The sequence below is a fragment of the Akebia trifoliata genome, chromosome 12 (assembly GCF_017979445.1).
Source record: "Akebia trifoliata isolate Shusen 1 chromosome 12, ASM1797944v1, whole genome shotgun sequence".
Taxonomy (NCBI): Eukaryota; Viridiplantae; Streptophyta; class Magnoliopsida; order Ranunculales; family Lardizabalaceae; genus Akebia; species Akebia trifoliata.
The window spans coordinates 22,877,190-22,949,278 of NC_141386.1; the positions used below are offsets into that span (position 1 = coordinate 22,877,190).

Below are 72,089 nucleotides of genomic sequence, written 5' to 3' on the forward strand. Positions count from 1 at the left end.
ACTATTCATGTGGGGTCTACAGACTCCACCATATAAGGTCTCGATTAGTCGTTTTGCTTTTACTTTTACCACACACTAGAGTAACACCTTGTGATGCGACTTCTTGTACAGAATATCGTTGCTCAAGAAGAATTGCCCTGCTAATTTTTGAATGGTCCTTCGATCGTTAGGCGTTACATTTGAGGGAAGGGTTCTATCTTCGAGATATGTCTTGATGTCTGAGTACCATGGCTTTTCTCTAGATTCTTCTACTTTGACAGGTAAGCAATAAGCCGACTCATCTTGAATTCCAATCTCAATTGGGTCGATAACCAGGTCTTTTGAGATACTGATCATAGAAGCAAGTGTAGCTAGTGCATCTGCAAACTGATTCTTAGCTCTCGGCATGTATGTGAATGAAATCCTATCAAAGCACGAGCTTTGTTCCTCCATATACTCATGGTAAGGGACCAGTCTTTGTTCTCGGGTCTTCTATTCTCCAGTTGTCTGATAGACTACTAGGCTTGAATCTACGAAAATATCGATCTCATCTACCTCGAGATCCAGTGTTGCTTTCAACCCTACTATGCATGCTTCGTATTCAGCCTCGTTGTTAGAACATTGGAATTTCAATCTAGTAGCGATTGACACATGGGACCCATCTGGCTTGATCAAAATTTCCCCTATTTCGTTTCTTTTCTAATTAGCTATTCCGTCGAAGTACATTTTTCAGCCTGGTTCTTCATCATCGTCCTCAACCTCAATTATTAGTATGACTTCATCCGGAAAGTTCATCTTTAATGGCTTTTAATCAGGCAACGGGTGCTCGACTAGGTGGTCGACAATTGCTTGCCCTTTGATGGATTTTTGAGTGACATAAGTAATGTCAAACTCAGATAATAATAATTGCCACTTCGCTGTTCGACCTGTTAATGTTGGTTTCTTGAAAAGGTACTTCAGGGGGTTCATCCTGGCAATAAGTATAGTTGAGTAACTAAGCAAATAGTGACGTAGTCGTTGAGATGCCCAGATTAGTGCACAACAAGTTTTCTCAAGCGTTGAATATTTTGCTTCGTACTCGATAAATTTCTTGCTGAGATAGTAGATGACCTATTCCTTCCATCCTGATTCATCGTGTTGTCCTAACACACACCCCATTGACGTTTCTTGCACTGAGATGTACATTAGTAGGGGTCGCCCTAGAGTAGAAGGGACTAGGACTAGTGGATTAAGCCGATATTGCTTGATCTTATCAAATACTTCCTGATAGTCCTTGTTATACTTCTTTGGCGTGTCTTTCCTCAGTATCTTGAAGATCGATTCACAGATAGGTATCAGCTGAGCAATCAAACGGCTAATATACTGTATTCTCCCCAAGAATGCCCAAACATCTCTCTCTGAAACAGGCGCTTCCATCTTGAGGATATACTTGATTTTTACCAGATCTATTTCGATGTCTCTTCTACTGATAATGAATCCCAATAGCTTGCCCGATGTTGTCCCAAATATATATTTTGTCAGGTTGAGCCTCAAACTGTACTTTCTGAGCCTGTCGAACAATTTCTTGAGATTTATCAGATGGTCCTCTTCTATACCAGATTTAGCAATCATGTCGTCTATATAGACCTTCATTTCCTTATGGATCATGTCATGGAATAAAGTAGTCATTGCCCGTTGGTAAGTCGCCCCTGCGTTCTTAAACCCGAATGGCATTACTTTGTAGTGAAACGTGTCTCATGGTGTGATGAATGTTGTCTTTTCCTGGTCTTCTTTTGACATTTTTATCTGATTATAGCCTGAGAAGTCATCCATGAATGAGAACATGTTATGCCCTATTGTACTATCAACTAGAGCGTCGATGTGTGAAAGTGAAAAATCATCCTTAGGACTGGCCTTGTTCAAGTCTCGATAGTCAATACACATGCGTACCTTAGCCAACTACTCAAGCTATGTAGAAATTGTAAGAAATCCGACTTTGAACTACTTCCTGACCTCATCTTTGACCTTGAGGGTCCATTCTGGCTTTAGTCTTCTCAGTTTCTACTTGATCGGCTTACTTCCGGGAGTAATTGGCAGCTTGTGTACAATAAGATCTATGTCTAACCCAAGCATATCCCTGTACGACCATGCGAAGACGTCTTGATAATCTTGTAAGAATTTGATTATTTCTTTTTTTTTTTGTTATGTCAATAAGGCTCCGATCTTGACGACTCATGGGTCCTCTTAAGATTGATTGAGTCTATATCCTCAATGTTTGACTGAACACATTTTTCGTGATGCTCTACCAAGTCTTTGATTTCTTTGGGTGGGTATTCCATTTCGTCCTCAGATTCTTCTTCGATACCCATGAGGTCAAAATTGAGTTCAAGATCGAAATCATACTCGTCCCTTTCAAATTCTGTCTTATCTGGGTATTCATTTGATCTAGACAAATCCCTTGAAAACTCTTTTTTTTGTTTTTGAAAAATATCTATTTTTTTTGTAATTTTGAAAGATTTTTTATTTTTTTGTCTTTTGAGAAATTTTTTATTTTTTTGGTTTTTGAGTAATATTTGTTTTTTTGGTGATTTTCTAGATATTTGAAATAAGAGGAACAATCATGTAAATTCATTAATAAAGATAGGGAGCCCTCAAAATAGTCTTTATCCTAGGATGAGGGCTCGTTATGATCCTCGGACAAACTAGATTCGTTTAACGGTACTTTTTTTAGGCCTCAACAGCTTCAAGGGTAAATGGGAATTCCTCCTAGTTGTTTAGAACTTCCCTTTTCTAAGGGGGTGAATGAGATGTGAAAGTAATTTTTTTGATGATTTGGTTGGTGGTTCGAAGATGACCATTATCTCCAATTGATTGTTGTCGGGTTGGGGCATAGTCCCTCCTAAGTTTAGTGGGATGATGATTGATGCCCAGTCGATGCTAGTGGGAAAGGGTGATTCTTTCTCTTGGCTTGCAGTGATTTCCACTTTGATAGATTTTGGAGCGATCTCTGATAAACTTTCATTGGAATCCCCATTGAATAAAACACCAATACCTTCTACGAAGGATGATTGGGACTCAACAACTGAGTCTTCTTGAATGTACACAAGTTTGAAATTTACCATTCTCGACTTCCTCACTGGTTTTGTTGGCAATGGTTCTGATAAGATGTCAGGTCTAGTCTGTGATTTTGGAAAGCTGATAGTGATATGAGGAATCTTGCTCAGATTCCAGACATTCGGTTCTCGATTTTGCTTTCTCGCTAGTTGAAGTTATTTCTTCTTGTCGTTCATTTCTACTATATCCTTTTTCATGGGCCTAAACCCCAAACAGAAATAAGGAGTGTGCTTTTTTGTTTCGACCGGTGTAGCTTTTCTTTTCCTCTTGGTCCTAATCCTTGCTTAGGTCGGTATCCTGTTTTTTTCAAAACCCGACCGATCATCGGATTCACCTTTGATAGTTCTGTCTTTACCTTTTCTTTTTTCCTTTTTCAAGTGATTAACAGCAGTAAATTGATAGGAGTGGTACAACGCCTTATCCTTTGTCTCTTCAATATCAATGAATGGCACATCCGGAGCTCTCCCAACCGGAATGAGATTTTCTGTCAATATTGATATCATCCTCTGCCCCATGATGAATTTGACTCTTTGGTGCAAAGAGGACGGTACTGCTCCGGCAATATGGATCCACGGTCTGTCCAGCAGTAAGTTGAAGGTTATCGGTATTTCCATGACTTCAAACGTTACTTCGAACGTATACGAGCCTATTGTGATCGGTAAATCCACCTCTCCTAGAGAATCTCTTATCGAGCTATCAAAATCTCGGACAACCTTGTTGTTAGGTTTGACGTGTGACCAATTAGCGTTAAGGTTTCGGAAGATTTCAAGAGGACAAACATTAAGCGCTGAGCCATTATCAATCAGTACTTTGGCTACCATCATGCCCTTGCACATGACCATGATATTCAGTGGTTCAACGTGTACCTGTCCCTCTAGCACGAATTCACTTTCTGTAAAGATGATGGGATTAGGAGCCATTATTTGACCAACTGTTTATTCTAGTTGTGCGGGTGAAGTGATTGTAGGTACATGTGATTTCTCCAGAATTTTCAACAGTACTTCTTGGTGCTCTTTTGACTTCTGTAACAAATCCAAAATGCTTATCTAAGCCGGTTGTTTGTTCAACTGGTCCATTATATTATGCTCACTCTTATAAATGAGCTTAATGAAGTCTGCCGCCTGTTTGTCTGTCACTTTCCCTTCTATCTTATCACTTTCGTCCACTTTGCCTTTTCCTTTTTTTTCCTTTTCTTTTCATCTTCTTCCTCCGTTCCCTTCGCTGTTTCTTTTACCTCTTCCCTGATGCTTACCCCTTTTACTGGGAATTTTTGGCACCTCCCTGCCTTTGTCATATGGCCAATATTAGCCACCATTTCTTTCTTCATGATTTCGACCCCTATGGTTGTGGTGATAGTGGTTTCGTAGCTCCAAAGAACTACTTGATTGGAGCTATAGGAGAATGGTTTAGGTGAGCGTATGGTCATTGGTAGTGGATTTAGTTTTACATTGAGAATGAAGGGTGGTGGTAACGATTTGGATGTGGTGGTAAGAGGAATTACTTGAAAGGTATAAGGAATGACGAGTGGTGGACGTGAGGATGAAGTGTATGGTATATGAAAGGGGGGTCGAGTCGTATTTTGGTGACTTAACGATGTATAGGGTATAACGAGAGGTGGTCGGATAATAGTATTGGGACTTTGAGGAGTGGAGTGGATGGTGAGGTTAGCTAATCTGAGTTGCGATCGTATATTTCGATGTGGAGTTGTCATGTAGTGGTTGACTATGTTGATCGTGGGCGTTTCTGCTTTCTTTATTAAGTGGACCCTGATTTTTGTCCCGATAGGGGTTATCAGATCTGATGGATTAAAGTCGAGTTCTTTGTAAATGACATGCACTATGTGCCTATTTTCCCCTCCATTGTGGGTGGGTAGAGGTGTTTTGCTGCTGAATGGAATTTGCCGGCCCACCAATATGAGTGCCCTTTTATCTATCAAATTTTGCACCTGATGCTTGAGTTGCCAACATTGATCTGTAGAGTGCCCTGGTGCACCCATATGAAATTCACAGAATAACCCTCTAGCAGCATCGGGATTTGGTGGACGTTTTGTAAGTTACTCACTTCTGAGTAAGATTAGTAGTAATTTTAATAATGTTATAGGTAACCTGGTAAACACTCTATTTACCTTGTTGGGTCGTGCCTACTGGTTCTGCCCATATAGTGGTGCTTAATGTGCAACTGGTGGAAGTTTTGCCCTAAATTGGTTTTGAGGTGCAGGGTTCCATATTGGTGGAGGTGTTAGAGTCCATGAAGTTGATGGCGTTTGTGGTCTTGGTGCCAGTGAAGGGATAAAGAGGGGTTGATTTGGCTGTATATTGTTGACTTTTGTTTCTTCTTTCTTGTGGGCACTGGCTTTCTCTAAGAAGGGATTCCTGTTGTTACCCCTAGACTTGTAAAATCAAATAACAGACTAATTCGGATCCCGCCCTCTACCTGGTCTGCTACTTGTACCAGATTTGAGAACGTGTCTGTAGTATGCCCTACTAGATGAGTATAGAAGGCGTGCTCTAGTGTCGAGATAAACGTGGTGTTCATCTCTTATTCGGTCATTGTGGACCTTACTTGTGAGGCAAACTCTTGCTACCTCTGTGCATACTTTTTCATCGTTTCTCTCTGTTTTCTTGTCATATTCGCCATGTCGTTCCGATATAAGCCAACATTTGTATTGAATCGGTAATTATGCCAGAACATTTCTACTAGGTCTTGCCAACTTTTAATGAGTGTGTAATCTAATCCGGAGAACCATTTGAATGCCAGCCTCATCAAACTCCTTTGAAATAATTGTATCAACAGCCTGTCATCCTCGCCATACTGGCACATGGATCCACAATATAATTTCAAATGTGACAGTGGGCACCCCACTCCATTATATTTTTCAAATTTCGAACACTTGAACTTGGTCGGTAATTGAGTATTGGGGTATAGACAGAGGTTCTTGAACCAAGTTCCACTCATAGTATTGAGGCATTTCATCATCCTCATTTTTTCTTGTAGAGACTCTATTTGCTGAGCTAATTTTTCATCTGTTGCGTTTTTGGCCTTTGTGGCCCTGTACTCACATTTGTCATCAAGAATGAGTACAGGGGTGATCGATTTTGTAGAATATAGAGCGGGGACCCCCAGTATTCCTGCATTGCTGGTGGCATAGTGGTATATGGTCCTTGCGGAGGTTGCTCGGGTAGATCTTGATTTGATCCAGACGCGTGGTGCTGCATTGTTTGGGTTTGTATGATGTTGGCGTTGGCTAATACAACACTAACCATTTTTTCCTATCTCTCAATTATTTTTAGTAGCGCTGCTATTTTGGGATCAACATTTGACATTTCGGCCACTGTGGGATGTGTTGGTTTGGAAGTACTCATAGTAACGATGAAATATCTAAGAAAATACGGAGGTACCTCTAGCTGCTTATATTTCTTTCGTTTGGCCACCTGTGAGTATAGAAGACCAAACGTTACTATCTTGTTTACAAAATAAAGATGCATGATATTTTATTAGGTCGGGTAAAGTTATTTATTTTAAAGTAAACGAGTTTTAAAGAAAAGAGTTCTTCAGCACGGAGTCGACACCAACGTGAAGTTGGCATCAGTACAGAGTTGGTAAAATATTTTGAAAAAGAATTACATTAGTCAGAGCTGGCATCGATACAGAGTCGGTAAATGAATTACATTAGCATAGAGCTAGCATCGACACAGAGTCGGTAAAATTTAAAAATAATTTTATCAGCACGGAACTGGCATCGACATGGAGTCGATAAAACTTTTGAAAAATGCATTTCATCAGCACGGAGCTGGCATAGACACGGAGTCGGTAAAATTTAAAAAATATTTCATCAACATGGAGCTGGCATCGACACGGAATTGATAAATTATTTTGAAATAATAATTTCATCAGCATAGAGCTGGCATCAATACGGAGTCGGCATCAACACGGAGTTGGCATCAACATGGAGTTGGCGAGATATTTTGAAAAGGAAATTTCATTAGCACGAAGCTGGCATTGACAGGTAAAACATTTTGGAGAAGGAATTATCTCAGTACAGAGCTGGCATCAGCACGGAGCTAGCATCGACACAAAGTCGATATTAGCATTTTTGAAAAAATAATTTCATCAGCACGGAACTGGTATCGACATGAAGTTGGGAAAATATTTTGAAAAAGTAATTTTCTCAGCACGGAGCTACTATCGATATGGAGTTGGGAAAACATTTTGAAAAAGTAATATTGTCATCACAGATCTGGCATCGACACGAAGTGGGTAAAATATTTTGAAAAATAGTTTCTGAGATAAATCGAGTTGGAATAACCCAATTTTTGTCAGCCTTCAATTCAGTTATCTGAAACCATGGTTGGCCAGTTAGATCTCCAAGGAAGAGGCGACGCACAATGACACTATTAAATCACCTTATTTCCTTAAATAGACGTAGTATATCCCCCTCATATTAATAGGCCAAGATCTTTCTAGGCACCAACTTTGATCAATAACTGCAATTGGTATTTAAAAAAAATTTGATTGAAAAAGATTGAAATCATTTGAGTTGATTGATTGGTTATTAGCCTCGTTAGATTATAAATGGATCATGGACTCGGTTCGGTATGGGTTGTGGATCCTATATGTAGTGGATTTGGGTCACGGACTTGGTCGTAGTAGATCTGGGTCATGGACCCAGTTAAGATGGATCTGGGTTATGGACCTAGTTGAAGTGGATCTCGGTCATGGACCCGATTATAGAGGATCTGAGTCGTGGACCCAATTGAAATGGATCTGGGGCGGGGACCCAGTTGAAATGGATATTGGTCGTTGACCCGATTAAAATGGATCTGGGTTGGAGACCCAATTGTAGTGGATCTGAGTCCTAGACCCAGTTGAAATGGATCTGGGTCTGGGACCCAATTGAAACGGATTTGGGTTGTAGACCCGGTTTGAGTGGTATGGGTCGTGGACCTGATTTTGATGGGCATGAGTGAGGAGGGAGCCCAATCCAGCCTGGATATGGGTTGGTTCACAAAATTGGTTTGACTTGGAAAATCCGCACGTTTTTTTTTTCTTTTTCTTTATCTTTTTTTTTTCTCTTTTTTTTTGTTTTTTGTGTTCTGTTGAAAACATTGATTAACAAAAATCCATTTCACTTAGTTTTTCCAAAATTTGGGACTTTTTTAAGGGGTGCCATCAATGTTTGATCAATGGTAAGTATGCTCCTTAAAAAATGGACTGTGCAATGGCCTGGATTTGTACTGGTCTGTATCCGAAAAATGGTTAAAATCACCATTATCTCATCCATGGTTTGAATATGGTTGAAACATTCACTATTTCATCCGTGTTTCTGGAACGGATCAAACGCATTTTTGTCCATCCGTTTCCTGGGTACGAACCAGAAAGAAATTCAGTTTCTGCCATTCATAGAAACTACTCTCTTTGCCACTATTTTCAATGTTCCCTCACTATTTTTTTTCTTACTATTTTTTTTAATGATGCAATGCATTCCTCCCCTTTTACCTAAAGGGGAGATGGAATGAAAACGGAAATAAATAACCTATGATCTATGTATACCTCTTTGGGCTTACAACTTAGGCTTCGAGGCTCGAATATATCAAACACACACAACGTTGCTTTGGGGGTCGATGTAAAATTAAAAACTTGTGTCCTAGCATTGTCTAATCGGGCATATGCATACGGCTAGTAGGTGGCGTTACGGTTACCTGATCTTCAAACCTCGATGCATACCAGAATACGCATGTTGTTGGTTGGTAATCGAATTTGATGTGTTCATCCCCGACACTTGAAATAATGATCTCAATTCGTAGAACTACTAAGCATCGGGACTAAATATATTGAGGGTGGAGTGGCTTGTGAAGTGGGCTATGCTTGCAAGTGCACGTGCAACAACATTTTTCATTTCTTTCTCATCGACCCCCTTACAAGTACGTAGTGACGTAAAACAAGAATATAAGTAAATATTACATCATGGACATAGGAATGAAAACTAAAACGGAAAAACACACAAGCAACAACCAACAAACAACGTTAGTAAAACAATAATTTTTTTTTTCAAAATGACCGAGTTGTCATAAGGGATGAGTCATGATTCCCCAGTGGAGTCGCCAGCTGTAGCTACGTGGTTTCACGATTACGATGACCACATCTACTAAGTTTTGGAGTCACCACCATTCATATTGTAAGAGGGTGTGAATGGTCACTCGATGCACATGCTTTGAAAAATGTGTCATTTTTGGCACGTAGTGACTCGTGATGGATAAAATACTAGTCAAACCTTGAGATCGGGGTAAGTGACTCGATTGGAAAAAAGGAAAGGTGTTAGGCACCCTTTTCTCCCCGTCAAGTGGCGGTAACCTCTATTTAACTCAGTCATTTCGATTAAAAAGTACGAAAATAAAATACCACATGTTATGCATTTGTATCCTAAGTAGGGATTTACTTTCGGCTCAATCATAGGATCATCTTATTAAAGAAGATGATCTGAATAGACATGAGCCTTGGACATAATTCATATTTGAAAAGTGTGGGCTAAGGTCATGGATCCATTCTCATGGGTTGAGAAGGATTCAATTTTCAAATGCCTTAAAATCATTTTAGGATAAAATTGGTTTTATTTTTTGAAAAGGGTTACAACCCCTATACTTTTGATCAGATCGAAGTTCAATTTACCGAAGATAAGGAAGGGTAGCATCACATCTTAAAGGCCTTTTCAAAATAAAAATAAAAAGAGGAAGGGCATAATAGAAGAGGGGGATGTAGAGGGTAAAGAATGAGAGGGGGGTGTACTTTGAACCTACCTTGATGCTTCACCTTTTCTTCCCTTGTTTTTCTTCTTCTTCTTCTTCAATGTCTTCTAAGATCCTAAATAGAATATGAGAGTATATTTTTCTTTTTTAGAAGATTGATATAAGAATGGAGAAGAGATGATTAGAGAGTAGAATATTTTTAGTGAGACTTGGTAACCATTTTTGGGAAGATGAGAGGGATATTTATAGATGTTTAGAGGGTATTTTAGGGGTATAATGGGTGAAGGGTTGGAAGAATAGATAATGACATGATTTTTAGAAGTGAGGGTAGTTGTAATGAGGAAAATAGGTTGTATTTTGACCCAAATGATTTGGATCTTATCCAAATCAATTTGGGTAGAGTGTTTGGTGATGTGAGATGAGTGATGGTTGATGGAGAGAATGGGGGTGTAAGGTGTTTAGGTATTTGATTGAGTGTTAGGTTGATGGAAGACATAAGGTGTTTAGATTTTGGGGTATGGGTAGTATAAGAGGTTGGTTAGTTGGATTTGTGGAGAGTTGAGGGGATGATGACATGTGATAAATATGATGAGAGAGTGAGATGATAAGATTGTTTGATTGGTGATGGTGATTGTTTGATTAGACAGAAAAGTATGGGTTGGTTTGGTGATGATGATGGGAAGTATAGGTTGAGGTGATTTTGTGGGAGTGTTTTAAAGAAAAGTGATGGGTTGAGGTGTAGAAGATATGGGTGGTTGATAATGTTAGATAAGAGTAATAGGTTAGAGTGTAGGAGATATGGGTTGTGATGTGTGTGGTTGATGGTGTTAGAGAAGGGTGTTAGGTTAGGTTAAGGTAGGGTATGGGTTGAGGTGATTTTTGGAGAGAAATGAGATGTTAGATTGATTATTTAAGGAAATGTGATGGGGGTAGGTGAGAGGGGATGATGACATGTGTCATCTTTTAATGTTAAGAGAATGATTGGTTGATGTGGATAATGGTTAATGGATTATGAGTTGTGGATTAGAAGTGAATTGGATACGGATAATGATTTATGGGCTTTTAGTGTAATGGACTTGGGTTTTAGGATAGTTGTAGGTTATTTTGGATTGGGTAGGATTTGTTTTGGGTTGGATTTTTGAAGGTAGGTTCATTTTAGGGTTTAGGTGATATGGGATTGATTTTATATTAAGGGTGAGGTGAGAAATTAATTTAGGAAAGAGTTGAAGGCTTTGTGGGCTTTGAATGGGCTTAAGGTATTTGTGGATTTGGAGGCGGAGCGGTGGAAGGTAGAAATTTTAGAAATTATTAGATTGATTAAAATGCCATATTTGGGCAAATCAGGCTTTTTAGGCCTGTTGGAAAATTTTATTGAAAATAGGGTATTTTGGATGTAAGAGCGGAACGATGAAGGTTTGGAAAGCTTGGGGTAGGCTAAGTTCCTTCTATGGGCCCCTTAGATTATTGGGAGGCCTTCAGGGTCTTGGTTTGATCAAAATGTCACTTTTTAGTGATTCGGACTTTCGAGTCCCGTTGATCAATTTTGTTGAAAAATCGATATTTTGAGTGGAGCGGGGTAGATGGGAGCATGCCGAGTCTTTTCAGATGGGCCCATTAGACCATTGGGAGGCCTTATGGGTTTTGGTTTGATCAAAATGTCACTTTTTAGTGATTCAGGCTTTCCAGACCCGTTGGTCAAGTTTATTGGAAAACTACTATTTTTGAACCCTTTCGAGTGAGTGTTTGTTCAAATTGGGGTGTCTCCAGGTGGTGGTTGTTGGGGTGGTTATAGTGAGAAGAGAAGAAACCCAATTGGATTGAAATACTACCCACCAAAATCCTCCATCTTAGAAAGTAAGACTAAACAAGCTAGTATTAAGTGGTTTACACTTACTTTACAAGGTCCAACTTGAGTCATGAATGCTGAGATGGATGATGCATCTGGAATGGCGTTTTGGGCGTCCAACAAAAAGGAAAATCGAAAACACCAAAAAAAGGAAAATTTTGATCAAAAAGTTTCAGATATAGAGAGTACTTACAATTATAACTAATAGAGAACTTATAAAGAAAAGGATAAATCCAAATAAGTTCCGTCTTCTCATATTTATCTTTGCTTCGTTGTATGTTAGAATTGCAAGTGTTCCGAGTGCAAAAGGTTGATATAGAAGTGTGAGAACCCTAGTAGGATGATACCTCTGGAGGAAGAAAGAAATGCAACTTCATTAGATTAATATCTCATTCTAAATGAAATCATCATCAATCTAGCTCCAAAAATGTATACTTCTATGCTATAAACTATATGAATAAAATTTTGTTAAATTCATTAAGGATCAAGTACTTGTATTAGTCACATATTGGAGTGTAAATTATATGGGATAAGGTATATAAGTGTACTTGGAGTGTAAATAATAAACTAAAGGCAAAAGAAGGGAGAGAAGGATTAATACCGGGAACACGATGACAAAGTAATCTTGCGACGTCAACATATTGTTCCGTGGCGAAAGGCATCCAATTCCTAGAAGCCAACATACTATTATTGCACTATTCTTTCCTTGACAATTAAAGAGCAACCAAAACTAGAATAAAAGAAAATCCCATCCCACTAATATAAAGCGATAAACATATTTTAATCTTAGACCTCAATCTTGAATGCGGTGTCATTTTCATCTGGGATACTCATTGAAACTACTTTAAATCAGTCCCTACTATAAAGATGAGCAACATAGTTTTAGATTATATATGTTGTACTAGAACTATAGCCCAACAAGGTTATGTTCTACATTATTAAGTCAACCTAAATATCAAAGTTGCAACAAGGACTCAAAATGTGATAGTGGCATGCATACCTCGTACTGGATGATTCTTGTTTATATGAGAAAAGCAATCTGCAATAACAGTGAGATGTCAGTATCATATAATTATAATTGTGGGTACTATTGAATTTTCTACACATATGTATTACCATGTAACTCCTTTTTAGCCTTGTCAAACTCTTGATTTCAATACAATAATTTTACAAATCCTACATGAAGAAAGGTTTTTTGGGTATAGATCTTGGCAGATAAAATACTCCATTGAAGGATTAGAGACAATATAAATGATGTGAAGGTTTGACCTTATTCTTGTTATTGTTTAACCCAAATATGGGATATCAACACAAACATATTTTACCAACTAAGCAATCCCACATCTCATACCAATCATCATTTATATTCATTTTAGCATGCGTAAGAAACATTTTTGTATTCTTAGTGATTAAGTTTTAGGCAAATTTGTAATGATATTTGGGTGTTGAATTTAAAGGGATAAAAGGAAGAGTAGACAGAGAGAAAAGGAATTGGGAATTGTTATGAGGCACCTAGTTCACTACGTTGTCTTATAAACAACAAATTCCCCTCACTTTGCTTGAAAAAACGGAAGTGCAATCGGGTTTCCATTGAGACACGCAGTTCATCATCCATAGCCTCTTTCCAAAGTACTCTACCTGAAGAGTTTATAGCTTCTTTATATGTTTTAGGACCTGCATATACATAAAAATCTAGACCAAATTTATATTGAAGATCCTATCTTAGTCTTTTACCATATCTAGTTTCTATTTCTTTCTTATATTGCTTGTTGCCTAACATTTATCGGTATAAGTTTCATTTGAAATTCAGACACACTATCTTCATGTTGAAGAGTTCCAAAAAAAAAAAAAAAACCTTCTATAGACTCTATGATCATATTACCTTCTAAGTTTAAGAAACAATAACCTTACTATTTTGAGCAGTGGTGGCACTGGGTCACGCACTATTTGTGTCATCTTAAGATAAGGATATTATGAAATTTTACCCCACCCATTTAACGATCATGTCAAACCCTTATACCCTAACCTGACAACATGTAACAAATGACACAACCCAACCCACATAAACCATTTGATAAACAGATTGGGTTGTGTCGTATTCAGGTTGAGAAATAAATGAAGAGTGCTCACTGAAAGCAAGCTGACAGTCAGAAACATTTGAATCTCATAAAAGAATTTTTTTTTATTTGATAGATAAATCACATAAAATATTTTTAATGTCTTCAACATAGTTTCCAGCAATTAAAAAAAAATTTAAGAGCCAAAAGATGACATTCAAAGACGCATAATTTATAGAAAGATAAAATCCATGCATAATTATCAGAAATTTGAAGAAAGGAAGTGTAAGATAGTGCTAAAAGATGTGGGAGCACACGTTTGTATCAATTCTTGGATTAAATATGTTATTTGCATCTAAAGCAGTAAAAATAAGATTACGGTATAAACAGTAGTTGTAATTGATGCCCATCTCTGTGGAATTACCACATACAGACTTTTACCACCTCATCAAGGTGACATTTGTAAGAAATAATGTGTCTTTACAACTCGAACAAAGCACTCGTCCGTCTATTCTTTCCAATTGCTGATAGTCCAGATCAATCATGACACACACCAATTGCACAAAAAAAAAAATTATGATGAAGACATGTGACACGCAACAGTGCATTTTCAACTAAAATCACTAGTCCTAGTCACCAATCAGCAATTCCATAAATAACTGAATCTCAACCTAAAAAAAAATAAAAAATTGAAACAAAAAGTTACCTGACCAATAATCCTATCAAGCTCTTTGATTAAATAAATCCTGTTCTCTGCATCCTGCCATAGTCTAACCAAAAAAATATACATTAAAAAATGAGTAAATTAAAGACCTGTTTGGATCATCAATTTGGCATCGAAAAGTGGAAATCAAACAGGGCCTAAAATTACATAATAGTCAATTCAAATTTTCAAAAATTTAACTTAAGATTCAGATATACATAAATTAAACAGATTTCATTTGAACACCGATATATAAAAACCCTAACAACAAAAAGTGAAATCAATCAAATAGAAATGTGAACAAGATTGGAAACTCATCGACCGACAACATAAATCACAATCATTGTAGCGAACATAGAGAGCATGAGAGCAGAAACTCGGGATCGGATAACCAAACCATTTAATCGGTTATTCGATCCCCGACTCTACATATCGTTTGTCTTTTGTAGTCGATCTTCAGATGCCCCTCATTCATGTCTTGATCAATCGAAAATGCTTCGATTTTCAAAGCCAGATCTACTAATATCTAGGGTTGGAAATAAGTTCTAGAATCAAATCTGATAACTAGTGTTTGAAAGAAGTTCTCGATCGAGATCGATTGATCAAATAGAGTGAGAGATGAGATGTATCGAACGAGACAGATCGAAAGAAAGATCGATCGAGAGAGCGACTATGAGAAAGAGATGGAGAGGTCGATCGAGAGAGAGAGATAGAAAGCGATGTCGATCAAGAGAGAGATTGTGAGAGAGAGCTACGGAGAGGTCGATCGATGATCATGAGAGAGACACAAAGAGAAAGAGAGACAAAGAAGGAGAGAGAGATGAGATCGAGAGAGTGAGAGTGAGATCGAGCGTGAGATTAGAAACGTGGTCCGAAGGTCGCGAAATTTGGATATTAAAATTTGACGAGCCAGATCCAATAATTTTTTTGGTTAAAATTGGGGATTTTCACGTAGTGAGGGGTCACCAAGGTAGTCGAACCACTTAGAAAAAACAATAGATGGAAGGAAGAGGGGTGGTCGATCAAAGTGGCCGCTCCGCCTACATTTTTAACTGAATTTATGTGTTGAATCGGATTAGAATGGACTGATTGTCCTGATCTAATAATTTTGTTAATTCTTATAAAGGGGATATTTTTTATTACTGCAAAGTCCACTGCTCTTATGATCTGAATTGAAGTTTGATTGATTCGTGCAAATCACCAATGAGTCTTGCATGCAATTGCATTTCAACAGCCAAGTAAGTGTAAAATCTGGTAAAGGACATAAAATAGAGAAAATTGTTTACTTTTTCTTTTAAATAAACCATTATCTATCTATAGAGTTCTAGACACTTGGGTGTATCAAAGATTGTTCACTCCAACATTCTACTCACGGAAGTTAACACATGTGCAATTACACACGTGTCAATGTCATACTAGGTTCTACCCCATGCCTACATGATTGAGTGTCAATTTGTATGTCGTGTGTTGGTTAACTACCTAAGCATGTTAACAACTGCGTGTCAGACTGACATCATCGACTGTCAGTAGCCCGTTTCTACAACTGATTGGGCTAGGCAATGCCTCATGTTAGTGCACATGCATGGGTGGATGATCTACCAATCCTTTTTAGTTCAAGCCCATGTTAAGTGAGCTCCTCCCCATCTCGGGATATTAATGAAAAAGGTCATACATCCTCAGACGTAATCCATCGCTTACCTCGTACATTGTTCTCGATGGTGCTTGAGACTTTCAAGGGATGTTTTGGATTCAGACGTACCTTGGACTCGAATCTATTGTGTACCATTCAAATTCGGGTGCTGAGTTTTCATGTTCCCATTCATATTATTAAGGCATATAAATCCCAATTATTGGATTTCATACTAGCTAATTGGATTCATGAATTTTTTTATTTTATGGATCACTAGATTTGGACCTTTAAAATAATAATTGATAGTGATATATTACAAACACATTTCGTATAAGAGTCATGCTGGAGTAATATTGTGGGAGACATTGGTTGATGTGGATGCGTGTTAGAACCATATATGCTTTTCATTGATATACGAGTAAGATCTCAATGAAAACATCTATGGTTTTGTGCACACCAATATCCCTCACAATGTTACTTCAACATTATTCTTCATATAATCCATGAGCTGAGGTTGATGCGATATTTCACCAACTTCTCACGAGAATTATGATTTTAAAAAGGAAAGTACTGAAATAACATTAAAATGTAAATCGATTCTCACATCATTGATGTGAATGTATGTTTTTCATATAAGTGAAAAGTGAAAAGCATATGTGGTTTTGTGCTCACCTCCACATCAACAATGTAAGAATCATTTATCATTTCAATTTTACCACAACACAACTCTTTTACAAATACTTGGAGACCATGACAACACGCTTGAGACATCTCAATATCATGCGTGGATGAGACAAGATCCTCCTTTTCTTCTCCTTCAATTCAAAATACAAAGAGTATCTTATCCGAGTCTCATCGGTAGCGTTCGTTTGAACAAGAAAGTCTCGAAGAGTAATAAACTCCATCCTTAGTGGTCCCTATTATCAATCAACCCTATACAACAATAAGCATTTTCTTTTATTTTACTTGTATTATATGGGTAGTAGCAGAAGAAGACTTTTCCTCAAAATAAATAAAAGAGGAAAACAAGAAATCGACGACTCGATTCTGTTGAATCTGTTCTCTTTCTATTGTTTTTTCAAAACCTAAAAAGAAGAAAAAGATGAGAGAAAGCTCCACTCACAAAGGTCCTCCTTCAAAGATATTTTTTAAATGGCTGCCGGCCTTCTCACTGTCTCACTCCCTCTCTCGCAGTCAAGAACAATTCCATCTTCAACAACTACTTTCTCTCTAGCTCTGCTTGTTCTGTTTCTGCTGAGAAATGGGGTTTCTGGTCTTATGCTGCTCCATTTTTCTCTCTCTTGTTTATTTTGCAGCTCCACAACAGGTCACCGATCCCTCAGAAGGTCTCCCTCTCTCTGTCTCCACATGGAACATAAATTCACTTTCTGTTGTTAATTTTCTTCAATTTCATTGAACTTTTTTTCTCTTTTTTCTTCTTTCTTGTCAGTAATTGCTTTGAAAGCATTATCGGATCACTGGAATTTGGGAAAAAAATGGAATTTCACAATGGACCCATGCACCCCAAACGCTTCATGGGCCTCTGAGGATGCCAACCCTCGAATTGCCTGTGATTGCTCCGCCAACACTTGCCACGTTACCCATCTGTAATCTCTCTCTCTCTATTGTTTCTGTTTTTGTTTTTTTTTTCTTAAGGGGTGATTTTAATTGATTCAGCAAGATTTACGCTTTGGACATTTCGGATGGAATCCCAAAAGAATTGTTTGATTTAAGAGAGCTGATGGACTTGTAAGTAAAGATAGATCAGTCACGTTAGCTGTTCTTCATTAGCTTTTGTTCAATTATTATGTTTTATCTGAGCAAATTGCACTGAACTGTGATTTCAGGAATCTGGGTCAAAATGTTCTGAGTGGACCCATCTCAGCTGAAATTGGACAACTATCCAAGATGCAATATCTGTATTTATCAAATACTTTCTCAATCAAATACATGTTGGTTTTATTGCTTTCTTTTCTGATCATTTTGTTTAATTATAAAACAGGAGCTTTGGCATTAACAATCTGTCAGGTCCTGTGCCTCCACAACTTGGCAATCTCACAAAATTGATCTCTCTGTAAGTGTTTATTAGTGTTGGGTTTGGTGATATAAAATCACCACTTCTTTTGTTCCAAAGGGTTTACACTTTTGAGCATTTTGGGAATGTGTTTTCATTAGTTTTAGTTTATAGGAAAAATTACTTAAAGGACCCTGGAAAAGGGATTTATTTATAAATAGTCCCTAAGTTTTGGGCGGTAGCTTGATAGTCCCTTAGTAAAAATTTTATTTCTTAAAGGTCCCTCATGGTTGACAAACTCATTGCTTTTTTACTTATTGTCTAACTCACGATTTTTTATTTATTATCAAACTCGCCGGCTTTTATTTATTGTCAAGTTCATAACTTTTATTGTCAAATTCACCTCTTCTTATTGTTGAGTTGAGTTCACCACTTGTTAAATAAAAAGTGGTGAACTCGATACTGGTAAAACCCACCCATTTTTTATTTTTGAGTTTTTCTAACTAAAATACATGGAATAGATTCGAACCATTCTTGATCGTTTTTCATCCAAAAACAAAGTAAAAACGTGAAAAAACCTTAGTTTTTTTTTACATGCATCTTCAAAATGTTTGAAAAAAACCTTGAAAATTGGTTTCTTCTTTCTTCTTAGATCCTTTCAGGCGGAATGGAGTCTCCAAAACTCGATTGAGATGCCAAAAATCCAATTTTTTTGGATGAAAACAGTGAGTTTGAACGGTTAGGGCATTCAATCATGAGAAATGTGGGAAATAGGGTTCAAGGACTATTAAGAAAATAAAAATTTACTAAATGGACTATTAAGTGACTGCCCAAAACTTAGGGACTATTTAGAAAAAAATCCCTCCGCCAGGGTCCTTTAAGTACTTTTCCCTAGTTTATTAGAAATAACTTGGCTTTAATTGGTTATAGATAGTTGTAATGGTCTATAAAGTTTTGTTTTTCCTCTTGAAGGGTTTCTTTCTCACAAGCAAAAGAGGAAAAAAAAACTTATATGGATGATAACAACTATTTATACTCCCCCTTTTGTTTCTTATAAGCTAACGAAAAAACATTTCGAAAATACCCCTACCCAAGTGGAAAAAACCTATTTCGAAATCACTTTCTGCTTCTTATCTTTAAAAACTTTCTTTGTACATTAATTTGTAAATTTGTGGCTAATTCCATAGTTGGTTATATGCTCCTAAATATGTATATATTCTGTGTTACAGAAGCTTTAGCTCAAACAATTTTGTTGGCCCTCTACCAAGGGAGCTTGGAAACTTAACTTCCTTAGAGCAACTGTGAGTGGTTTCCTTTATATTCGAATTTCATAGGTTTTTGTGTTGATTCCCTCCAACCTTACACATAAATGCCTGGCCAAATATGATGTATGTAGGCTCCTAAGCTATTTTTCTTCCATCAAGAGAAGAAGGTCAGATGTGATCATGTTTGTGCTTCTGCCTCACACACTTATCATATATGGGTTTGGGAAACCCCCATTACATAGCTTACAACAATTGGACTTCCTAGGCCAATAATTGACTTGGTTAGATGTTATCAGAGGATGTCTAGAAACACTTACTTTTCTTGCCCATTGGCCATATTCCTGAATAAAACATAATGCAAAATAAATTGGATTACTTGGTTCACCCCACTGGGGTTAATTTTGACTTAGGGGTGGTCCAACATGGGAGAAAACTAGTGTTGGATAAGTCCCTACCAACACGTGTATTCCACAGAGGCTGGAAGAATGTATTCTACTTAGCTGTGTAAATATACGTTACCTTCTCATCTTGCCAAGCTTTTTAATCCTTAAATGTGAACTTTGCCTTATTTTCAGGTACATTGACAGTAGCGGAGTGAGTGAACAGATTCCACAAGAATTAGCAAGATTGAAGTCCCTTAAGAAACTGTAATTATTCATTTATTTATTCTTCAGCTGAAATCATGAAACTTAATTACCATAATTTTTTTTACTTTTGTTCTTGTAAGTTGGTTAATGGGTGTTCATATTTCTTCTGTCACAGTTGGGCATCTGATAATCGCTTTTCTGGAAAGTTACCAGAGTTCATTGGGACCCTTACAGAACTCATTGACCTGTATGCACAGTTCTCAATGTGCTTCCAAAGTTTTAAGATGCTTGTGAAAATTTGTACAAATTCTATTGACCAATGCATTGTTGTTATTCACAGGAGACTTCAAGGGACAATGCTTGAAGGGCCAATCCCAAACAGTTTTTCTGCTCTAACAAAACTAGAGGAGTTGTAAGCCCCCACAAAGAATACATGTTTTAGATTCATGCTTTCAGTTATTGAATGCTGGATGTGCTGAAGTATTTGTTCATGTTCACCCCACATAACTATTTCATTTATAAAACATTTCATGATCATTTGTGGCAGATTTAGTTTCTAAAAGTTTTATTTACATGGAAAGATTGAATTTGTTGCTTCTCCAAAACTTAATTGCACCAACAACTGGTTCTTATATGGCCAAATAGCCATATAAAACCCTCGTGGTCAAACTTTATACAAATGACCAAGTCATTGTGAAACTTTATATTCTAAAATTGCACTGACATAAGAATAAAATAATCCTGCAAAACTAAGAATACTACAACAGGCACTATTTTTCTTTGAAGTTAGTAATTTAATGTTTTGCTAAATATATCCATCTCCCTTGCAGAAAATTTCAGTCAGTTAGAAGTGGATTCACAGATCATAATGGAGTCTCTCATATCATCAGGGCTACTTACTTGAGCTTAACTTTTCATTTTCAATTTTTTTTTACTTGTTGAAAGTAGTGTGCTTATATTTTATAAACTGGCGAAAATATTTGCTGCACCATTTGGTCCTAAAATCACAATGTTTGGGTTTAAAACTTTTATGGAACTCTGTTGCAATCATGAGGTTTCATGTTCAACCTTAGATTTTCCTGTCAAAGTCAAGTAAAAAAAGAAAGCACAATAAAAAGATTAACGAAATGATATGAAAGTACTTATGTGTCAAATAATAAGTGAATCACTTGGAAGTAAGGTAGAGTAGCACTTCTCTGTGTTGAAACTTGGACTCACAAAACTGGAGGAGTTCCTTTCTTCAAAAGTTAACAGAACATCACTTACTGTCTCATTAGAAATGGCAGAAACTTCTCTGAGCTTTCCTTTTTTACATTTAAATTTTCATCCTTTCTTGTGTTGTAAGGATTGCATATATGATTAGCATTTTATGTGTACAGAACATGAGTTTGGCTCAGACATAATACTGATATAAGTTTGTGATCTTACTAAAGTAGAGTTTCTGACCTCTTTGTATCCCTATATAGGAGACTCGGTGACCTTACTGGGGAAGACTCATCTCTCTCTTTCTTGGAAAATTTAACGAGCTTATCCATTCTGTAAGCTTCTGAAGAGGAAAAAAAAATCAATTTATTACAGTTTTTAGGTTGACATAAATGAAATTATATTTTTTAACTGTAGATCTTTGAGAAATAGTCGAGTAGCTGGTCAACTTCCAGGGAAACTTGGGGACTTTCCTAAGTTGAAATACTTGTAAGTTATGGAGATTCTATTGCCAGATATTGTATGTCAATTAACTCTCAATGTACCTTTTGTTCAGTCTAGAACCTTGTAGCAAGGGAAACTTATCATTTCTATTAATTTTTTTTTTCTTTTTCAGTTTGAATATTTCATTGTCACTGAGATTTTAGGTTACCATGTGGAGATTGACTAACTGATCTCCCTTTGTTTTAATTAGAGAAATTAAGGCTTTATATATCAGATCTCTAAATTCTTTCTTTATTGAGATTGTGACAGGGACTTGAGCTTCAACAAGTTAACGGGTCAGATACCAAGCTCATTCCAAAATTTTGAGTCTTTGGAAATTTTGTAAGTCGAGTTTCAATATCAACTCTTCAGCATTTTAATTCTGTCATGCTATTAATAGTCCAAACCAAATTTTTGTCCTCATAATCTAACCTAATTCCAAATAATGGGGACTACATGATCAATTCAGTTGAATGATAAATTTTATATGTATCTTTCATAAATTTTTGCCTATACTCTTTCCATAGATGCAATACAATATTGAGTGTTTGCAGTCCCAAGGAGCCAGGGGAGGGGGGTTGAATAAATCGATCACATGAAGAATTACTTCAAAATAAGCCCAGATTTTTTTTTATTGAAATGCTTTATGTTTTTCTTTAGATTTTTTTTTTCCAGGGCTTGTAGTTGTCTTAGAATTAGAATTAGTTTTTGTTTATCATTCAAATATCCTGTAGATAAGTGAGGTTCAATTGGTTTTGACCTCATCTACGTAGGTTTAGGAGTCGCCATCATTCAAAGAGTTAAGGTGTGAATGGACACCATAAAAAGATGTTTTGAAATTCACTTTTTCAAGTAAGTAGTGACTCAAATCTAGTTTAACCATAGAGGTTAAGGGCAAAGAGTTTCGGTTGTGAGACAAAGAAGGTGTTTGGCACCTCATCTCATCCACCAAGTTGGTGGTTATCAAAGGTTGGCCAAAAGTGAAGTATAAATGACTTTTTTCTTCTTTCTTTTGTTTATTTTTATTTTCTAGGAGGCTTATGGTAGTTGTGTCCCTTATGGTCAGGCCTATGAGGAGCTAGCCCCATATCTCACCCACCAAATTGGTAGGTTTTTTTGTTTTTTTTATTTTATAAGAAAGTTTGAATGTTTCTCTTAGACATATTGTTATCGAGATAAATGGGAAGTAGCAAGTTGGAAAAAGATGATGGATAGGTAAAGATACTCTTTATGTTTTTGGTTCACTACCATTAGTATAACCCATAGTAGGGTGTTCTTTTTTTGAACTTTCAAGAGTTGGCAAGGTGCGAAATCCAGCCAGTTGAAGAGATACAAAGACAACAAGAAAGAACAGAACTTTTTGGGGATATATTAGGTATTTTTAATATAAGGTAGTTTTATCTTCTGATAATTTGGATGGTTTGGATTATTCTGGGGTGATTTTATGGGTTAGATTGGTCCTTTAGGCTTTGGTTTTTTTCTATAAAAATCCCAATTGCATGTATACTTTTTTGTTGATTTTGGGGGAGCTCGATCCTCATCATTATTGCATTGAGCTTTTTCCTCATTTTCTGATTGTTGTTGAAGCGTGGCTTCCATTTATCAATACCATTAGTTTCCTGCAATTGGGAGTGCATTGTTTTATCTATTTGCACCTGAGGAGAGTACCCCCAATTTGACATTGACCTATGGTCTATGACTATTTCTATTGTATGACTACTACTACTTTCAGAATGAGCTCTCTTTTTGCCAATGGGATTGAATTTTTGGATTCTTTTGTAGATTCAAACTTGGCCAACAACATAATAATTTGGAAGTGATTTGTCTCTTTGAATTGCTGCGATTTTTGTTCTTTTTCTAAGCCGATTACGATCTTAAAAATTCCCTTAGAGTTGCTAGATAATATCCCACTGTTTTGGCCAATTTCAAAGATTTCATGTTAAGTATTTTCATCCGCAGATTTTACACTTTGAAAAAGTTTTAAAAATCATTGGGACTGAGATTTTTGGTGATTTATTGTATTTGAGTTTTGTTGAAGGCTAGCGACTCGTAGATGCTATTGAACATGACAAACTTGGTCCACTATTGTCAAGATAGGCGGGTCTGAGGTGTTATGTCTGAATAGAGTCTCAAATTTTATGTTATTATTCTTATGGGCCCAAAGGGATCACTATTGGGCTTTTCCTGAGAACAATGGAGTTGTATTGGTTTTGTTGGTTGAATTTCAATGAACCCTAATAACAAGTACATGTTGGATGAGCCAAACAGTACTTGTAGAGGCACAAAATCTAGAGGTAACTTCCCGGTGTGGACGCTCCATACTCGACTTCATGCATATCAGGTTCTGATTATGTAATGGGTTCTGGGTACCCCTAGGTCACTCACCTTGAACAAGAGCAATCACTATTTTCTCACAAGTTTTACAGCCGTAGAGCTCTCTATTTATAAAGCCGGGAGTTGCTAGTGCAACAAAATACTAGACATCTCATACAGAACAGAAGACCTCTATTTACATAGTTCTAAAATTCCTCTCTTCCCTTAGATGAAGTCTAAATTTATTAGACACCCCAAAACCCACAAAAAGAACCTCAAAAGAAAACAAATACAAGTTAACTAACGTGAACAACTTCCAAGGCTCTTATAAAGATTGACTGTTTGGTTTCTTGTTTCCCTTTGGACCAATGAGCTACTTGTGCAATGGAAACATATAGTTTCCAAATTCTGATTTTTGTTATAGCACTTTTAACCTGCAAATAAAGCTATCAATGATTTTGCATGATTACTCATTTAACAAGGTTGCCTGTATGCTTCTACCTAACCAAGTTCTTTATATTATATATTTGATCTTTGTTCAGTGTATATTTTCCTCAACTCTCGGGTGTGTCATACCCCATTTAAACCCCGTGACTATTCATAGTTCTCCCCCTCGCCAACAAATCGGTCTTTTGGAGTAGTTGGTTGGTTAACATAATATCAGAATGCTAGGTCTGTATAGGTCATGGGTTCAATTCTTTCCACCCTTATGGGTGAGGGGGATTATTGAGTGTATATTTTCCTCCACTATCGGGTGTGTCATACCCCAGTTAGGTCCCATGACCCTCTTATATTCATAGTTCTCCCCCTCCAACAGATTGGTCTTTTGGAGTAGTTGGTTGGTTAACAATCATTTGTTATTTTCAATCAGTGACATTAATTTTCAGCATCTATGAACCTGACAAGGTTTATTTTTTATTTTATCCTTTGTGCTCAATGGGTGTGGAAGTTGTAGGTGCTACCTGTTAAATTTTGATTCATCATTCCATCTGATATCCCTGCCAAATTTTAACATTTTGTATTTTCTCAGATATCTTGGAGACAATAACTTGACTGGGGAGGTACCTTCAAATATCATAACTCCAAAGCTCGGTGCTTTGTAAGTGACAAGTTGAAATTAGACTGTTCTGTTTTTTTCCAGTCTTTATTACTCATCTAATAAATATATTTTGTTTCTTCTGGTTCATGGGGTCTGTTAACTACATAAGTTTATGATCAGAGACTTAATTTTGATTGCTGCATTGCTGGACTGAGTCCAAATAAAGGAGGAGGTTTGCGTTAAGTTGACAGGCAGCATAACCCCTAAAAAGTGTCAAACCCTTAATATGGATCCTAACTGGCTCCAAATAGAGTTGAATGGCAATGTCTTCTCCCACTGTTTACAGTATAATTATTTGGAGTATATCTAAAGTTAGCTATTATTTTTGGTTACTTCGTTGCAGAGATGTATCTTTCAACCCCATCTCCGGGAATTTCCCTCTGAATTATGCCAAAGTTGGATTGGCAATGTAAGTTATCTATTTTACCCTTACACACAAATAACCCCAGACACAACACGCATTTTATGGACCGCACACACTATATAAAATGAGCAAGTGCTACTTCTCTTTTAGGTAGTATATTTACCTTTTAGCAAATACTGTCTATCACTCTTTCAGGAATTTCGTTGGGACTTCCATGAATGCAAACAGTTTATTTGACAGGTGAGGCATTTCTTTTGATGCATAACATGTAGCTAGGCCTGTACATTCAACAAGTTCTCTTTATTGACATTTCCTGAAGAGATAGTAATGGAATCGTCCACTCCTGATTTGGAAAGCTATTCTTTAAGGGTTTCTTTTTTTCTTTTTTTTTGATAAAAACTCATAGACGTGGAATTTTTCATGCAGGATTTTATAATTGGCTATTCATCGGCCTATAAGGCCAGCAATCAACCTAACCTAATCTAAATCTCTAAAATATGTGATGAGATATTGAGCTCCACCGTATCAGTGATAGAGACCATTTCATACACATTATTACAATGCACTTATCTGTATCACTCCTAACTTATCTCTACCCAAAAGCACTCCAGATTTTCACTTTTGTTTACTTTTATGCAAGGTTTTAATTTCCAAATTTCAGTTTATATTTTCTTCTAGCTTGGTTTTGAAAATATCTCACGGAAATATATCTATAATGTTGAGATGCTATAAAATTTTAGGAAGTAATATTATGGAATTTAAAAAAACAAACTACTGAAAATTTGATAAAAGTTTAGGAGGTGATAAAACAAGCACTAAAGGACACTCATAACTCATATTACTACAATAAAAAATATATATATGGAGTAAGAAAAAGCAGGATCAATGGTGCTTGGTACATGCTGTTACAAATAAATTATTCTCTCTGATATATATAATTTTATAACAAAAAAAAATATTTCATGGAAATATTTTGAAATTTAAATCCATCTTTCTATAGATTGTCAACATATCAATTTTCCCTTGGAGTGTCCAAGTCAGATGCCCTTTATCTGACACTAACACAAATCATTGTCCAAGTTATACCGATCACAATTTTGGCATCATCAGTTTGTTTCCAGCTTATGAGCACAAACAAATAAGGAGTTTTACTGGATTGCACCTTAGAGTATCAATCTACTTATATCATGAAAGATAAAAAATTTAAAATGAAAATGCCATTTCTGAAGCTTAGTTACTTGATTCAAATATCTATACTGAATTGCACCTTAGAGTATCAATCTACTTATATCATGAAAGATAAAAAATTTAAAATGAAAATGTCATTTCAGAAGCTTAGTTACTTGATTCAAATATCTATACTGGTTTCTTAAAAGCTCTTGGTGAATTTGGTGAATACAGAAAAGTGTTAGGAATGTTGCATTGCCTTCAAGAGGGTTCTACTTGCACTAACAAAGTTCCAACTTGTAAGTACAAAACTTTTCATTTAATGATTTGGGTGCCTTTATTTTCTTATTGCAAAATATCTATTAGCATTTTTCATGGACTGTTACCTCTCCAAATTGATTTTTTTTTTTGTTGCCAATATGGACTACATGTACATTTCTCTTGCTATGGATTTGTGATGCATATCCTAGAACATTCCATTTACATAATCCATTAATATTTTTTTCCATTATGTAAAGAAAATAAATAAATACTTCATTATAAGTTACTTAAGATATTATGCCGACTCACTAACTATTTTTATGGGTTTGCTGGATCAAATGCTCTTTACCCGTTTCAGATTTTTTTTTGTCAGTACCCGTGTCAGACTTTGATGCCTGTACCTGTATCCATGCTACATTGAGTGGTCTTTAACCATTTCTTCTATATATTGTTGTGGTTCTTACCTTATTTTTCCCTATAGAGGAATAATGTATTGAGTATTTTTTTTGTTACCCTATGTCGGTGCCATTTCTATTAGCAAGGTTCAAACTAGCTTTGCTTTGGACCATTGGAATACTAAAACATTCCCGAATATTCATTAAAAAATGTTTTTCATGATTAAATGAAATTAGGAAAAAAAAATGTTTTTAATGGTTAAATGCATTTTCAAGGGCCTAACTTGGGCTGGGCTGAGCATGACCTGTCGTAGCTTGGCCATGGTTGGGCACAACATTGTTTTCATTTCTGAACATAAATAATGATGGAATAATTTCTGATGATACCGGCTTGTGCCATGAAAAAAATAGATAGAATAAGAACTGGATGGTTAAAGTGGAGATGCACTTCTGAAGTGCCATGTGATAGGCGCATTCCAATTAAACTAAAAGGAAAATTTTATAAGACGATAGTAAAACTAGTTATGCTTTATTGAGCTGAATGTTGGGCTATCACAAAGCATTCCAATCATGTTTATGTTTATGTTTTTCTATTTTTTATCTTTTTATCTTCTATGTAAGGGCATTTATGTCTATTCACTCGTTTATTAATAGATATATCTATCAAGCTCTCATTATGAGTATTGGCAATTATTTTCCAATTCTTCTTGGTATCAAAGCCTATAGGGAATCCATCGATTGTGTCTCTCTTGTAAACAGTTTCTACTGCTGTTTATGTTTACTTCTGTTTAACTCTTGTACATAGGGAATGAGACTCAATCTTTTTACTGCCAATTTATAAGCTGTTTTGTTTCACTCATATAACTATCGAGTTTAGTTCATCACCCCAAATTATGAATCCAAAAATGAAGATATCTATTCAATCGACTCCTAGACCTCTTGGAGTTGCTCAGTCGACATCTCCCTATCTTCTACTATCTTCCCAACAACCCATCTGACTCTTAAGGACCAAACCTAAACAAGGAGTCTTCGTTGAAGGGTCTCCCCTTAGGGGGTTCTTCTCTCCCTCTTTTACCCTAATCACACCATGCGATGGTTGCACTGATGTAGTTCCTTGTTCGATTTGATCCATGTTGTTGGCTGGATTGTCCTGCGATTAGGATTTGCTGTTGTGAGGCTGCTATGGTGTAAGGTTGTTCTATGGGGTTGCTGGGTGAATCACTCCAGATTTATAATCTTGTGTGGGTGCCCTACTGCCCTGCAATGGAGTTTTTGTGTATCTTTGTGCCTCCTTGCTACCCTACAATAAGGTTTAAAGTCCTACGATAATTTTCTTGTTTTTGGCCGGGCTGTATGATAGAGGTTCACCATCCCCATCTTCTCTTGTTATTGTTGTTTTTTGGCGTGGCTAGGTTGTGTAACAGAGGTTCACCACCCCTTTCTTTTGTTATTGTTTTTTTTTTCTGGTGGGTGATCGCGCATTGGTTTGAGGTTGCAAGAAAACTCCCTTCAAGACAAAATTTTCCATCTTATTGCCTTGCTCTTGAAAATCCTCCTATTTTTCTTGCGATATGACATTGAACCAAGAGATCAAGGAATTTAATACTCTTCTTGGGGCAAATTCCTCAGCCCAACGTATTACCAATGTCTTATTAGATGGTCGGAATTTTCAATCATGGTCTTGTTCTTTGAGACTCTATTTGGGGAGTTGAGATAAATCCAAATGGATTTTGGGCACCATTACTAAGTCAATCATCACCGATCCCAAATTTGAACAATGAGAGATCGACAACTGCACCCTTCTTGGGTGGTTGTTTAATTCCATGGAGCAACGCATCTACACCATGTTTATGTATCATGAGACGGTCTCCTCTTTGTGGTCTGCTCTCACTAAAAGACATTGTGCATGTTCGGAATGATTTGGGGATTTAGGAGTTATATCGCGATATTGCACAGGCTACTCAAAGTACTCAGAGTGTAGCTGATTATTTTGGTTTTCTTCGGTCTTGTTGGGAGGAGCTCTCTCATTATGAGTCTATGGCTGAGTTGTCTAAAGAAGCAGTCGGGTATGTGTTTAAGAGGATTTCTCGACATTAGACATACTAGTTTCTTATGAACCTATGATCTGAGTTTGAGGCACTACAAACCTAGATCCTTAAATTTTCTCCTTTGCCTTTCTTATTTGAGGTCTGTGCAATTATTGATAGTGATGAGCGTCGTCGTCATGTAGTACCATCTCAGACTTAGGCCCCTGGTATCCTTTCTGCACTAGTTACAGATCAAATGGCTTTAGCAACCAATTAAGGTTTCTCTGACTCATGCTCAGGGATCTGGGAGTCGTGGTCGTGGAGGCCGTGGTCATGGTAAAAGAAGCGGTCTTACTTGTAGTCATTGTGGGGAAGACTAGCCTTGAGAAGGCTTGATATTTTCAACTCTATCCTCATTTGTTACAATCTCTTGCCACTCCTACTTTGGGGCATTTTGTTCCTCGTGTTGCCACTGTTGAGTCATCACCAGTTCCTCTCACTGATCCTCCATCATCTCTTAGCACTATTGATTTGCAACAACTTTAGACTCAGATTGTCGCTATTGTACGAGATCAGATTCATGCTCATACTCACTTATCTTCGACTGTGGCCTCAGGTATCATGCCCACAAGTACATATTTTGTATTCCATACTTTTTCTTATTAGACTTTAGATTTATGGCATGTTCATTAAGGACATGTTAATTTTCAGCACTTATGTTTTTTATTTCATACTTTAAAAATTTCTTGTAGTAGAAACAATTTTTAGTGCTCTATGTATGAGCTTTCTAAACACACACGTACTTCTTATATTCCTTGCATGCATCAGTTTAATGCAATATTTGATTTAGTTCATTCTGATATGTGAGTGCCTTTTTAATGGTCATAGATATTATGTTACATTTATTGACCACTATTCTCGTTGTATTTGGGTTTATTTGATGCATTCTTGTTCTAAGGTGTTTTCCCTTTTTTGTTAATTTTCTTAAAATGTTTCAGACTTAGTACAATGTCACTATTAAATCTTTAAGGCCTGATAATTAGGGGGGGGAGATATATTTGTGATGGGATTCGATCCCATTTCCATTAGCATGATATGCTTCATCAATTGACTTTTCCATATACTTCTAAACAAAACGGGGTGGCTAGAACGTAAGAATCGCCACCTCATGAATATTGTCCGTTGTCTTCTTCGAGGGATGCATGCTCCCAAGTTATATTGGAATATGGCTATCCTCATTGCGGCTTTTCTCCTTAACTGCATTCCAAGTAACACCTTAGGAGGACAGATGTCTCTTCATGGTATTCAATCTGATAGCATTCTCTTTCTCATTACTCCTAGAGTCTTTGGATGCACTTTTTTTGTTCAAAACAGGACCCCTCGTCACACAAAATTAGATGACAAAGTCATTCGGTGTGTTTTCTTGGGTTACTCGTCTATGTCAAAAGGGTATCGCTATTATGATCCTATTTCTCATTGTGTAATTCACTCTTTGGATGTCACATTTTTTGAAAATGTTCCCTACTTTCGTGCTACATCTTCTTTACAAGACTTTTTTCCTTTACAGGATCCCTTTCCTATAGTGCTACCATTTCCAGTTTTCTCTCCATCTTCTCTTTACCAACGCTGAAGATTTACTCTCGTCGTCCCCTTTCTCAAACCTTACCAACCTCCTCTTTAGACTCGGGTATAACATTTTCTACTCTTACTTATATTCCTTCTATTTCTGACTCTCACTTGCCTATTACTCTTCACAAAGGTAAGAGGGGGGGTGTTACTGAACATCTTATTGCCCAGTTTGTTTCCTATCAGGAACTTTTTCCTTCTTACTAAGCCTACCTTGTCGTGACTGATTCTATTCAAGTTCCTTGGTCTGTATCTAAGGCGTTGCGAGATCTTAAGTAGATTTGTAGAAAAATCACACATGGGAGCATGTTCCCTATCCCTCTGGGGAGCGGACTGTTGTTTGTAAATGGGTTTTCAATGTTAAATATCTCTTGGATGACACTATTGATTGGTACAAGGCACACCTCGTTCCTAAGGGCTTTACGCAGACTCCAAGAAAAGATTTTGGTGTTACATTTGCTCCTGTAACCAAACTCTCCACTGTTCACCTCCTAATATCTTTAGTTGCATGCCACTGGTTGTTATTCTACCAACTTGATGTAAAGAATGCCTTTCTGAATAGTAATCTGATTGAGGTTATTTATATGGTCCCCCCTCCTAGGTTTTGTCTTTATGGGGAGTATTTGGGGAAGGTCTATCGCTTTTTAAAATCTTTTTATGCTTTGAAGTAGTCCCTGCGAGCCTGGTTTCAACACTTTTCTGATGTTATTTTTTCTATGGAGTTTTCCAGATGCCACTCGGATCATACTTGCTTTATTCATCGAGGAGTGGATGGTCATTGCACCATTGTTTTGGTTTATGTGGATGACATTGTTGTGATTAGATATGATGCACAATGGATTGATAGAGTAAAAAGGTTATTGGGCCGTGCTTTTGAGGTTAAAGACTTGGGTCCCCTCAAGTACTTCTCGATGATAGAAGTGGTCCGCTCACGCTATGGTATTTCGCTATCTCAGCGCAAATACACTTTGAGTCTTCTTCAAGACACTGGGATACTTGGTTGTCCTGCTTCTTCTCTTATGGATCAAAATCATCGTCTTCTTGCTAAATCTGGTGATGTTTTATCTGATCATTCTTCTTATCAGAGACTCGTAGGCCGGATGATTTATTTGACCAACACTAGATCAGATTTGACCTTTGTGATTAGTGTAGTCAGTCAATTCATGCATGCTCCCCGCTCCTCTCATCTTGATACTGTTTATCGTATTCTTCGCTACTTGAAATCTTGTTTTGGTCTTAGACTTTTCTACTCGTCTACTATTCAGTCACAGTTATCATGTTTCACTGATGCTGATTATGCTGGTTCTCTTATAGATAGGAGATCTACATTTGGTTTCTGTACTTTCCATGGTAGTAACTTGATCCATGGAAAAGTAGGAAACAGAGTGTAGTTTTTCATTCTTCTGTTGAAGCTGAGTATCGGGCTATAGTCCTTGGCACTTGTGAGCTTATTTGGCTTAGATCTTTACTGACGGAGCTGAGATTTCCTATTTCTGGCTCTTCCACTTTATTTTGTGATAACAAATCTGTCATCATGCTTACCTCTGACTCAGTTCTTCATGAAATGACCAAGCATATAGAGGTTGATATTCCCTTTCTCAAGGAGAAAGTTCGAATTGGTGCTCTTTAGACAGTCTCTATAACTTTTTCAGATCAGCTTGCGGATATGCTTACGAAGTTTGTTGGTCCTTCTGTCATTAACTCTCATCTTGTTAAGCTGGGCTTAGTTGATATATTTGCCCTAGCTTGAGGGGGAGTATTGGAAATAATGTTTATGTTTATGATTTTCTGTTTTTTATCATTTTATCTTCTATTATTTCTATGTAAGGGCGTTTACGTTCTATCATAGATATCTGTCAAGCTCTCATTATGAGTATTGACAATCATTCTCCAATTCTTCTAGCATCATGTTAATAAATTGAGTGTTGTATAGAAATGAGGATATTGAGATGGATGAGTGGAAATACGAGGAAAGATAAAATTTGGAAACAGACACATTCCGTAAAATGTAGGATCAGTTCCAATAGGTGACAAACTCAAGAGAAAGTCTACTAAAATAAAACACTTTTCCAGTCATTATGTATGCTGTTTTCTTTTTCTTTTCTTGTTTGTGGATGGGAACACTGTTATCAGTGGTGTATTGCATCATTAGTTATTGCAGGTGAGCATAGTCATTGCATTTTTGGAACTAATTTACAAATTTTTTAGGCCTTTAAAGTCCCTCATTATATGATCAATATAAATCATGGCTCTATTGATTGATTCCAACCCCCGCAACCCTCCCCCCCCGTTTCCTCTTGAACCCAATTTGATGCATTGGAAATTCCTGCTTTGTGTAATTTTTTTAATCAGGGAAATTTTGTTAACAAGAGGCCAAAGGGTGCTTCTAGTTTTCATTTTGTTTTGGGGAGACCCACTCCATCAACATTTTTTACAAGCCCAATTACTGGGGTCAACAACATGAATTCTATTGAAGCATTTTAACTCTTTATCATGAACCACATCTTCAGTCAAGGAATGTCCATAACTTTTCCTACTACCTCAATATCATTTTTGATCTTCCTCTTGCCCTTTTAGAGCCCTTATTCACACCAAAATCTGCAAATTTTTCATTGAAGGTTTGTTTTCTTCTACAATACTGGATTCTTGTCCTTTCTACTAGAGGGGGGGAAAGGGTGTGATTGCAGTTAGTTCCATCTGGGACCGTCCTTCCCACATTGTTATATATCATTCTAATTTGGAAACGACAGAATGATAAACCCCTATGCACCATTTTCTGTCAGTTTTTTGCGTACAGAGCTTAGAACTGTTATATTCGGTTACTGGTGGGATTCAATTTGGGAAGACAACTTTCTACTTCTCAATCTTTTGGAATAAATAATTACACAAAATGATACTCCCTTTAATGTATATTGTATACTTGTTTTTCACTACTTTTTTTTATGGGCTCAGCATATCAGTTTACCAGGAAAGATAAAAGTCTAAACTACAAGGTATTTGTGGATTAGAGCTCCAATGATAATTAGAAACTGGATTGAATGCTTGCAATCATGGTTCAGAGTATCATACCAATTCAGAATGTTTTGGCGGAACATTCCAGTTTTAGCTGAAGTTGGCACAAAAAATTAGGTCTGATTGAGACATTGTATATTTTGGATTGTCTTAGAAGTTGGAATGTTTCAGTCAAGACCATGTCAGTTTTCTCCAAAATGTAATATTTAAATGAGATTTTAAAACTTGGTTGTAAACTTGTAATCATGCAATCTATTCTATTTTATCTATGGGGGCGGATCATGGGACATATGTAAAAACAATGGTTTTTCAAAATATGGGCTAGAGGTTTTGGATTGAGCTTATTTTTTGTGAGGATGGTCTTTACGATAAGAAGATCATCCTCACAAAAAATCCGTTCAATCTGAAACTTTTAAGTCCATCAAAAATGATTTACAAATTATTGTAATAATAATAAATTTTCAACATATGGGTTAGAAGTTTCGGATTAAGCCGATTTTTTGTGAGGATGATCTCTTATGATGAGAAATCCTAAAAAAATATCAGTCCAATCTGGAACTTCCAACCCCATCAAAAGTGATCATTTTTTATGGACTTAGAAGTTTCAGATTGAGCTGATTTTTTGCAAGGATGATCTTCTCATCATAGAGACCATCCTCACAAAAAATCAGCTCAATCCAAAACCTCTAACCCATATGTTGAAAAACCATTGTTTTTACATATGTCCCATGATCCGCCCCCTATATATATACATATAGTGTAACAGAATAATTCAGAAATATCCACACAAATATTTGGTTGCACCACAGGTAATCTGGTCTTGTTAGATCAATTTTTGAACTCTAATGGTATGCCTTGAGAAAGGTTCTAAAAAGAGCTTGGAGGAAGACCAATAAATGATGTGGTAACCTCTCAAGATGATTCTATTAGTGAAGGTTACGAGATGTATTACCTACCTACAGGTGGGTCTAACACTTTATATGCTATTGCGGGTTCTCTGTGATCCACTAGAAGGATACCTTAGATTTTCTCTTTGTGTAACAGTTTTAGTTTCATTTCAAACTCAAAAGATAATGTTGAAATCCCATTCTCTTGTTGCTGTGGTAGACTCTTCTTTTTCTATCAATTGTGGAGGCTTGGACCAAGTATCTGCATCCAATGTTTATTTCTATGATGACTCGGAAACATTGGGAGCTGCTTCACTCTACACAAACTCTGAGCATCAATGGGGAGTAAGCAACACAGGATTTTTCATCTCCAACCCAAATGGCCCTCAATACAAAACCAATACAGAGTCTCAAATCATGGGGACTTTGGACTCCGAACTATATAAAACAGCAAGGATTTCACCAAGCTCATTGAGGTACTATAGCCTTGGTTTGAAGAATGGAAGATATAACATTGAACTCCACTTTGCAGAGATAGTATTGGATGATTCGAAGTCTTGGAAAAGTCTTGGAAGACGCTTATTTGACATATATATTCAGGTATTGATTGCATTTCCTTATTATCTGTTAAGCTGTTGATGTTGCGCACAAACCCAAATCATTTGGATTTCATTTATTTTCAGTTACACCAGAATCGATCAAGATGTAGAGCCCGTTTTTTATACACTTAAAAAAGCAACTTTTTTTACCTTTGAAAGTTAAGAAGTTAAAAAGTAACTTTGGATTCATTTTATAAAACTACTTTTAAAAAGTAAAAATCCTACATTTTTTCAGAAAGCAAGAGGAAACTACTTTCTACTTATTAAAAGCTACTTTTTCTAAAGTTACTTTCTTCCTAGCTAGTATCTACTTTCTATCTAAACGGAACCTTATCTTTCAAACCTAGGACATGCCTCTGCTACCATGATACCATAAAATGGCTACCAAACCTGTATTGGTTGCTTCAATTTTATGTGTAAATGTCAAGTCCAAACCATATGTGCTGAACTTTATCTTTCGACGAGCAAACTGATCCTTGTTTCTTTACATTTGAAGCCATAAATCTCATTGGGTTGTGAATGGCAAAATTGTAGGGCGAGAGAGTTCTCCAAGATTTCAACATTCAAGATGAAGCTGGTGGATCCAAGAGAGCCATTGTGAAAACATTTGAGGCAAATGTGACCAATACAATAATGGAGATCCATTTCTTTTGGGCTGGTAGAGGGACTTGCTGCATTCCATTTCAAGCAACTTATGGGCCACTAGTGTCGGCAATCCATGTCTACCAAGGTTCTTCAAATCATATATTGATATTTCACGAACATACTTTATCCAATCTTCATATGCATTTAACCTCTGTTTCTTTTTGGTTCCCTTTTATCTTGTAGGATCCAACGGTTTTGGTTCTCCGTCAAAGCATGACAAAAAACGTGTGGGACAACTTGTCGGGATAGCCATTGGATGTGCAGCTGGGGTCATGATACTCTCATCCCTATTCTATCTATGGTGGACAAAGGAAACACCTGGGCACATGCGAGTACACACTGAATCTCCGAGGAAAGAATGATGCATGAGCTTGTCCGTGGCTACAGTAAAAAGGTACATGGCATTGAAGTTGTGAGAATAATGGCTCATGCTTGGATTAAATATGTATATAGCAACTTGTAATATTTTCATGCACAAGTAGCCAGAATTGAATGTGTTTGAATTTGTGAGGAGTGGCTTTGCTACTAGATTACAATGATCTTTTGCAGATGTGGTCTATATGCTAGTTAATCTGGGTTGTCAAATTGATCGGCTACCTCGAGATCAATTGTCATGTGAAATCTTGCACTATCCAGATTAGCCTAATTTTGAACAGTTAATGATCGACAAGGGAGTCAAAATCAAGGTTTTAGTGCTTATGGGGACTTAAGCTAATCAGGATAACTGAGACTTAACTTGATTATGCTAGAAAAGTTGGGTCGAGGCAAACTATATCTATTCCCTAAACTTGAAGGAATTTCTTTTCAAACCATCTAATGCACTTACCACTATTGGAACTAGTTCTATCAAAAACACTATCAAAGTACGTGCCAAGAAGGGTTCAATCTGATATTAGTCCAACTATGTTAGGCAGATCTACCATTGGTGAGGTAAACAAGTTGAGATATTCTAGTGATAGACTACGACGAGTTATCATTAAGTTTTTATTAAAAAAAACCAAGAAAATTCGGTTGGTCGTTTGGGTTCAGGTGGACCCAAATGTACATCCTTAAACAAGTTTGAGAGACCGGAGTTTAAAGGGGTATGCACCCTTTTTTTGCTTCAAAATCAACTTATCCCTCACTCTCCTACCTTCCTAAAGCATTAGAATGTGAATTTATCAGGGATTGAAGTGGGGTTTCTCAAGGTTTTATTTTATGGAGATACTAATTAGCCTAAATCTCCTTTACATTTTTCAAGAATGGATCGATATTGTCTCATTAAAATATTAGGAAAGTGTTCCCTAAAGCATGTATCTGTCAAATATTATTAAGGGGACTTGGGAGAAAATTCTCTTTTCGAGTGAACTCATCTTCACAAGCTATTGACATCATAGTTTCAAATATTATTAAGGGGACTTGGGAGAAAATTCTCTTTTCGAGTGAACTCATCTTCACAAGCTATTGACATCATAGTTTCAAATCTCGTTCTAGCTTGAAATGATCTTGATATTGTTTGGGAATAAGAGAGAGATTCAATGTGAATCATCTCCCACGATATCTTATTTGAAACCTAAGATGACTCAGTCAACAAAGCTCGTCAGTGAAATGGGTATTGTTATTTTTTATAATTCAAATATTTGAAAATAAATAAAACACTAATAATGAATGTAAAGGGAAATAATCGCGTAGTTATCTAGATTGTACACGTGTCAATGTCGGTTGAGTGGTACCATATGCAGATTAGCATACGAGGATTACCTAATAGAAGGGCAGGCCAAAATAGAGAGCACCTGGTCTAGCTAGAAGGGTCGGTTGATTAGAACCACCTAAGTCAATGCACCCCCACCCATGGTACCAGTCGTAGATGCTCAACTCTTGGCAATATTAAAATCCATGAGGAAGCAACATGATTAAATGCAGAAGAAAATGGATGACTTGGCCGAATAAAATTGGAACCTAAGTCAGTGCTTTGAGAACCAACAACCAGCAAGACAAGATCTCCCACCAATAGATCCTTGGCCTCTTGTTGAAGACGATCACACTTCAAATGCAGAAGGAAGTTCTCAACCATTAATCCCAACAGGAAAAGGAGAAATAGAAGCTACCACTGCAACTACTCAAATAGAGCCCACAATGGGTTTAACTCGAGAGGAGATCAGAGAGATGATCCAGAAGGAGAAAGAGATGATGAAGAGTGCAGATATTGGCACAATGGCAGCGCAAGTTGTTAGGGGAATTCAGAAGTCTCCTTTTACAACAGAGATCTTGGCGAGAGAAATTTCGAAAAAGTTTATGCCGTCACGTTTCACCCCTTATTCTGAGACAAAAGTCCTAGTAGAGCATCTATTCCACTTCTGAAAAATGCTTGCTTTATGGGAAGTGAACGAGGGTTTACTGTGTAGGTTGTTCCCTTCTAGCCTATAGGGAAACGTATTAACTTGGTACCACAAGTTATCGTATAGATCAATAGCTTTTTTTGAGGAGCTTTATACTGCCTTTGTAACACGGTACATTCAAAATAAGAAGAGTGGCGGAGACGTGGGTGCTCTGCTCAACATGAGAATGCAATTTGGAAAAAGTCTCATAAAGTTTACAAGGAGGTTCAAAGAAGAGGCGACGTCCCAGGAAAGTTTTGATGAGAGAACGGCAGTTGTAGCGTTTAGAAACTTTTTGCCATTTGACTCAAGGTTGTATAAGTCTCTTGCTAAGAAAATGTTAGAAACTTTAAGTGAGTTGTTTGAAAGAGCAAAAAAATACATTAGATTGGAAGATGATCCTCGAAATTCAGTCGATAAGAGCAAAGTAATATACGTTGTGGTAAAGCCCAGCAAGTAGCATCAACCATAACAGCAGAGTAAGAAGAAATCGTTCGAGTAGGACAGGGAGTAGAGAAGAAAAGGACATATTTCTCTATGTCTCCTACTGGGATTTAACCGCTCATCATGAACGAGCCTTACTTTGAGTGGCCAGTGTCATTTCCTTGAGATCAGATAAATCAAGATGAATGATACTGTGAGTTTCACAAGATACAGGCACATACCAAAAATAGGTGCCAGGCCTTGAGAAGGTTTCTGTAGAGATTGGCAGAGTAGGGCAAACTAAGGGACCTGATCAAAAGACAGAAAGAGAATCCACCCTGAGACAGGAATTAGAGGCCCGATTAGCTACCTATTAAAGGGTAGGATAGAAAGGTGAAAACGCCATCGATCCGCGGGATATGCGGATCTGCTTTTGATTTTTGAGATTTGGGAGTCGTTACCTAGTTATTACGGTCTAAGAACCAAATATTGACTATACCAATAGATAAGATACTAATCTACATAGAGAATAGGTCCAGGGATCAGGTTACAGGGTTGGAAGGTTTTATGAACCAACCCCACCCGACAGACGCTAGTCTCAAATAATATTACATTGCAAAATAAACCTAAAAAAAATAAAAATAAAAAATAAAAACAATTACCTAGCGGATTACAACGGTTCCCTCAGTACTGGCAGAGAGTGTCCTTGTTATTCTTTCATCACTGGATTTGTTTTTTTTCTCCAAGTTGAAATATATTTCTTCTAGATATGAGTGTTTCCTAATTTTTTTAAAGGATTTCTGGGTGTTTTTGGAGGGTTTCTGGGGGTTGTCTGAGTAAAAGTTGGGGTTTGAATGATAGGTAGGCAGTTAGAGCTTCAAAAGGTTAAGGAGACTTTTTGACCTACTTATTCTAGGATTTATTTTGATCTCTCGAAATTAGGTTGTGGAGACTCCTATTTATAGATTTTTTGGAAGAATTAGGGTTTTACTAAGTCTCCTTTTAGATAAAGTGAATTAGATTTTTGACTTAAGTCTTATTTGATTGACTATGTTTCTTTAGATTAAGGTTTTAATTAGGTTTTTGACTTAAGTCTTATGAGATTAACTTGATTTTTTAAATTAGGTTTTTTAATTTTGTGTACAATGAAAGAATATGTTTTTAAGTTTTGTGGAAAACCCCCTAATTATATCATTAATTATTTGGATTGCTAGGTGAAAGGCTCTTTTAATAAATATCAAGGGGGTCCCACTTAAATAAGTGAGCAACCATCAACAATTTTACTGAAAAACTTGATTAATTAATTTTCTTGGTTCAGATTTTTAAATTTTAATTAAGATTTCACTTTACGTTAATTAATGTTTTAATTATTAATTTCAAAATTTTAAATTGTTAAAATCAAAAAATTACTGTTTTGCCCCTCAAAGAGGACTTGTGTTGAGAAGTCGTTTTTCGATGTTTTGAAATATTTTGGAATCAATTTTTCGTAAGGAATTCAATAAGATTATTAGTTTGTGTCACTTATGAATTTTTTAGTGTGAAATGATTGTCAACCCTTATGAGGAGCATTTTCGTAATTTTGTCAAATTAGGTGAAAATTGGCAAAATGGTTTATTTGGTTTCATTTTGTTGTTTTATGTGTTCGAAAGGATTTTCCTAAGCGCAATGTAAGCTTTAAGGATGTTTTGATGTTAGGGTATTTTGGTAATTTATGTCATTTTTTAGTGATTTTTATCGCAAAACTTCTTTTTGTTTGAAAATTGATGATTTCTACATTTTAGGTCATATTTTTCTAGAGTAGCGTGGTTTTTAGAGTTTTATTTGCTTGAAATACCTCATCTGAATTTCTAAAACATATCTAATTACAGATATAGCATTGGAATAATCATCCATCATTGGGAATCGTCGTGATCGGGTTGACGAGTTAATTAATCAAGTGAGTGCAAAAATGAGCTGTCTACAAAGGGCAGTAGTTATACATGTTGTCCTTAAGCATAAGAGTAGAAGGTCAGGCCTGAGTAAGGCTGACGAAAAAATCAAGAGGCGGCGAGCAGAGTACTTTTCTTACGTCTACACAATAAGAAGCGGGCCCACAGAGCAGATGGAGTTCTACGGAGAGCAGACCATGACTTTCACGGATAAAGACTTGGAAGGGGTAATAAGACCCCCATTATGATGCACTAGTGGTAACCCTCCAGGTTGGTACTTTTACTCTTAAGAGAATGTTGATTGATAACGATAGTCGACATTTTGTATGCTTCAGCCTTTCTGAAAATGGGTCTTAACAGAAACGTACTCACTCAAGTAGGAGCCCCTTTGATCGGGTTTGATAGGAGAACAAATCAACCGAAGGGAGAAATAGTCCTGCTCGTGTAAGCAGAACCAGTAACCTTGATTACCAGATTTATGGTAGTCGAAGCGAGTTCCCCATAAGTGCCATTTTGGGTAAGTGGTGAACGCATGAGATGAGGTCAGTTCCTTCAACATACTACCAGGTCCTGAGGTTCCCAACGCCACAAGGGATGTGAGATATGATGGGATCAAGTAGCAGCTTAGGTGTGCACATTACACAAGGAAGAGCTCTCTAAAGATAACGTTCAACAATATCAGTTATAGTAGGGGAAATCGAGCCTAAAGAGCCCCCATGCCTAGAGAACGTCTAGATGATGGATATAGGGGAAGGTAGGTAGATCGGGATAGGAGCATAATTGGCGTCAAAAAAGCTGAAAAAGCTAACAAACTGCCTAAAGAGGAACCGAGATGTTTTTGCCTTGTTCACAGAAAATATGCCAGGGATTAGCCTCGAAGTGATTTGCCACCATTTGAACGTGGAATCAGTTATCAAGCTAGTGAAATAGAAGCCTAGGAGATTAACACATTGGTTCAGAGAAGCGGTAAACGAAGAGGTGAGCAAGCTGATCAGAGTAGGTTTTATCAAGGAAGTATAGTTCCCTGATTGGATAGCAATATTATGGCAGTGCCAAAAAAGAATGGAAAAGTTAGAGTTTGTATTGACTTTACAAAATCTAAATAAGGTCTGCCTTAAGGATAGTTTTCCTATGCTAATAATAAACCAATTGGTAAATGCGACTTCAGGTCATTAAAGGTTGTATTTTATGGATGGCTATTCAGGCTACAATCAGATACAGCTTAACCTAGTAGATCAAGAGAAGATAGCCTTCATCACCAAGCAAGGCTTTTACTGCTACAAAGTTATGCCCTTCGAGTTAAAAGTGCAAGAACAACTTATTAAGGGCTGGTAACTGAAACTTTCAGATATCTGTTAGGGAAGACCACGGAGGTCTATATTGATGACCTATTGGTAAAAAGTAAGAAGAAGGAAGATTATGTTGTTGATCTAGAAGAGATTTTTTCACGAATGAGGAAGGTTGGGATGAAGCTCAATCCGAAGAAGTGCACTTTTGTGTTAATTTCGAGGAAGTTCTTGGGCTACCTGGTTACGAAGAGAAGTATAGAAGCCAACTCTAACCAGATCAGAGCGTTACTAGAGATGTTCTCCCCAAAAATGTAGAGACGAGTCTAGAAGTTGGCACGAAAGGTCGTAGCTCTTAATAGGGTCATAGCTAGATCTTCAAATAAATATAGGCCTCTATACCAGCTATTGCGAAATAACACCAAGTTTGAGTGGACAAAAGAATGTGAGTGAGCCTTCGTAGAGCTGAAGAAATATCTAGGCTGACCTCCTATACTTACCAAATTAGAAGTAGGAGAGGAACTAGGGTTGTACCTAGCAATTTCTGAATGCACGTTAAGTTCAATTTTGGCCAGGACTAGGACAGCAATAGAACAGTCCATCTACTTCCTAAGCAAGGCCTTCACCGATGCAAAAACACGTTATTCTCGAATCGAGAAGATGGGATTACCTTTGGTTTATACAGTTTTGCGCTTGAGACCGTACTTCTAGGCGCACCAAATACAGGTCATTACATAATACCTCTTGAAGTCTATCTTAGGAAGGACGAAGGGATTGGACATAATGGAAAAATAGGTGGTACAGCTAGTAAAGTTTGGGTTTAAATATTGAAAGCGTCCTCTATCCGCAAGGTGTGAGGATCCGCTTTTGATTTTTGAGGTTTGGAAGTCGCCACCTAGTTATTATGGTCTAGGAACCAAGCATTGACTCTAAATAGATGAAAGCAACGAATCTACCAATAAAAAAATACTATCGTCCGGGGATCACGTTACGAGATTGGAAGGTGTTAGGCACCAACCCCGCTTGGTAAACGTCGGTCTCTACTATTTCTCAAAAAAATGATTACATTGCTAAAAGACCTAAAACAAATAAAAAAGTAAGAAAATATACCTAGATGATTGCAACGATTTGTTTCATCAGTACAAGTGGGGAGCGTCCTTGTACGAGTTTTATTACTTTTCCTCTATCACTGGATCTACTTCAGATCTTCAAGTTGAGATATCTTCTTCTTAAATCTGAGTATTTTTTTATATTTTTCGGAGGGTTTTTGGGTGTTTTTGAAGGATTTCCAGGTGTTTTTTGAGTAAAAGTTGGGATTTGGATGATAAGTAAGGAGTCAGGACTTCAAAATTAAGGTTTGGAGAAGGTTAGGGAAACTTTTTGACCTAATTTTCTATGGTTTATTTTGACCTACGAAATTAATTTGTGGAAACTCTATATTTATAGATTTTTTTTTAAGAATTAGGGTATGACTAAGTCTCTTTTTAGATAAGGTGAATTAGGGTTTTGACTTAAGTTTTATTTGATTGACTAGGTTTCTTTAGATTAAGATTTTAATTCTTATGTACAATGAAAGAATATATTTTTGATTTTTGGAGAACCCCCCTTAATTATATTTTAATTCTTTTAGGCCCCCAAATGGAAGGGTCTTTTAATAAATATCAAGAGGGCTCTACTTAAATAAGTGGGCAACCATCAACAACTTTGCCTGAAGGCCTAATTGATTAATTTTCTTGGTTTAGATTTTTAAATTAATTTTATTAACATTTCACTTTATGTTAATTAATATTTTATTTATTAATTTTGAAATTTAAATTTTTTTTAAATTGAAAAATTATCGTTTTGCCCCTAAAGAGAATTTTTGCATTTCAAGTTGTTTTTTGATGTTCCGAGATGTTTTGGAATCAGTTTTTCGTAAGGAATTCAATGAGATTATGGGTTTGTGTCATTTAATAATTTTTTTTGCATGAAATGATTGTGAATCCTATGAGAGTCATTTTCATAATTTTACCAAATTTGATGAAAATTGGTGAAAATAATTTATTTGATTTTATTTTGTTATTTTATGTGTTCGAAAGGATTTTCCTAAGTATAAAGGGGGCTCCAAGAATGTTTTGATGTTAGAGGTATTTTAGTAATTTGATCATTTTTTAGTAATTTTCATCGTAAAGCTTCTTTTTGTTTGCAAAATGATGATTTCTATGTTTTTGTACTTATATTTTTCTAGTGTAGTATGGTTTCTACAATTTTGTTAGTTTGAGATACCTCATCCAAATTTCTGAAACATATCTAGTAACAAATAAAATATTAAAATAATCATCCATCATTGGGAATCGTCGCGATCGGGTTGACGAGTTAATTAATCAGGTGAATACAAAAATGAGGTATCTATAAATACCCCTCTTTGGAAGAGGATTGAAGCAAACTAGATAGCAAATCTATTTTGGTAGATAGTGCGATATCCGAATGCCAAAACTTGTGACAGTTCATTTTGTAGCTTAATTTAGCAATTTGTCAAGGCGTTTAGATCCTTGAGGGCAAAACTTTCTTCGAACTAAAAAAATTATTAGGACCTCGAGCGCGAGTTCTCACTGACGATGTCAGATCCTTGAATTTTGAAAAATTCTCTTTGACTAATGTAAAGGTGCACGTGTGTGCAATGGTGTGATGCTTACTGAGTATTCTACCGGATCATTGAGAATAAACTCTCTTCGATTAAAAAAGAATGTCAAGACCTAGAGATCTTCTCTTACTAACAATGATGATTCAAATTGAAATGCACATACGCAAAGAAGACAATCACACAATATTATGGTAAGTTTGAATAACGAGATAGGTGATGTAGAAACTTCATTAAATCCTATCAAAATTCTGTTTTAGAATTCGAAAAAATTTGAGTCTCGTTTATCAGACTCTAGCTAAGGTTTATAGGAACTTAAACAATCTTGTTAATTCATTCTATGATTCAAAAAGTTGGAGTCTCGTTTCTCGAACCGAACTTAGGTTTATAGGCACTTCAAAAAACCTACTCATTTCATGATTAAAAAAGTAGGAGTCTCATTTCTCGAACTTGAACTTAGGTTTGTAGGCGTTTCAAAAAATCTACTCATTCTATGATTCAAAAAGTTGGAGTCTTATTTCTCGGACTCGAGCTCAGGTTTGTAGGTGTTTCAAAAAACCTACTCATTCTATAATTCAAAAAGTTTGAGTCTCGTTTCTCAAACTTGAACTTAGGTTTGTAGATACTTCAAAAAATCTACTCATTTATGATTCAAAAAGTTGGAGTCTCGTTTCTCAGACCCGAACTTAGGTTTGTAGGTACTTCAAAAAGTCTACTCATTTTATAATTCAAAAAGTTGGAGTCTCGTTTCTCGGACTCGAACTTAGGTTTGTAGGCACTTCAAAAAACCCACTCATTCTATGATTCAGAAAGTTGGAGTCTAATTTCTCGGACTTGAACTTATTGGAGTCACGCTTCTCTGACTTGAATTACTTAAAGACTCGATATTATCGAGGTCAAAGTTTGAAAGATTGGGCCTTTATTGGCTTATCATGCATCTGGATTCATAATTATCATTGGACTTCGCTGGACTTTTAAGTTTTTGTAAGATTTTCTTTTTTTATCATGTGATTAAGAATAAAAATTTCGGAATCACAGTTATTATAAAAAGATGCCTATAGTTTCAAGGTTGACTTCTAACTAGAACTTAACTATGAAACTGATGAAATGGATTGTACTTTAAAAATATGAACGAACAACTATAGACTCTGATATATAATAGACAGAAGAATCGACATTCCTTTAAATTCAAGACTAATAAGATTATCATATATGCAATAAGGAATTTGATCAATTTATTTTGAGAAATGTTGAACTTAAAATCTTGATGATTATTAGAATAGATGATTTTTCTTTTCAAAGTGGTGACGGTCCTATATTTTCTTTTAGCGAATACTTGAATAAGTAAACATATTCTTAAATATCCTACAATGTTCAAGATGACTTCTGAGTTTCTTCGACTTCAGCACTATCTTCATCAGATGTGAGCTTTTAGCTGAAAATGAATGTTGTGACTTGAATAATTTTTTATATCCTCTAGTAAACTTCCTTATGAATTTCTCTTCTTGATGGGACATTTTCTTTCATTTGATGATGTCCTAATTTTTGCCTAAATCGCCTCTTCAGATTTCAATCTAGTAGACTTTGTTTTTCTTCTTTTAATGATGCATTGATTTTTGCCTAGGTCGCATTTTCAAGTTTTCAACCTAACAGGCCTTCTTTTTTTATGGTTATGCATTAACTTTTGCCTAAGTCGTCCTTTCGGATTTTCAACTTAGCGGACTTTTTTCTTCTTGATGATCTTGAATATTCAACTCAACAACTTCATGGTTCCTTGGACCTTAACCGAGTCAATTAGCATTTAGGAGGACTTAATAGGTGGGCTTAGAACATGGTTTAGAAAGAAAAAGTATAAGAATCAACTTCCCAAAATGCCCTTAGTTTGATATTCTCTCTTTTCTGTCAATTATTTTGATTCTCCTTTCTTCTAAATGCCCCTAGTTTGGCATTATTTTCTTTTTATCAATTCTTTTGATTCTTTTTTCTAATGCCCTTAGTTTGGCATTCCTTTTTTTTAATATTTCAATAGGGGATTTTCCTTTTAGATGACATTTTTCTTAAGAGAATACATTTTTTTGTGACCAGGCCTGAAATAACTTCTTAGATTGCCTACTGTAGACACCCCATTTTTGTACTCGCCTGATTAATCAACTCGTCAACCCGATCGCAATGATTCCCAATGATGGATATTTATTCTAATGCTTTATTTTGTTACCAGATATGTTTCAGAAATCCGAATAAGGTATCTCGAACTGACAAAACTTTAGAAACCACACTACACTAGGAAAATACGACCCCAAAAACATAGAAATCATCATCTTGCAGACCAAAAAGAAGCTTCACGATAAAAATCACTAAAAATGATTAAATTACTAAAATACCCCTAACATCAAAACAACCATAGAGCCTACGTTACGATTAGGAAAACTCATTTAAACATATAAAATAACAAATCGAAATCAAATAAATCATTTCGCCAATTTTCATAAAATTCGATAAAATTACGAAAATGCCCTTCATAAAGTTCACTACCATTTCATACAAAAAAACTTCATAAATGACAAAAACCAACATTCACATTGAATTCCTTGTGAAAAACTGATTCCAAAATATCCTGGAACATTGAAAAATGACTTAAAACGTTAAAAATCCTCTCCGAGGGCAAAACGATAATTTTACAATTTTAATAATTAAAAATTTTGAAATAAATAAATAAAACATTAAATAATGTAAAGTGAAATATTAATAAAATTAATTTAAAATTTTGAACCAAAAAATTGATCAATCAGGCTTTCAGGCAAAATTGTTGATGGTTGCTAGGATATTTATTCAGGGACCCCCTTCATCTGGGGGCCCAAAGAATTAAAGATATAATAAAAAGGGGTTCTCCAAAAATTAAAGTCAATCAAGTAAGACTAAAGTCAACCTTAAAATCAATCAAGTAAGGCTAAAGTCAAGATATTAAAAGTCAACTAAGAAAGACTAAAGTCAAAGTATTAAAGTCAATCTCATAAGACTAAAGTCAAAACCCTAATCTAAACTAATCAAGTCAATCTCATAAGACTAAAGTCAAAATCCTAAATCAGAACTAATCAAGTCAATCTCATAAGACTAAGTCAAAACTCTAAATTAAAACCCTAAAGAATAAGTCCATCTCATAAGATTAAAGTCAAAATCCTAATTAAAACCCTAAAAGAAACCCTAATCAAATCCTAATTCTTCTAAAAAACTTTATAAATAGGAGCCTCCACACCCTATTTTCGTATCAAAGGAAAAATCCTAAGAGAAGTAGGTCAAAAAGCTTCCCTAGCCTCCCACAAACCCTAATTTTGAAGTCCCAACTCCTTACCTAACACCCATACTTCGATTTTAGCCTGAAAAACAGCTAGAAGCCTTTCAAAAACACCCCAAAATCGATAACAAAATTCGAAGAATCCAGATCTAAAGAAGAGATATCTTGCCTCGGAGATCCAAAATCAGATCCGAAGACAGAACGAAGTAAGGAGTACGGTACAAGGAGCAGTTTTATCAAATCTGAGGGAATAGAACTGTTGCGTTCGAAGTTAAAATCTCTTTTATTTTTTCTATCTAGATTTTTGTTAGCAATGTAGTCTTATTTGGGATAACTAGAGACCGACATTGGCCGGGCAGGGTTGGTGCCTAACACCTTCCAACCCCCGTAATGTGATCCCCGGATTCTGTTTTTCTTTAGTAGATTAGTTTCTTTATCCATTTAGAATTAGTATTCAGTTCTTAGACCGTAATAACTAGGTGGCGACTCCCAAACCTCAAGGGTCAAAAGCGGATCCGCACACCCCACAAATTGAGGGCACTTTCAATGGCGACTCCACTAGAGACCATTGAGGATCAAACTTAAAAAATCCCAAGTACGGGAGCATTGCTAAAACGATCTAGATTTTTTAGTTAGTTTATCTGTTTATTTATTTATTTATTTTTTAATTTTCTTTCTCATCCTATTGTTCAATGTTTGATCATGTGTTTGGATCCTGAATTTTCTGCTCTTGCATGTTCGTTTTATTTTATTATTATGGTTCAATTAAGGGTTTTTTAGAATGACCTTAAATAATTAAAAGGATCAAGAAGTTTAATTGAGGACGGAGTGATAATTAATGAATCACGTAGGTTTGGTTTTTTTTTCTTTTTTTCGTTTTTTTTTAAATAGAGTTGTTTTTTGGGGTGATGTATCCTTCGACATTTTATTTTTTATTTTTTATTTTTTATTTTTTATCTTTATTTTTCATTTTTTTATTTTTTTCTAGGTTCTATCAACAATAATAATGGGCTGGGAGAGTTGATGTGTAACAAAGAAAGCCAATGCTTTTAAAATCTTCCATATTCTTTTTTTTTTTTTTTAAATTAAAGGGTATGTCTACAGCAACGTTAGGCTGGGTGTGTAGCAAGGAAAAAATCATTTTAAAAAAAATTGATTTTAGGTTCTGTCCATGTCAACGTTGGGCTAGTGTGTAACAAGAAAAATCGATTAAAAAAAAAAAAAAACCCATGTCATCTTCTTAAAGGCGCTGATTCACTTTGGCTTCAATGTTTTAACAGAGACCGATTCGGTCTCTCTGTTTAATCGATTTAAATCAATTCAAAACTCCATGTAAACTAGTTAATCTCTCATGATTAGAACCGTTCATTCCTCTCAAAATCGATTCGGGTTTAAAATGATTTTATCCAGAGAAGAATGATCTGATTTCTTACCATTGAAGAATATTTCAAGGTTCATCGTTTCAGATCGTTACATTCAAAGTTTCAAACGTAAAAATGTTCCAAAACGATTCCTATCGAAGCTTGAACCTCGATTTCAATGGCGATCTCGTCAACCTCTGTTTTTATTTTATTTATTATTATTTTTTTCTGATTCGTTCAGATCATGGAAATTGTGGTGTGTTTTTTTTTTATTCGAAAGTTGTGATCGGTGCTCCAATTTATGATTTTGTTTTTATTTTGTTTTTTCTGTTTCTTTCTCTCTTTCTCTCCTTCTTCTTATCGACCTAAACTTGTTGGATTTTTTCTACATTTTCATAAGAGACGTTGATGTCTACATTTTATAGGTTTCATCGATTGTATATTTTTGAACCTCAAACGAAGTGGATACGTGAGGAGATTTCAATGTGATCGAATACACGAAAATTAATATTACTGAAATTTTTTCCATCAAGAATGTTTTTTTTTTTAGAAAAAAGGGAGAATTTAAAACTGAAGGTTTGTTTTTTTTTTTTTTAAAAAAAAACTCTTGAATAAATCGAATTTTCGCAACAAGTTTCTTTCTTCTTTGAAGCAATCGCCATGGGTTCAAGGCGTTGCAAACCCATATATATAAAAGAATCAGATACGTTCTGGGTTTCACTGGTAGCCTTATATACTGCTAATAGGGACGGAACAGTTCCTAATCTTGCTTTTGTGAGAACTGTTAGTGTCACACCAACATTTGTTTACATAACATCAGATGGGTACAATCTTTGTAGTTATGTGGATGTTGTTTTTAAAAGGGAAATCTATGCAATAACGTGAAAAGAAAAGTTGTTAGCACAAACAAAAATCACTTAAAAAAAAAATTCCCCAAGATGATCATAACCTTTTGTTCAAATAATTAGCATTTCGTACTCAGCTCAATATCCTCTAAAATATCAATTTAGGGTCGCCCCAAAATAACCTTGATTCGACCATATAATTTTTTTTTTAACTTGGAACTAGGGGTTTATTTCAATGATTCAATCCAATTATTAGTTTTTGAGTTAATCACCCTTCTAACATGCCATAATCTTGTTTGAAATACATGTTTGATGTTGATCATAATGTAGATGTGATGGAATGTGATCGGATTGGTATTTAATATTCATGTGATATCAATGTTGTAGTGATATGATCTGGCCCATGGGCCCATTTGTTTGAAAAAGGCCCCAGGCACACCCCACCCTATTTTGCACACACCACTAGCACATTTACTGCTTGGCACACTTACACGTCCCATATAGCCAACGTGGCATTAGTGGGTGGTCCGATCTCTTCGGAGATGCGACGTCATTCATGAAAATCACAACTCCAGTCACGTACCTTAGAGTATATCAAACTGGGGCATCAATACCTTCTAATTAGGTGATTCTGAGAGGTATATTGATGCACCCAGGCTGAAGCGACCTAAGCCTTTGACCTATTGTGAGCCACACAGTCACATGTCCCGATTGCCTACGTAGTACTAGTACGTGGTCAGTCCCCTCGTGGGATGCCAAACCATTTATGAAAGCTATAACTCTTGACTCGTACCCGTAGGTATATAAAAGATAATCCTAGTATATCAATTGCATTTTATGGTCAAAACCAGTACCTAAGCGAGATCCTGTCCCGATGTACCCTACTGTACGAGGGGGATAGACTACGTCTATTTTAGACGAGAGGTATTTAAGTGGGCTCTTGCTCAACATCGTGCGCCACCTCTCAACTGGGGATCAAACTGGTTGTGTTTTACTTCAGAAAGGTGAATTGAAGTTTTAGATTATCACCTACACGGTATATCAAACCAAGTCACCACTTACCGTCCGATTGAGTACGTTCGAGAGGTATATAGGTGCACTTGGGCAAGGGTGGCCAGATAAATTGCATTGCCATAGTAAACCTAGAGTCTGGAAGCCTTCCTATACGTCACGACCCGAACTGACTATGGGTGTTCCCAGGTTACTTTATTCAATCCAACCAACAGGTAAGTGGGCGGACCGATCTAGAATAATCAAATAAAAGCCGTAATATCGGTCCTACCCAATCGGTGAAATGTACTGATTAATTTGAACCACTTAAACCAATTGGCCCAATTAACAAATGGATCAAACTGATCAATACCAAATCAGTTGGACTAATTAGTTTTCACTTTTAAAGATCCAGACCACTTTGTATAGAAAGATTCGATCTTAGGATCAAATTAATTTGTCTGATCAAAGGTTCAATCCCAATCAGGGGTAGATCCACGTCTAACCTTTCTCACTTTCTTGAGCACTATAGACTTATAGTGCATTTGGATTCAATATTTTTCATTGGACTTGGGCTATTCTATATTGAAACTTTAATCATGCTGTTAAGAGTTAAACCTTTTGAGTCAATGGTTAACCTTGGTTTACTTCCAATCAAGTAATAATTGGTCCTAAACGCTCTAAACTTCCATCTGTACCACTTTGGGTCCGTGAAAAAAGTCGTCTTTCTAGAGTACCATTGCCAAGCAGTCATTCTTTGCCACGAGAAGAAATGAGTATCATGGATGAAACTGCGCTCCGTCAGATTTTAGAATATTTTCAAGCACAGATTATTGCTTATGTTCAAACACAAATCGAATCCCTAAAAATTGAAAAGAAAAAAGATAAAGTTATAGAACCTCAGGCCGTGTTTGACCTGGTTGAAGATTTTGAAGATGATCAAGTGCCCGTTGACCTTGTATTAGCTCATCGAATAACTCAGGTAGAAACTGCATTGAAGAATATCAAAAACCCTGACGATCTTGCCCTTGGATTAGGGGCAATGACATTATTTCTACAGTCCGTCTGCCAGAAAAATTCACAATGCCAGATATGGATAAATTTGATGGGACTGGTTGCCTTAAGATTCACTTAAAAATATATGTCGGTATCATGCAGTCTCAGGGTCTAAGTAAAGAACAGATGGCCCAACTTTTTCAAAGAACCCTTACAGGTCCTGCTTTGCGCTAGTTAATGTCACTGGACTCGTCTCGGGTAAAAACAGGGTATGAATTGATGAAATAGTTCATTGGTCGATATTCCTTTGACACTAACATTGAACTCACAAGAAGAGATTTAGAAACAACTAAGCAGAAGCCCGGGAAAACCTTTACAGAATTCATTGCTCGATGGAGAGCCAAGGCCGCTCAGTTATCAGACTGATCTCAAGAAAAAGAGCAAGTTAAGATTATCCTTAGGAATCTTACTCCCAATTACGCCAAGTACTTCATGCCTCAATACTTGCCTACCTTTCAATCCCTTCTTGAAGCTGTAAATCAAGTCGAGGACACCTACTCTTCAGGACTCTTTAGCAACTCATTTGAGTCAAAACCCAAACACTTCAAATCCAGTACAAATTCCTTACAACTGACCCACACCTATTTTGCCCTAACTCCTCAAACCACTCAATCCTCACAAGCCAAGCCTAGGAGACGATTCTCCAATCTCGGGATGTCCCTTAGTGTTGCTTATCAAAAATTAATAAAAAGGGGATTGTTGACACCATTACAACCTAAGCCATTGCCTAACCCTCTCCCTCCAAACTTAGACAATGGGCAATTCTGTGAATTCCATCAAATGTCCGGTCATGTTCTAGATAGGTGCATTACCTTCCGCCATGCTATCCAAGACCTTATCGAACAATGAAAAGTTACCATACCTGCTCATACCACGCCTAATGTCAAAACTAACCTTTTGCCTACCTTTCAAAATCAACCCCCTCCTACTCTGAATCTAATATCCATGTCCAAACCTGAATCAGTTGACTCAGCTTCTTTTATCTGCTTGATTGGTATTGATAGTACATCCTTATCATGCCAGAATGGGCTCATCTGCCCTGAGACAATGACAGAACAGAAAAGCAAGGACAGTATTGATAGTGCATCCTTATCATGCTAGAATGGGCTCATCTGCCCTGAGACAATGACAGAACAGAAAAACAAGGACAGTATTGAAGCAATGGGTTATCCAGCATCAAACAAGCTTAAATCAGAACATGAAGGTATAGCAAAAGCAGATGAGCCTGAATCATCTCTCGTGAAGATATCCAAAGTGGCATAGACCGTAGCGCTGTGTCCTTCCATTCAGAATCATATCCCTATTTTGAATTTTTTTCTTAAGTGTCAGTTGCCTCACTCTTTAAATTCGGTTGATCAGTTTCATTATGTTAGGGTTTATTAATTGTTAACTTTTAGTCAAGTTGGTAGGTCTATATCTTTTTATTCCAATAAAGTAAAGAAACTTTTGATTATCATGCGTGCAATAATAATGTGAACATAAAATCTAACACAAGAAATGACTCAAAGCTCACTAATCGAATTTGATAAATATTAGAATAGGAGAGTACACTCGAAAAGTGCAAACTAGCACTACATTATCCTCAAAAGAACATAAGAAAATGATGAACTTACTTAAGAAATTCAACAGTGTTCTCGTATGGTCTCATGGGGGTATGTTGAATATGAACAGAATGGATTGCACCAGAATAAATCAGAACTTACTGTCAAGAGTGAACTTCAAAGTCAAAGATCATCAAGAATGATGTAATTGAACCGTCGATAAAGATGTCAAGATTTGCAAGAAGGGATTCCTCATAAAGGATAAAGGATTTTCTCGGAGTTCTAGAAGAAATGAACAGTCGAATGCGGAAGACTTAATCATATTCAATTTTATAAAAGAAGATTGAAAGCGGTTTATTCTCAAAAGAAGATCTCACTCGACAAAGTAATCAAGACATCGAGTTCCCAGAACCTTGACCAGATCAAGTAACTTTCACTAAAGGTGGCCTTCTTTGGTCGAACCCTTCTCTTATCTTACCAAAAAAAAACTTTCTTTAGCCCCTTGCAGTCTTTTAAAAAAATAAAAATAAATAACCTCTTCTTTCTAAATCACACCGACCAATCTTGGGAGGGAATCTTGGTATGAAATATGTTTTGACCTAATCTCAAAAGAAAAAGAAATATTTGGGGTACATAGGCAACCTGAGAAGTTACTTCAGGCCCAGTCACACAAAGAATAAGTGTATTCTCTTAAAAAAAGTATCATCTAAAAGAAAAATCCCCTATTGAAAGGTTCAAAAGAAAAGAATGCCAAACTAAGGGCATTAGAAAAAAGAATCAAAAGAATTGATAAAAAGAAAATAATGCCAAACTAGGGACATTTAGAAAAAAAATTAAAATAATTGACAGAAAAGAGAGAATATCAAACTAGGGGCATTTTGAGAAGTTAAGCCTTATATCTTTTCTTTCTAAACTATATCCTAAGTCCACCTATTAAGTCCTCCCGAATACTAATTGACTCGGTTAAGGTGTAGGGAACCAAGAAGTTGTCGAGTTGATTATTCAAGATCATTAAGAAAAAAAAGAAATCCACTAAGTCGAAAATCCAAAAAGGTGACTTAGGCAAAATTTAGAGCATAACCATAAAAAAGAAAGCCTGCTAGGTTGAAAACCTGAAAAGGGGACCTAGGCAAAAATCAAGGCATCATCAGAAAAAGAAAAACAAAGTCCACTAGATTGAAAACCTGAAGAGGTGATCTAGGCAAAAATTAAGGCATCATCAATTGGGAGGAAAGGTCCCATCAAGAAGGAAAATTCAGAAGAAAGCTTGTACAGAAATTAGAAAATGCAGAACCATTCAAGCCACAATATTCGTTTTTCAACCAAGAGCTCACATCCGACAAAAACAATGTTGAAGTCAAAAAAAAAATCAGAAGTCATCTTAAACATTGTAGAATCTTCAAAAGTATATTTACTTATTCAAGTGTTCGCTAATGGAAGATGTAGAACCATCAACCACTTTGAAGAGAAAGATCTTTTATTCTAATATTTATCAAGATTTTTTAAGTCTAACTCAAGCATTTTTAAAAAAAAATTCAACAGAAAATGATCAATCCCTTATTGCACATATGAAAACCTTAAGAGTCTTAAATTTAAGGGAATGCCAGTTCTTCTATCTATCATACATCAGAGTCTATATTTTTCAAGCGTAATCCATTCCATCAATCTCTTAGTCAAGTTCCAGTTAACGCCAACCTTGAAACTAGAGGTATTTTTAAAAGTCATTTAATTCCAAAGTTTTGTCCTTAATCACATGATAACAAGAAAAATCTTACTTAAAAATCTGATGAAGTCCAATGATAATTATGAATCCAGATGCATGATAAGCCAATAAAGGCCCGATCTTTCAAACTTTGAGCTCGATTAATAGGATTGTTTAAGTTCCTATAAATCTAAGCCTGAGAAACGTGACTTAGTAAGTTTGAGTCTGAGAAACAAGACACCAATTTTTTGAATCATAGAATGAGTAGGTTTTTTGAAGTGCTTACAAACCTAAGTTTGAGTCCAAGAAACAAGACTCCAACTTGTTGAATCATAGAATGAGTAGGCTTTTTGAAGTGCCTAGAAACCTAAGTTCGAGTCCGAGAATCGAGATTCCAACTTATTGAATCATAGAATGAGTAGGCTTTTTGAAGTGCCTAGAAACCTAAGTTCGAGTCTGAGAAATGAGACTCCAACTTTTTGAATCATAGAATGAGTAGGCTTTTTGAAGTGCCTATAAACCTAAGTTCAAGTCCGAGAAATGAGACTCTAACTTTTTGAATCATAGAATGAGTGGGCTTTTTGAAGTGCCTATAAGCCTAAGTTCGTGTCCGAGAATCGAGACTCCAACTTTTTGAATCATAGAATGAATAGGCTTTTCGAAGTGCCTATAAACCTAAGTACGAGTCCGAAAAACAAGACTCCAACTTTTTGAATCATAAAATGAGTAGTTTTTTTTTTGAAGTACCTACAAATCTATGTTCGAGTCCGAGAAACGAAACTCCAATTTTAATAGGATTGTTTAAGTTCCTGTAAACCTTAGCCAGAGTCCGAGAAACGAGACTCCAGCTTTGTTTGAATCATATTGAATTAACAAGATTGTTTAAGTTCTTTAGTCCGAGAAGCGTGGCTACAATAAATTCAAGTCCTATAAACGAGATTCATACTTTTTTCGAACTCTAAAAAAGAATTTCAAATAGGATTTAACGAAGTTCCTACAATGTTATGACTCTAATTACCTCATTGTTCAACCTTGCCATGATTGCTTTCGTTGCATAAGCACATTTCAATTTTGAATCATTATTGTCAGTGAGAGAAGATCTCTAGGACCTGACACATTTTTACTCAGTTTCACACAGTACACATACTCATACTTGCACTTTTTAGTCAAAGGAGAATTCTTTAAAATTCAAGGATCTGACACTGTCAATGAGAGTTCTCACTCAATGACCTGACAACCTTTAGTTCGGGGAGAGTTTTACGCTCAAAGATCCGAACACCCTGACGAATTGCTAAATCAGGCTATAAAATGAACTGTCACTAGCTTTGGCATTCGGATATCGTACTATCTACCAAAATAGATTTGCTACCCTCTGCCAAAGAGGGGCATCTATAGATATCCCATTTTTGCACTCACCTGATTAATCAACTTGTCAACCCGATCGCAACAGTTTCAAATGATGGATATTTATTCCAATGCTTTATTTTGTTATCATATATGTTTTAGAAATCCGGATGAGGTATCTTGAACAGACAAAACATTAGAAATCACGCTACGTTAGGAAAATACGACCCTAGAAATATAGAAATCATCATCTTGCAGACAAAAAAGAAGCTTTACGATAAAAATCACTAAAAATGACCAAATTACCAAAATACCCATAACATCAAAAAAACCCTAGAGCCTACGTTACGATTAGGAAAATTCATTCAAACACATAAAATAACAAATCGAAACCAAATAAATCATTTCGCCAATTTTCACAGAATTCGACAAAATTATGAAAATGCTCTTCATAAACTTCACGATCATTTCATACAAAAAATTTCATAAATGACAATAACCAACATTCCCATTGAAGTTCTTGTGAAAAACTGATTACAAAACATCCTAAATCATTGAAAAACGACTTAAAATGTAAAAAATCATCTCCGAGGGTAAAACGATAATTTTATAATTTTAATAATTAAAATTTTTGAAATTAATAAATAAAACATTAAATAATATAAAGTGAAACATTAATAAAATTAATTTAAAATTTTGAACCAAAAAAATCAATCAATCAGGCTTTCAGGCAAAATTATTGATGGTTGCTAGGATATTTATTCAAGAACCCCTTCATCTGGGGGCCCAAAGAATTAAAGATATAATAAAAAGGGGGTTCTCTAAAAATTAAATTCAATCAAGTAAGACTAAAGTCAACCTTAAAGTCAATCAAGTAAGGTTAAAGTCAAGATATTAAAAGTCAACCAAGAAAGACTAAAGTCAAAGTATTAAAGTCAATCTCATAAGACTAAAGTCAAAACCCTAATCTAAACTAATCAAGTCAATCTCATAAGACTGAAGTCAAAACCGTTAATAAAAAACCTAACTAAACTAATCAAGTCAATCTCATAAGACTAAAGTCAAAACTTTAAATTAAAACCCTAAAAACTAAGTCCATCTCATAAAACTAAAGTCAAAACCTTAATTAAAATCCTAAAAGAAATCCTAATCAAATCCTAATTCTTCTAAAAAACTTTATAAATAAGAGCCTCCATACCCTATTTTCGTATCAAAGGAAAAATCCTAAGAGAAGTAGGTCAAAAAGCTTCCCTAACCTCCCACAAACCCTAATTTTGAAGTTTCAACTCCTTACCTAACACCCATACTTCGATTTTAGCCTGAAAAACAGTTAGAAACCCTCTAAAAATACTCCAAAATCAATAACAAAATTTGGAGAATCCAAATCTAAGGAAGAGATACCTTACCTCGGAGATCCGAAATCAGATCCGGAGACAGAACGAAGTAAGGAGTACGGTACAAGGAGAAATTTTATCAAATCTGAAGGAATAGAACCATTGCATTCGAAGGTAAAATCTCTTTTATTTTTTCTATCTAGGTTTTTGTTAGCAATGTAGTCTTATCTGGGATAAGTAGAGACCGGCATTAGCCTCGTGGGGTTGGTGCCTAACACCTTCCAAACCCCGTAATGTGATCCCTTGATTCAGTTTTTCTTTAGTAGATTAGTTTCTTTATCCATTTATAGTCAGTATTCGATTCCTAGACCGTAATAACTAGGTGGCGATTCCCAAACCTCAAGGGTCAAAAGCGGATCCGCACACCTCGCGGATCGAGGGCACTTTCACCTACGTACCCCAAATATTTTTTTTTACTTTTTGGATTAGGTCAAACGTAGTTCATACTAAAATTTCCTCTCAAGGTTGGTTGGTGTGGTTTAGAAAGAAGAGGCTATTGATTTTTTTAGAGGTTGCGAGAGACTAAAAGAAGGTTATTTTTTTTAGTAAAACAAGAAATTGGTTTGACCAAAGGAGGCCTCCTTTGGTGAAATGCTAATTAATTTAGTTTAACTTTAGGAAACTCGATGTCTTGATTGCTCTATCGAGTAAAATCTTCTTCTACGAAATTGAGTGTGATTGAGTTTTTTTGTATTTAACTGTTCAACTCTTCTAGAACTTCAAGAAAATCTTTTATTCTTTGTGAATGAACTCTCATTTCTCGAGTGAAAAACATGATGGATCCCTTCTTACAAATCTTAGCACATTTGTCGATGGTTTCAACTACATCATTTTGATCTATGAATTTGGACTTTGAAAATCACCATTAACCTCATGAGACTATGTAGGAACGTTGTTAAGCTTCTCAAGTAAGTTTATTATTCTCTCATATTCCCCTGAGGATAATGTAGTATCCATTTGCACTTTTTGAATGTACTCTTTAATTCTAATATTTAGCAAGCTTGATTAGTGAGCCTTAAGTCATTCCTCGTGTCAAATTTTATGTTCACATCATTATTGCATGCATGATAATCAAAAGCTTCTTTATTTATTTGAGTTAAAAAAAATATAGACTAACAAACTCGATTAAAACTTTAAAATTAAAAAAAAAACTGACATAACTGAAGTGACCAACTAAATTTAAAGACTGACAAAATCAAAATTGAAACTAAAAGAAAACATAGGGACGCTTATTTACAAAGTGATGAGATCATTTTTAGTGGATGGATTACTTGGATTTGACATTGGTACTTTGGCTAGACGACTCTTTTGACGGACCAAAAGTGACACAGATGATGATTTAAAACATCCAGGAGTAGTTATTACCTAATTGGAAGTAAATCAAGATTAATCATTGATTCTGAAGGTTTAATTCTTAACTACATGATTAAAATTTTGATATAAATTAGCCCAAGTCCTGTGGGAAACATTAAATCCAATTGCACTATAAGTCTATAGTAACTAAGAAGGTGAAACAAATCAGTCACGGGTCTACCCCTGATTGGGATTGAACCTCTGATCAAATCAAATAATTTGACTCTAAGAACGAATCTTTTTAGTATAAACTAGTCTGAATTTTTGAAAGTAAAACCAATTGGTCCAACCGTTTTGGTGTTGATCAGTTTGATCTATTTGTCGATTGGGTCAATTGATTGATATTTCACACATTGGGTCGAACCGATATTACGGGTTTAGTTTGAACGGTCTAGATCGATCCGCCCACTTACCTGTTGATTGGATTGAATAGAGCAACCTGGAACACCCATAGTCGGTTCGGGTCGTGACCTATAGGAAAGCTTTTAGACTCTACGTTTACTACGTGCAATACAATTTATCTTTCCACCCTTGCCCCAAGTATACCTATGTACCTCTCGAGCGTACTAATCAGATAATACGTGGTGACTTGGTTTGATATATTGTATAGGTGATAATCTAAGACTCCAAACCAAATCTCTGAAGTAAAAAACAACCAGTTTAATCCCCAATTGAGAGGTGGCGCACGATGTTGAGCAATGGCACACTTAAGTTACCTCTCGTCTAGAATAGACGTAGTCTATCCCCCTTGTATCATAGTACATCGGGGCAGGATCTCGCTTAGGCACTAATTTTAACCAAAAAGTACAATTGGTGAACTTAGATTAACTTTGATATACCGTATAAGTTTAGGGTTGGCGATCGGGACTTGTGACTTTACGACTTATAATAGGACAAAGGCTCAGGTTGTTCCAGCTTGGGTGCATCGATATACTTTTCAGAGTCACCTGATCAAATGGTATTGATGCCCCAGTTTTATATACCCTAAAGTACGTGACTAAAGTTGTGATTTTTATGAATGACGTCACATCTCCAAAGAGACCGGGCCACGTGCTAGTGCCACATTGGCTATAAGGGACATGCAAATGTGCAATGCAATAAAATAAACGTGCTAATGGTGTGTGCAAAATAGGGTGGGGTGTGTCCGGGGCATTTTTTCAAATAAATGGGCCCATGGGCCAGATCAAACCATACATGCAAGAATCTATATTGATCATGAAAAAAAAAATCCATATCATTCAATTCAAGATCAAAGTGTGTATATCAATTAAGATCATGACATTTTAGATAATCAATCCACAAAGATAGCACATCCATACTTAACCATCAACCAATCACAAGAATAACCCCGCTTTTTTTAATGAACAAAAAACTTTTTTTTGTCCAATCAAGGATTGTTTTGGGCGACCCATACCAATTCAAAATTTCAAAGAATATTGAATCGAAAATAGAATGATAGTTGTGGAGAAGGGGAATTTTGATTTTTTTTTTTTAAGGGGTATGCTTGGAAAACCTTTGATTGAATTTTTAATACAGATTCCCTTACTTTATGAAGTTTGTTACTCAACAAATTTGTGAATGTTTATATGTTATTTTAACTAATTAAGTAAGAATTGAAACCTTACAAAGGGTATTGAGTTCACGTGGAGCGTCACATCAATATATCAACACGACAACGTTCTCGATTTCACATACAAAGCTTGGATTGAAAAAATAAAATAAGATTTGAAAATAAATTCTCCTTTTTTTTAAAAGTTTGAACCTAAGATTTTGAAAATGGACGACTATCGAAATTTTAAAATTAAGAATTTTTCAAAATTTTTTTGTTTTTGCTACCACGTGGTGTGCTCAACACCCCTTAGTAAAAGAAGAAATCATACAAAGTTAGTGAAGTTAGCCATAACATTCCAAATTTTATTTTAAGTAACAATTCCATAAAGCAAGTAACAACTCCATACAATAATTTAGTATTTTTTTTTGTTAAAAATAAATAAATAAAAAAGTTATGACAAATGTCTTCTTCTTTTTTTTTTTTTTTTTTTGAAAAACAAATTGATTTTAAAACAGAAAAAAATTTATAAAGAGTATTTCAATTCTTTTTCTAATCTTCCAAAGAGTACTGTAATTCTTCTTGTTTGATTTCAGCATCAACAAGTTCATCCTTGGAATCATTCAAAAAAATCATGTTTCACAATTTCTACATTTTCCTTTAAATCACTCATCTCGATCCTAAATGAACAACAATAGCTTGCTTCCAAGATATAATAAACAAAAAAAAAAAAACCTGATGGAGGATCTAAGAGAGAATTTTAATGGCAGTTTTGGGAATTTTTAAAGAGAGTATGACTCAGATTTGAAGATCGGAATATAATCACTTTTGATGTTTCCGTCAACAAAATGAATCAATCGATACAACTAAACAAATGAGAGAGAGAGAGAGGGATGAAGTAGGGAGACGTTATTTTCTTTTTTATTTTACTATTTTTTCATCATCTTGTTTCTCATTGGAGAAGAAGATAGAAATAAGAAAAAAAACGTTTTCACAATTGACACCCCACGCAAAAAAAATTATTTTTTTTCTTGGAATCCTCTCCTTATCACGAACAACATTAAAAAATGTAATTTTTTTTATTTCTTACCACATCACTCACAAATAATTTATTTGAGAAAAAGATGAAAAATAAAAAATCTTTTACTACTAACAACACACCAGGCACATATATGTATATATATATATATATGGATGGTGTTATTATGACCCCCTTTGCGACACACCATTTTGTCTTATATGGGCAAAAATGTTTGGAATGGGCTGATTTTTTGTGAAGATGATCTCTGTGAAGAGGAGATCATCTTGGCAAAAAATCATCCCATTAAAACTTCTAACCCCATCAACATTAATTTACAAAAATAGGACGGTCTAAAAATTTTTAACTTGTAAACATGGGGCTAGAAGTTTCATAATGAGCTGATTTTTAGCAAGGATGATCTCCTCACCATAGAGATCATCCTCACAAAAAATCATTCCATTCCAAACATTTTTGCCCATATAAGACAAAATGGTGTGTCGCAAAGGGGGTCGTAATAACCCGACCCTATATATATATATATATATATATATATTATATATATATATATATATATATATATATATATATATATATATATATATATATTTGCAATTTTTTTCTTGGAATTCTTTCTTCATCACGAATAACATTAAAAAAAAATTGTTTCTTAACGCATCACTTACAAATAATTTATTTTCACAATTCGTCGCCTATGCATATTAACGTGCTAAACAAATTTCATAAAAAAAAAAAAATTCTTTTAAAAGTCTATGACTCCTAACCCCAACCACCATCATTCCATCCGCTATTCATATGTCAATTTGAATATTTCATTGTTTAGAGTCATTCCAAAATGACCCTAGATTAAATCATAGAAAGTGATACTCCAAAATAACATACTCAAAATCAATCCAAATAAGGCCAAGAGAAGATGATACAACCTAAAAATATAAAATAAACTAGATAAAAACTGGTTCAAAACTCATTATTTCATAGCATTACCCTCTTGAAATCCTGCATTATTTAGGGTCATTCCGAGTGACCTTAGATTGAACGATAAAAAATGTGCCAAAACAAAATATTTATCATTCAAACAAGTAATCAATAATCGAGCCAAAAAGAATGATAAAAAAAAATAAATAAAGAAACAAACTAAAAATAAAATAAAAAATTAGGTCATTTTGACAATGCTTCCCATACTTGGGCCTTTTCAAGTCTGATCTTCAATAATCCCAGTGGAGTCGCCACTGAAAGCGTTCTCGATCCGCGAGGTGTACGGATCCGCTTTTGATTTTTGAGGTTTGGGAGTCGCCACCTAGTTATTATGGTTTATGAACCAAGCATTGACTCTAAATAGATGAAAGCAACGAATCTACGAATAAAAAAAGACTATGATCCGGGGATCACATTACGGGGTTGGAAGGTGTTAGGCACCAACCTCGACCGGCAAACGTCAGTCTCTACTATTTTCTAAAAAAGGATTACATTGCTAAAAAACTTGAAACAAATAAAAAGTAAGAAAATATACCTAGATGATCTCAACGATTTGTTCCCTCAGTACTAGTGGGGAGCGTCATTGTACAAGTTTCCTTGCTTTTCCTCTATCACTAGATATGCTTTAGATCTTCAAGTTGATGTATCTTTTTCTTAGATTTGAGTATTTTTTATATTTTTTGAAGGATTTTTAGCTATTTTTGAAGGGCTTCTGGGTGTTTCTTGAGTAAAATTTAGGATTTGACTGATAGGTAGGGAGTTAGGGCTTCAAACTTAGGGTTCAGAGAAGGCTAGAGAGACTTTTTGACCAATTTTTTCTAGGGTTTATTTTGTCCTACGAAATTAGGTTGTGGAGGTTCTATATTTATAGATTTTTTTTGGAAGAATTAAGGTTTGACTAGGTCTCCTTTTAGATAAGGTGAATTAGGATTTTGACTTAAGTCGTATTTGATTGACTATGTTTCTTTAGATTAAGATTTTAATTAGGGTTTTGACTTAAGTCCTATTTGATTGACTGAGTTTCTTTAGATTAGAGTTTTAATTCTTACGTACAATAAAATAATATATTTTTAGTTTTTGGAGAACCTCCCTTAATTATATTTTAATTATTTTAGACCCCCCAAATGGAAGGGTATTTTAATAAATATCAAGGGGGCTCCACTTAAATAAATGGACAACCATAAATAATTTTGCCTGAGGGCCTGATTGACTAATTTTCTTGGTTTAAATGTTTAAATTAATTTTATTAAGGTTTCAATTTACGTTAATTATTATTTTATTTATTAATTTCAAAATTTTAAATTAAAAAACTACAATTTTGCCCCTAAAGAGAACTTTTGCGTTTCAAGTCGTTTTTCGATATTCCGAGATGTTTTGAAATCGATTTTTTGTAAGCAATTCAATGGGATTATGGGTTTGTGTCATTTATGAATTTTTTTGCATGAAACGATTGTGAACTCTATGAGGGGTATTTTAGTAATTTGGCCAAATTTAGTGAAAATTGACGAAATGATTTATTTGGTTTCACTTTATTATTTTATGTATTTGAAAGGGTTTTCCTAAGCATATGGGGGGCTTTGAGGATGTTTTGATGTTAGGGGTATTTTAGAAATTTGGTCATTTTTTAGTGATTTTCATCGTAAAACTTCTTTTTGTTTGCAAAATGATGATTTCTATGTTTTTGGGGTTATATTTTTCTAACGTAGCGTGATTTTTACAGTTTTGTTAGTTTGAGATACCTCATCCAAATTCTAAAACATATCTAATAACAAATAAAGCATTGGAATAATCATCCATTATTGGGAATCGTCGTGATCGGGTTGACGAGTTGATTAATCAGATGAATGCAAAAATGAGGTGTCTACAAATATAAGCCTAGAACTTCGCTAAAAGGTCAAATAGTGGTAGATTTTTTGGCAGACTTTCCAGTAGAAGAGAGAGTAGATTTGCTTGTAGAAGAGCTGAAACATGTAGAAAAAGGGCAAAAATCAAACAACCATCTAGGATAGAAAGTCTACATGGATGGGTCTTTAAACTTGGAAGGATCAGGAATAGGAGTGGTGCGGAATACTCTTGACAGCATCAGGATATAAAAGACAGCCAGACTAGGATTCAGAGCATCGAACAATGAAACAGAATACGAGGTAATGCTACTCGACCTCAATTCATTGGCATGACTAGGGACAATTGAGGCTACAGTCTGTAGTGACTCATAGCTAGTAATTAACCATGTCAATAGGACGTTCGAAGCATGAGATCCCAGGATGCAGCTCTATCTAGAGAAAATCAGGTCTACCATACTTCGAGTTAGAGAAATGAGAATAGAGCACATACCAAAGAAAAACAACAGACATGCAGAAGCTTTAGCTTTCATAACCTCAATGTTTGCAAGATAAGACAAGAGAGAACTGCCATTAGGCTACCAGGAAAGACCTACGATAGACGAGCCAGAATTGGTTAGTCTGATGATTGTAATAGGAGATCAAGGGTGGATGGGCTCGATTTTTACCTTTTTGTAATTAAAAATGTTGCCTGATGATCCGAAAGAAGTAAAACACGTGAATAGCAAAGAGAGAGATATACTATCCTAGATGGAAAACTATACAAAGAGTCAATAGGAGGGCTATTCCTACATTGCCTAATGCTAAGAGAGGCAAAGGACGTGCTGAGCGAGATCCACAGAGGAAATTGTTAGAATTATTCAGGGGCAAGGTCTTTAGCCCATAGAATATTCTCACAAGGGTATTTCTGACCATATTTGCAGAATGACGTAACTCTACATGTCAATCATTATTATAATTGCCAAAGACATGTAAGAATAATTCTATAGTCAGTAGTGTAGCTTAATTCCCTCATCAGCCCTTGACTGTTTGCATAATAGGGAATTGATCTACTAGACCCGTTGCCCAGGGCACCAGGTAACCTAACCTTCTTGTTAGTGGCAATAGATTACTTTACCAAGTGGGCATAAACACTCTCTCTAACCAGAATTTGCCAGTAGGAAGTCCAGAAGTTCATATGGAAAAATATAATCTACTGATTTGGTCTACCACGCACTATAGTCTTAGACAATGGGAGATAATTTGTAAGAGAATTAAATCAAATTTTTTTGTAGAAAGCATGAGATAACACAATTATTCTCCACGCCTTAGTATCCGTAGGGTAATGGATAGGCTAAAGTCACAAATAAAATACTAATAGATATGTTGAAGAAGAGGTTAGGATAAGCAAAAGCAAGATGGATAGCAGTCTTGGATGGTGTACTATAGGCTGATAAGACAACTGCTAGAACCTCCACAGGGATGTCTCTATTTGCTATGGCCTATGGAATGGAGGTAGTAATACCAACAAAAAATAACTTCCCCACAATAAGGTCAAGAGTAGTGCGGACTGACCAAAATAACCAATAGATAATCGCATAATTAGATTTGCTAGAAGAAAAATTAGAATAGACGTTGATAAGGCTAGAAAGTTATCATAAGAAGTTGCAAATTACTTCAATAAGAGAGTCTGCTACAAACAGTTTAAAGAAGGAGACCTAGTGTTGCGTAAGTATTCTAGAATACAGAAGAGCAGAACAGTAGAAAGCTGGGTCTTAACTGGGAAGAGCCATATAGAGTAACAAGAATAGGTCAGAAATGAGTGTATTACTTTGTGACAATGACCGGTCAAGAGTTGCTTAGACCGTGGAATACATAAACATGAAAATATATTATCAATAAAAAAAATTCTTCTGATCGCTGGTAACCCACACACAGATATAACACTAAAGTTGGATCCCACCTAGATCCAAACCTAAGTGGGTTTTCTTTGCCTTAATTGGTAGGGTAAGAAGCTGGTCGGGGCCTTACTCTAATGCGAGTAATATAACACTAAAAGTTGAATCTCACCTAGATTTAGGTCTACGTGGGTCTTATCTACCTTAATTGGTAGGGTGAGAAGCTAGTCGAGGTCTTACTCTAAGAGTAATATAGTACTAAAAGTTGGATCCCACCTGGATCCGGGCCTACGTGGGTCTTCTTTGCCTTAATTGGTAGAGTAAGAAGCTAGTCAGGGCCCTACTCTGATATGAGTTTTATAATAATAAATATGGATCTCGCCTGGATCTGGGCTTACATGGGTCTTCTCTACCTAAATTGTTAGAGTAAGAAGTTGGTCGAGACCCTAATTTATCATGAGTTCAAGAGCACTGAAGATGGATCCTACTTAAATTTGAGCCTATGTGGATCTTCTCTACCTTAATTGGCAGAATAAGAAGCTGGTCAATGCCTTACTTTGCCACGAGTACAATAACATTGAAGATGGACCCCACTTGGGTCTAAGCTTACATGGCTCTTTTCTACCTTAATTGGCAGAGTATAAAGTTGGTCGGGACCCTACTCTTGACACGAGTAACATTACACTGAGTTGGGCTCTTCTGAGAGTCCGGTTCTCGTAGTTCTCCTCTACTTTAACAAGTAGGGCGAAGAGTTGGACAGCCATGCCCTGTCTTAAGTGACAGAGCGTAAAATTTTGTTTAGCTGAAAGTAGATCCTCGAAGCCCTCTTTTACCTATAGTAAATAGATGAATGCTGAATGATTGTAGTTTGCCTTAGAACAGTAAAAACACTATAGAATATCCCTTTTGGGAACTTAAATGAACTGTTGGTTATGTCTTCTATTCTTGTATGTGGAGGATTGTTGTGGATTCAACCCGGATCTTTTGAGATCCGTTAACGACCCGCATGACCCGTTTAATGGGTAATGTGTGGGGTTTCCCATTTAACCCCATTGGGCCCATTTGGTTTGGTTTTGGATCCGACCCATTTAACCTCTTTGTAACCCTAAGTATATAAAGGGTAAGAGATGAAACTCTAAAGGGTGTGTGAAAGATACGAGAGACAGAGAGAAATTGTAACTGCGTTCTTCTTTGGTTGATATAGTGAAATCGTCGTTTTCGCCCGTGGATGTAGGTCGATTCTTTGACCGAACCACGTATATTTTGTGTCGTGTGAGATTCTTGTGTTCTTGCTTGATTTATACTTCGGATCATAGGGTTAAGTCTAACATGAACATTATAAGACTATCCCTTGAAGGTATTAAGCTATATGCTATGTAACACTAAGTTAGAGCCTTTTTAAAGGATAATAACTCAAAAGTATCTCCTCAAGAATAGAAGGTTGTACTGCACAAAATTCTAAGTAATTTTTTACTATGTGGTTATTTACGAAAAGGTTCCACCTAAGTAAAGTCACGTAAGATAGAACCTAGGGGGGAAGAGGTAGTTAATATAAGCAATTCAAGTAGTGCAATAGAACATATCCGTTGAAGTGTTTAAGTAAAGCATAATGTTAAAATTATGCTAAGTTAGAAAGCAGTTCAACAGTTGAATATGCAGCGCAAACATGCAAGTAAAGCAAAATTTTAAAGTCTATGCTAAATTAAAGAGTAGATCAACAGTTGAGTGTGTAACGCAAATAGTGCGAAAAAGTAAAGATTGTACTAAAGGCAGATTAGCAGTTAGCTTAAAAACAAAGTTTTTATTAATAACAAGAGAAGTACAAGAGAAATCCCAAATATGGGATAGTATAAAAAATAGCAGCAAAAGCAGAATACAACAAAAACCAAGAAAAGGGTCTTCATTTGGCAGTAAATGATTGGTTGGCAAAAGATGAAATCCTAACAGCAGGATTTGGATAATCAACCACCTCGTCCTAATCAATGTTGATAATGGGGACATGAGGCAAGTCACTAGCATAGGCAGACAAACTGTTCACTCTGACTTGATCCAAATCTATGGTTCGTCCACCCTCTATGAGTTCACTTAAGACTCGATCCAAGATAGCAACGGGGTTCCCATCCTCATCTAGTTGGAGAGGTGGGGCTTGCCCATAGTCACTAAACCAACTAAAAATTTCCTTGATAGGAGGACCTTTAGGGCCATCATAATCCTCCTCATAATGAAGCCTAGCCACCTCAAAGCCTTTGTGATAGGCCTTGGTATAAGCCTCATCTGCCAGTAGAGAATATTGGGCTTACAGTTGCCCCAACAGCCTCTTGATGTTGTGTATCATTTCATTCGCTACTTGCAATCTCTTTCTAGTCTAGGCCTATTTTATTTGTCTACTACTCAACTACATTTGTCTTGTTTCACTGATGCTGATTATGCCGGTTATCTTACATATAGGAGATCTACCTTTAGTTTCTATATTTTCTATGGTGGTAACCTTATCTCGTGGAAAAGTAAGAAATAGAGTATGATTTCTCGTTCTTTTGTTGAAACTAAGTATCGTGTTATGACTATTAGCACATGTGAACTTTTTTGATTTAGATCTTTACTGATAGAGTTGGGATTTCTTACTATTGGTTTCTACTCGTTATTTTATAACAATAAGTCTGTTATCATGCTTACATCTGATTCAGTCCTTCACAAAATGACTAAGCATATAGAGGTTGATGTTCACTTTCTCAAGGAAAAAGTTTAATCTAGTGCATTTGAGATAGTCTTTGTTTCTTTTTCCGATCAATTAATCGATATACTTACGAAGTTTGTTGGATCTTCTGTGATTAACTCTCTCATCATGTTAAGTTGGGTGTAGTTGTTATTTGTCCCAGCTTAAGGGAGAGTATTAAAAATATTAGAATAATTAGTTCTAATTTGATTAATATCAATTTATTTATATTATTTTTTTATAAGGACATTTACATTTATTCATTTATTATTGATCACAAATATATACCAAATTCTTATTATGAGATTTGACTTTTCACTTTTAAAATTTTTTGAATTTCACAATGATAACATAATCAAATTGGCCTTAACAAAATGATTGAACATAACTTGACATAGAAAAATTGATGAGCTGATATATGCGTACAATCACAATTATCTTTCCTCATGTAACATGAAAAGATCTGTGATTTTGTGCATATCACACGTCAACCACATCATCATCACGGTAGGTTTTGTGTATCAGCTTATTGGGATTCTAGCAAAATACTTTCTCAGGAATGGATCGCGGTAGCATTTTATCTATAGTCCTTCGTAGCCAGAGATTGAATGGTTGGAAAATCTCCACGCCAACGAGATGGCAAAATCAAAATTGGGTGTACAGTGGTGACCGTACTTTTTACAAAGTCATGGATATGACCTAAAATTTATTATAATAATAATAAAATAAAAAAATAAAAAATAAAATCTGACCATTGACACTTACGAGCTCAGGATCCGCTCCCCTCTCCACCACCGGCTTTTTAATTTTCCATTATGAGTGAATAGGTATTTTATGCGATCCACAAGAGGCCACGTCTCCAACCACTCTTCCTAGTACCAACAACATCCACGACTTAACCACCATTCGGACCAAACGAGTGAGTTTATTTAAGAGGATGAAAGGGTGAGCAGCACGTGATGTGTAAAATATCTTTTATGGGCATTCCAAAATATCCCAAGTCTTCACACTATAAAATAAATAGATAGATAATTCATTTCAAAGTCCAAACTGATCTCCATTCCTAAGCAATGGAAGAAACCAACTCTCATCAGGCCCACGTAGCCGTACTTGCTTTCCCATTCGGTACCCACGCAGCTCCACTCCTCCACCTCGTGCGCAGGTTAGCATCAGCGTCACCAGATGTAACATTCTCATTCTTCAGCACCGCAAGATCCAATGCCTCGATCTTCGGATTGAAAGATGGTGGTGCTGATTTGGTTAATCTGAAATCGTACGATGTCTTAGATGGTATACCAGATGAGTATGTCTGGATTGGTAAACCACAAGAGGAGATCGAATTGTTCATTAAAGCAACGCCTGATAATTTTAAGAAGAGTTTAGAGATGGTGGTGAAGGAGTCGAAGAAGAAGATAAGCTGTTTGATTAGCGATTCATTTTTGTGGTTCGCTGGAGAGATGGCGGAAGAGATGGGAGGAGTTCCTTGGATTTCATTTTGGACTGCTGGATCTTTTTCTGTCTACGCACATTTGAATACGGACCTCATTCGTCAAACCATTGGAGTTGGCTATAATGGTAAATTTCTTCCAATCTAATCGAATATTTTATTTATTAAATTGAACCAGACAGAGGTTTGATCTTATTTTTAAAAGGTTTTTTTTTTTTTCAAATCATATTTGAGGGAAGAACTTCAAACGTAGGACTAGAGATGAGGACTTTTCAAAATAAAAAATAAAAAAAATCTTAGTAAATCCTCAGTTGGAGTAGTAAAAAAATTTGTTAGTAAATCATTACAAGAGAGAAGGCTGAGTAGAAGTAGAAGTGGATCACACCTCCCACAAGTAATCCTCACGTACGTTTACATTGTAGCTTAACTCATTTCACATTCGAGTCGTGCTGGGATGACACAGTTTTTACTGTGATTCTCACAATTCTGACGTGGACATGCATACATAACGCTAGATGGTTCTTACCATGGTTTTAAAACTAGTCCGAGACAGAGACTTATTACCTGAGTTAACTCGGTATTAGGGTTGAACGAGACCAACTCACAAACTTATCTGAGATGACCACGTATTGTGAGATAAGCGAGATGTCTTGGACGAGATTTTCCAATATCTCGTCCGAGATAGATGATACCTAACAGCAATGAATAAATCACGAGACAAACTATATGTATTGGAAAATCTCATCCGAGTTAAAAGAGATAAACGAGTTAAACGTTCTCAACCCTATATTCTCAATGTAAATATTTAATTTATTTATTTTAATAAGTATATTGTGATTTTTTTTTAATTTTATATATTTTTAACTTCATTTTTTAATAGGAATCATTTCTGAATTTTTTTCAGATATTTTAAATGGTTAAAAACCGTTGTATCAATGTCGAACGAGACAACTCAAACGAGATGAGACGTATCACTCAAGTTAACTCAATATCGGGGATGAACGAGATGAGACGTGAAATCAAATTTAAAAATCATGGTTTTTACTCATATCCCAAAGAAACTCATCTATGATTATGTGCACATCCCATGTCAAATTTGTGAGAATCGCAGTAAATACCTATGTTTTCCTATCCATAAAAAATTAATAAAACAACACT

At 35.8% G+C, this 72,089-nt stretch overlaps 2 protein-coding genes across 2 annotated transcripts in view; both read left to right on the plus strand.

The window, feature by feature from the left end:
- Positions 1-17,026: 17,026 nt before the first annotated feature.
- Positions 17,027-36,534, plus strand: LOC147389082 (uncharacterized). Its single transcript, XM_086417966.1, has 19 exons — positions 17,027-17,397; positions 17,502-17,658; positions 17,729-17,800; positions 17,899-17,970; positions 18,054-18,125; positions 19,295-19,366; positions 19,906-19,977; positions 20,093-20,164; positions 20,258-20,329; positions 21,384-21,455; positions 21,538-21,609; positions 21,874-21,945; positions 24,947-25,015; positions 25,359-25,424; positions 25,575-25,619; positions 26,781-26,845; positions 34,975-35,354; positions 35,888-36,083; positions 36,182-36,534. Exons 1-19 carry the CDS (start codon positions 17,313-17,315, stop codon positions 36,358-36,360), a joined length of 1,962 nt encoding a protein of 653 aa, XP_086274092.1. The 5' UTR covers positions 17,027-17,312; the 3' UTR covers positions 36,361-36,534.
- Positions 36,535-70,519: 33,985 nt separating this feature from the next.
- Positions 70,520-72,089, plus strand: part of LOC147389083 (anthocyanidin 3-O-glucosyltransferase UFGT-like) — a 4,891-nt gene continuing 3,321 nt past the window's right edge. Inside the window, exon 1 of the mRNA XM_086418495.1 lies at positions 70,520-71,059. Coding sequence (XP_086274621.1) covers positions 70,555-71,059 — 505 coding nt within the window. The 5' untranslated portion in view covers positions 70,520-70,554. The remainder of the gene's footprint in view (positions 71,060-72,089) is intronic.

What these genes read in the sequence shown, in the direction of transcription:
- LOC147389082 (XM_086417966.1), top strand. Translation starts at nt 17,313, where the DNA reads ATGGGGTTTCTGGTCTTATGCTGCTCCATTTTTCTCTCTCTTGTTTAT. An exon ending in GCCAAAGTTGGATTGGCAAT is followed by an intron (nt 25,425 to 25,574) that starts GTAAGTTATCTA and finishes TCACTCTTTCAG; the next exon opens with GAATTTCGTTGGGACTTCCA. An exon ending in TATTTGACATATATATTCAG is followed by an intron (nt 35,355 to 35,887) that starts GTATTGATTGCA and finishes GCAAAATTGTAG; the next exon opens with GGCGAGAGAGTTCTCCAAGA.